This window comes from Bombina bombina, chromosome 6 (genome assembly GCF_027579735.1).
Source record: "Bombina bombina isolate aBomBom1 chromosome 6, aBomBom1.pri, whole genome shotgun sequence".
NCBI classification, from domain to species: domain Eukaryota; kingdom Metazoa; phylum Chordata; class Amphibia; order Anura; family Bombinatoridae; genus Bombina; species Bombina bombina.
In genome coordinates, this window is record NC_069504.1 from 508057705 (window position 1) to 508129793 (window position 72089).

Below are 72089 nucleotides of genomic sequence, written 5' to 3' on the forward strand. Positions count from 1 at the left end.
AAAAGTCTGCATTTAAATGCATTTATCATGTGTTTAATAAACGTTTTCATATAATTTAGTAATTACATTATTTATATTTATTTTAATTGAGGTTGTGTGAGAGCAAATCAACTTAAATGAAACACCATATCATTAAAACCTAAATGGTACATGTCAGTTTAGAAACTTCCATATAGATAGAAAGATAAAATTCTCAATATGAATAATCTTATAGAAAAAAACTGGAACCTCTTTCTCTTTTTTACATAAACTAAGATTAGCAGTTTGAGTGGTCACTCTTGGATCTGTAAGCTTAAAGAAGTTTAGCAATTGGTATTTTAAATAACAAAAGTGAAAATATCATCCTGCTGTGTAAATAATATGGTAAGATATGTAGGTATATTGCACTAGAAACCCGAGCTACGCTAGGAATGAAAAACAAGGTAAACATCAGATTGTACTGCAAGGGTTAGTAATAAAAACAATAGTTTGTTTGCGGCATAGGCAATATAAGCCGCGTAATTAGCCCTCCTAAGATAGGTGTATTGGGGGGATGGGGGTGGTAGGTTAAATACGAAAAAAAAATTAGCTTCGGAGGCTTTTAAAATGTAGCGTATTAACTATAGGTATATAGTATGATATTCAGTGAACTATATGTGTAGGGCAGCTAGGGCTAATATATGTGGAGTAAAATATATAGAGTATATTCCATATGTTGGCATCTAAGAATTTAATGGTTACTATGAGAACACCAATTGAAAGCTAGGGTTATACATGTGCAGTAAACTCTCTCAGAGCTCTTAATAAGATAAATAGTATAAAGGCTTAATACCTGTAGCCACTGAACTAGTAGAGCTGTACAATGTGACAAAAGATGGCATATTAACAACATATTTTGAACCCATCAAGATTTGCATAAATATAGAGGCTCATCAAACAATTTAGATAGATATCAAGGCTGATAAAATACAGTCTGGTAGGGAGGTTCCAACAATACAAATGGTATAATATGTACATCAGGTCAACTATTCCCTTAGTGAACATTTAGTACCTTTTGGGCTTAGTTATTTGTTTGAGAGTTGCTCAGGGAGATATAATAACAAGATAAACATCAAATGTAAAAGGTAGGGAAACCACAGATGAGAATATCAGTATGGGTCCAGCCCACTTTAGTGACATTACAAAAATTACGCTGCAATACTACGCGTCACCCTACATCAGTAGTAACCACATCAACAGGTTAATAGGTGTGCACATTATATCTCTCAGTGAAAATGAAAAATAACCATAAAAATTGGCTTAAAAAACAAGCAAACAACGTAATCGGGGTAATTTATAAATGAGCTGAAACTCAACTTCAACTGTAGCTGCTAGTAACCCAGTATCCCAACATGTCTACCTTAGTTGCGCCTACAATACCTTAACTCACATTTAATAACTCCCTGTCATAGAGTGGTCGGGGGGTTAATCTGACTGTATCCAATGACAGTAATAGTTACTTCAATATAGGGGTTCCTTGCTAAAATCTATACTGCACCATCTCGGCCGCTGACGGCACAGCAAGACTAAATTCTAGTAGTAGAAATCATAACAAACATGTAGGAGCCCTATCATTATACACATGGAAGAATACCACCATCATTGATATGTAAGCAAATGTGTTATAGATTAGTCACTAGAATGTAAAAGCTGATGCGGTCTTAAGAAATAACCTATATTTTATGTAATGGGAGCTAAATGAGAGTTTCCTGGGATTAAACCCCAGTATGTGGGTTTATAACCTTTAAGGAGGGTAGCTTGGCAAACTACATATATATGGCGAACACAGATATTAATAAGCATTGTTAAAATTTGGCTATGGGATACCTGAGGATTAAACTTCAGCAATAAGGTAGTCATAGCAAATAGGTTGATAAACCCCCTGAAGTATTTATGGTAGAGCAGCTGCATCAGTGAAAATCTTTATAAATCTCTAGTAGTTGCAAGTTAAGTTTTATATAGTAATAAAGGACAGTTTCTCAAACCTAACAAATATAAGGACCTGAATTACCATAACTGATAGTAGATTATAAGGGCAGTATAGAAACAAAAAGGGGCTCTAGTATAAAGCTGTATTGCATTCATATCAACAGATTGGAAAGAACCAGTCTTAGCATCAGACATCCTGGTCATCATGTATAAAGTATATACAGCAGAAATAGTCTAGAACATTCTAAACAGAAAATACACATGTCCCATAGGACTTAAAACATTTTAAACAGACAGCAACTATTGTAGTGTTCATAGAAATATAGCTACTACACAATAAAGTTGATTCATCCTATACCTATCTTCTGGTTTGCCACTTTAGACTTGGAACACCCATCCAGTACCCTGAACAAGAATGTGCAAAGGCAAACACAACAAAAGAACTGAGCCAAAAGCTCCATATTAATCTTCAGCAAAGACCAGCAGATCTCAGATGCATTCAGTTCAACTACTCGCAGCAGTCCCAGGATGAGAGTAAGTAGTTTCTTTTTGGAATCAAAGATGAAGTTCTGTGTCGCCTTCTCACCCACTGTGATTAAGTGGTATGGGAGAAGAGTCCCTAGTTTTGGTGAAGGTGTCTCTGTCGTCATATTAGGGGTCCCGTATTGGAAAATGAGTCACTGGAATGTTGATCTCATGCACTGCCGCAGAGACCATGCCTCCCTCACCCAAAATTTGCTTCCAGCAATGATGGATGTGGGGTAGTTCCATTACTGATTGAGGGCCTGTCCTCACCATTAATAGTGCAGCCGCATGGTGTCTCGCTGCAGTAAATCGGTCCACTGTATCCGGCTCCTTGAAAGCAGCGCCAGTAATGCTGAGGGAGCTCGGGCATTTAGCTGTAGTTGGTTTGTCAGCGGTGTCCGTCTTTTTTTTTATGTACGGTGCTGTCACTTTCAGAGGCTCTATCTTAAGAGTATTTAGAGGGAGAGATGTGTAGGTAGTGTGTTCCATATGCTTTGCTGCTTTGTGCCGGGGCGCCAGCACAGATGGATGATCAAATACCTCACGGCAGCCATCTAAAAAATCGCGTATCTCCTTCATAATGCGATCCGGAGCATCCATAGTTAAATAATGTAGTGGTCACCTAGCCCAAAGGGCAAAGCAGCAGATTTTGGCCAGTCTCGTTCTCCCCATCAAGTGCTGCACAGGCCCAAGATGGCTGCTCCCAGGATCTGTTGTCGTCTGTATATACACCAGGTTTGTGAGATCCCTTTAATCTTATATTGCTCACTTTTAATTTGGTTGTGTAGGGCTTCTGTGTTCTCTGTTCTACAATAATGTCCACATATTTAAGCTAGAACGGTCATTAAAGTTGGCTCCTCCCCCCCCAGTAATTAGATTTTTAAAATGTCTTTTGGCAGGTAAGTGCTTGGTATATAAGAAAATAAGTGATAAATCTGGCAAGGGTATTATGGTAGGTTGGAAGGGGAGCCTGTTTTTTCACTGTGTGGAAGTCTGAAACGTTTACCTGCACTCATCTCCAATATTCTTCATGCAAGTGCAGATAGAAAAATGAATACACCACCATATCCAGAAGCTCTTAATTTAATATATGGTTAAACTCTGTGTGTGTTCCCCCCCCCCCCCAACCCAGATTTTATTTTTGAATTTCCATTAAAAGTCAGCTGAAATCAGGAATTTTCTTGAGTAAGAACTCTGGTTTTATTTTTTCTTTTGTGTGTGTGCATGCGCGTGCAATTGGACACCAACCCTGCTCTTTCTATGTCATACTACCTTGTCATTAACAGTAGTGTAAGTTTTATCAGCTAAACTACCTACTTTTCAGTAGGACAACTGCAAGGTGGTAAGAAGAGTCCATAATCAATTACGCCTGTGAATTTCCTTCCCTGCCACCTGGAGGAGGCAAAGATTCCCACACCCCAAGAGCTCTATAATAACCCCTTCCACCTCTATGGTAGTTAGTCTAATCTTTGCCTCTGCTGGAGGAAGGGGAAGAATGGAGATGTGCAGAGGATTTCTACATTGAGAGGGGTTCTCAGACTGTGTTGAGGTCCATTTCCCCTCCGTGTTTGCCAAGAGGGGAGTTTAGGGTGGGCTTTATTTTTTTCTTTATCATGAAATTTGTAATCACTATCCTCCCAAAGGTGTTGCAGGGACTTATTTTTTGCCTCCTCTTGACATGAGTTTACAACCTATACCTGGTGTATGTTTGTATAGATATAGATATGTTTATATCAAAAAAGATAGAACAAATCTCTTCATCAATATTAGATTTCATATATTACCCAGGTATGTTTGTCAGATACAGTCATGCACAGTAGAGGTAAACATACCTTGCCTTGAGCAGCAGAGCAGTGCGCACTGCGGAAGCTGCCTGGTGGGGGCATGACCTTGCGGGAGCGTGCGTGAAGGGGTGTGGCTGGCGGGAGAGAGGTGGGAGAGACCAAAAGAGAGGAGGGAAAGAGAGAGCAAAAGAAAGGGGAGAGAGAGAGAGCAAAAGAGGGGGGAGAGAGAGAGAGAGCAAAAGAGGGGGGGAGAGAGCGAGCAAAAGAGGGGGGAGAGAGAACAAAAGAGGGGGGAGAGAGAGAGTCAGAGAGGAGAGAGAGCAAAGGGGGGGGAGAGAGCGAGCAAAAGAGGGGGGAGAGAGAACAAAAGAGGGGGGGAGAGAGAGTCAGAGAGGAGAGAGAGCAAAAGAGGAGAGAGAGAGAGAGAGAGAGAACAAAAGAAAGGGGCGAGAGAGAGAGAGAGTCAGAGAGGAGAGAGAGCAAAAGAGGGGGGGGAGAGAGCAAAAGAGGGGGGGGGAGAGAGCAAAAGAGGGAGGAGAGCAAAAGAGGGGGAGAGAGAGAAAGCAAAAGAGGGGGGAGAGAGAGAGCAAAAGGGGGGGAGAGCAAAAGAGAGCTGAGAGAGAGAGAGAGAGCAAAAGAGGGGGGGAAAGAGAGAGAGAGCAAAAGAGGGCGGGGGAAAGAGAGAGCAAAAGAGAGGGGGAAAGAGAGAGCAAAAGAGAGGGGGGGAGAGAGAGCAAAAGATGGGGAGGAGAGAGAAAGAGTGAGCAGAAGATGGGGAGAGAGCAAAAGAGCAGGAGAGAGACAGCAAAAGAGTGGGAGAGAGCAAAAGAGGAGGAGAGAGAGAGCAAAGGAGGGGGGAAAGAGAGAGAGCAAAAGAAGGGGGAAAGAGCGCAAAGAGGGAGAGAGAGAGCACGAAAGAGGGGGAGAGAGAGCTCAAAAGATAGGGGGGAGAGAGAGAGCGCAAAAGAGAGAGAGCTCAAAAGAGAGGGGAGAGAGTGCTCAAAAGAGAGGGGGAGAGAGAAAGCACAAAAGAGAAGGGGGAGAGAGAGAGCACAAAAGAGAAAGGGAGAGAGCACATAAGAGAGGGGGAGAGAAAGCAAAAGAGAGGGGGAGAGAGAGAACGTAAGAGGAGGGAAAGAGAAAGCAAAAGAGAGGGGAGAGAGAGCGCAAAAGAGAGAGAGCTCAAAAGAGAGGGGAGAGAGTGCTCAAAAGAGAGGGGGAGAGAGAAAGCACAAAAGAGAAGGGGGAGAGAGAGAGCACAAAAGAGAAAGGGAGAGAGCACAAAAGAGAGGGGGAGAGAAAGCAAAAGAGAGGGGGAGAGAGAGAACGTAAGAGGAGGGAAAGAGAAAGCAAAAGAGAGGGGATAGAGAGCATAAAATAGGAGGGAGAGAGAAAGCAAAAGAGAGGGGAGAGAGCAAAATAGAGGGGGAGAGAGAGAGAGCGTAAAAGAGGAGGGAGAGAGAGCAAAATAAGGGGAGAGAGAAAGCAAAAGAGAGGGGAGAGAGAGAGAGCAAAATAGGGGGGAGAGAGAGCACGCAAAAGAGAGGGGGAGAGAGAGGGAGCAAGGGTTGGAACCGTGGTACTTAAAAAACATTGGCCCGTGCACACACGCTTTAGGACTAGTACACTCATATTTCACAATGGAGTGCGGGAGGTGCCCTAGTGGTAAATATACAACAGTATCTCTGGCACACACTTAAACACATAAGTAAATCTGCAAACGGGGAGCCAAAAATCATAAAACTTAACTTTTACTTTCAAATAATAAAATACATAACATCCTACATGGGATGAATATAAGAAACACATACAGTTTAAAAACAGAGTAGCACGGTCGGAGTGCCTGGATTTAACACAGTGCAATGTGTCTATTTATAGCAATAATCAGATCAGCTCTCAGTACACAGCATCACGCCAAATCTTATTCTAGCACTGTCAGAAGCCCATTGCAAGATATCCACTGAGATAAAAAAAGTTCCCTATTAACCTACTGACTATGTTTGGGTGATACCCAGCAAAGGTGGGTGCAGGAAGGAGCTTATTAGACTATCACTCAGTAGATATTACTAGCAATTATTGTAAAAAAAAAGTCTGGGCTTGCAGTGACTAAGGATTTAGCCAAACATACCAAAATTACCACAATTACCAATGTATATTTTAGCAGAGAGCGCACAAACAAAACATAATAATCTCCAGACTACTCACAGACAGGAGAACGCCAAACGCACGTTTCGCTTGGGCTTTTTCAAAGGTGTAATTTGATCCCAATCATTGGATACCTTTTATTTGTCTATTGGCCAATCAAATTGCTAATATTTGTTTCAAACCCACTAAATGGACATCTATGTAGCTGCATCATAAGTCACGTGATTGCACGACTCACTATCCTGTCATAGCTAATGGGTGTATCACATATATCTATTCATCAGGGAATAATCCCCTTTCCTCTTGTATTTGTGATTTGTTTATTCCCTGACAGAATCAGTGTGTCAGCGGTCATGTGACACCCTCCTTGTCATAGCAGGGGCTTGGCTTAGAGGCTGCAATATGTGAATCAAGACGTGAACATAATGAGGCATAAGTTTGTACACAGCAGGCATTTATCTTAATAAGAAGTTTTATTAATATATACCGATGTTTTAAAGGTCCATATTGTTGTATAGATACAGTGTAGACATATACTAATAGTTTGAATGGAGTGTGTTATTAGAAGTACAGTTTTTTTTTTATATATATATATATATATACATATACATTGCATCGTATTATTATTATAGCCATCAGAGTACGCAATAGGGAATGTATATATGCATGGTCAACACTTAAAAACTGTAGATTAATAGTTTAAAGAGGTAATATTCATAGGGGGAGAGAGGGTTAATGTCACATATAATAGCATACCTTGATTCTAGACTCTCGATAGTTATTTATTTAGTGAACAAGGAATTAGTAATGTGAAGGTGACATTACAGAAGGCGTGTACATAATAGCACTCAACTACTCTAAGGGACCAAAATGGACAATAATATTGTGTTTAACTGGACAAAGGAACAAATGGGAATAATATAAAAAGTAGCGACTTTGGGATTGTTTGTCATCAGAAATTTTAATTAATCTGGTTTGATGAACCCCTGACTATGCGCTTCTTTTAAAATTATATTATATTCCTTCAGATATTCTTCACTGGGATTTTGGCTTAATTTGTGGTAATACTGTCTATTTTTCAGTTGTTTATCAACCTCTATGGTGTACATGGTATTGGGCCAGATCACAATATTGCCTCCTTTGTCCGCTTCTCTTATTATGATATCTTCCCATTGTTCAATTTCTTTTAATGCTAGTTTTTCCAGAGAAGTAAGATTAGGAGTAGACTGAATACAATTTAAATTTGCAATTTCATGGCAGACTATTTCATTGAAAGTATCCAGTTGTGGAGAGATATTTAAAGGCATTTCAATTCTTCCTAGAAGAAGGTTCTCAGGAGAATTCCACACATGACTACTTTATATTACAACTACTTGAATTTATTCTTTAACACAATTTCTTTACTTTTGCAAATCAAATTTTCCTCCAAACCCAAGGAACGGCAATGGGCACGGCTTGTACCCCCACGTATGCCAACCTCTTCCTTGGGTGGTGGGAAAGAAAGGTGATCTTTTCTGATTCAAATACCAGTGAAACAGACAAAATACCAATGTGGATTAGATACATTGATGATATTCTCTTTTTATGGGAAGGTACAAAAGAAGACCTAGAATCCTTCCTTAATAATCTGAATGACAACAATCTTAACATTAAAGGGACACTAAACCCAAATTTTTTCTTTCATGATTCAGATAGAGCATGCAATTTTAAGCAACTTTCTAATTTACTCCTATTATCAATTTTTCTTTGTTCTCTTGCTATCTTTATATAAAAAGCAGGAATGTGAAGCATAGGAGCCGGCCCATTTTTGGTTGAGAATCTGGGTTATGCTTGTTTATCGGTGGGTAACTGTAAGCCTCCATTAAGCAAGCGCTATCCATGGTGCTGAACCTAAAATGGGCCGGCTCCTAAGCTTTACATTCCTGCTTTTAAAATAAAGATAGCAAGAGACCAAAGAAAAAAAAAGGGTAAATGGAATAAATTAGAAAGTTGCTTAAAATGTCATGCTCTATCTGAATCATGAAAGAAAGAAAATTGGGTTTAGTGTCCCTTTAAATTAACATATACCTACAGCCAAACTCAAATAGAATTCCTGGATCTAAAAATATTAAAAGATCAAGATGGTAAGATCTCTACAGATCTATACCGTAAGAAGTCTTCTACTATTATTATTATTATTATTATTATTATTATTATTATTATTATCAGGTATTTGTAGAGTGCCAACAGATTCCGCAGCGCTGTAAACATAGTCGGTATACAGGATAACTTTTGTAGCGATTAAGTGGGTAGAGGGCCCTGCCGAGAGTTTCACTGTTGTAGTCGGCTCTTATGGAGACGATCTGCAAACAGCTGGGCTCATAGGATTACATTCTAAGGGGTTCAAGGAGAAAGCAATGGAGTTAGGAAAGGTTAGTGTCGGTTGTATGCATCCCTGAATAGTAGAGTCTTTAGGGAGTGCTTGTAGCTGTTAAAACTAGGGGAGAGTCTTGTGGAGCAAGGCAGGGAGTTCCACAAGATGGGGGCCAGTCTGGAGAAGTCCTGTAAACGGGAATGTGAGGAAGTAACAACAGGAGGAGAGGAGGAGATCGTGAGCAGATCGAAGAGGACGGGAGGGAGAGTATCTGGAGACAAGTTCTGAAATGTAGGGGGGAGCAGTGCAGTTGAGGGCTTTGTATGTAGACCAGAGAGGACGGAGTTGCAGTAGTCGAAGCGGAAAGGATGAGAGTGTGGATTCAAATCTTAGTTGTGTCTTGTGTAAAGAAATGTCTAATTTTAAAGATGTTTTTAAGGTGGAAGCGGTAGGCTTTAGCCAAGGACTGAATGTGAGGAGTGAAGGAAAGGTCTGAGTCAAGTGTGACCCCAAAACATCGGGCATGTGGGGTAGGGGTAATGATGGAATTATCAACCATTATAGAAAATTTGGGGGTGGAGATATTTGAAGAAGGGGGAAAAATAAGGAGAGATTTAGCATAACCCTTTGAGTGCTAATGACGGCTCTGAGCCGTCACAGAGTTTCCCACTCTGGTGCTAATGACAGCTCAGAGCTGTCACTAGCACTCTCCCACCTTGAGGGAGATCTGGGGGCTCCCACCCATTCCTACCCAGGCGATCATGCCTTTAGAGTGAAAGGCATCACCGGGGCTTCCCGTTTTGTGTGGTGACGTCATGTGCAATAATGTGATGATGTCACCGTGCAACTTTATACTTAACAATGTTAAGTATAGGAGCAGGGGGCATGCTGCTTAGAAGCCTGTATCTCAGGCACCTAAGCAGCTACAGACCCCCAAGACCCACCATTGCTATTAGGTAATCACCTAACATTTCCAATAGTGTAAGTCTTGGGGTTCTGAAAAAAATAAAAAAAAGTTGAAAAACAAATTGTTCAAAAAATGTAAGAATTTAAAAAATCTTAGCACCCAGGTGGGAAAGTGCTTAGCACTCAAAGGGTTAAAGGGACACTGAACCCAATTTTTTTCTATCAATATTCAGATAGAGCATGCAATTTTAAGCAACTTTCTAATTTACTCCTATTATCAATTTTTCTTTTTTCTCTTGCTATCTTTATATAAAAAGCAGGAATGTGAAGCATAGGAGCCGGCCCATTTTTGGTTGAGAATCTGGGTTATGCTTGTTTATTGGTGGGTAACTGTAAGCCTCCATTAAGCAAGCGCTATCCATGGTACTGAACCTAAAATGGGCCGGCTCCTAAGCTTTACATTCCTGCTTTTAAAATAAAGATAGCAAGAGACCAAAGAAAAAAAAGGTAAATGAAATAAATTAGAAAGTTGCTTAAAATGTCATGCTCTATCTGAATCATGAAAGAAAAAAAATTGGGTTTAGTGTCCCTTTAAATTAACATATACCTACATCCAAACTCAAATAGAATTCCTGGATCTAAAAATATTAAAAGATCAAGATGGTAAGATCTCTACAGATCTATACCGTAAGAAGACTTCTATTATTATTATTATTATTATTATTATTATTATTATTATTATCAGGTACTTGTAGAGTGCCAACAGATTCTGCAGCACTGTAAACATAGTCGGTATACAGGATAACTTTTGTAGAGATTAACTGGGTAGAGGGCCCTGCTGAGAGTTTCACTGTTGTAGTCGGCTCTTATGGAGACGATCTGCAAACAGCTGGGCTCATAGGATTACATTCTAAGGGGTTCAAGGAGAAAGCAATTGAGTTAGGAAAGGTTAGTGTAGGTTGTATGCATCCCTGAATAGTAGAGTCTTTAGGGAGTACTTGTAGCTGTTAAAACTAGGGGAGAGTCTTGTGGAGCAAGGCAGGGAGTTCCACAAGATGGGAGCCAGTCTGGAGAAGTCCTGTAAATGGGAATGTGAGGAAGTAACAACAGGAGGAGAGGAGGAGATTGTGAGCAGATCGAAGAGGACGGGAGGGAGAGTATCTGGAGACAAGTTCTGAAATGTAGGGGGGAGCAGTGCAGTTGAGGGCTTTGTATGTAGACCAGAGAGGATGGAGTTGCAGTAGTCGAAGCGGAAAGGATGAGAAAGTGGATTCAAATCTTAGTTGTGTCTTGTGTAAAGAAATGTCTAATTTTAAAGACGTTTTTAAGGTGGAAGCAGTAGGCTTTAGCCAAGGACTGAATGTGAGGAGTGAAGGAAAGGTCTGAGTCAAGTGTGACCGCAAAACATCGGGCATGTGGGGTAGGGGTAATGATGGAATTATCAACCATTATAGAAAATTTGGGGGTGGAGATATTGGAAGAAGGGGGAAAAATAAGGAGAGATTTAGCTTAACCCTTTGAGTGCTAATGACGGCTCTGAGCCGTCACAGAGTTTCCCACTCTGGTGCTAATGACAGCTCAGAGCTGTCACTAGCACTCTCCCACCTTGAGGGAGATCTGGGGGCTCCCACCCATTCCTACCCAGGCGATCATGCCTTTAGAGTGAAAGGCATCACCGGGGCTTCCCATTTTGTGTGGTGACGTCATGTGCAATAACGTGATGACGTCACCGCGCAACTTTATACTTAACAATGTTAAGTATAGGAGCAGGGGGCATGCTGCTTAGAAGCCTGTATCTCAGGCACCTAAGCAGCTACAGACCCCCAAGACCCACCATTGCGATTAGGTAATCGCCTAACATTTCCAATAGTGTAAGTCTTGGGGGTCTGAAAAAAATAAAAAAAAGTTGAAAAACAAATTGTTCGAAAAATGTAAAATTTTAAAAAACATTAAAAAATCTTAGCACCCAGGTGGGAAAGTGCTTAGCACTCAAAGGGTTAAAGGGACACTGAACCCAATTTTTTTCTATCAATATTCAGATAGAGCATGCAATTTTAAGCAACTTTCTAATTTACTCCTATTATCAAATTCTTTTCATTCTTTTGGTATCTTTATTTGAAATGCAAGAATGTAAGTTTAGATGCCGGCCCATTTTTGGTGAACACACTGTGTTGTTCTTGCTGATTGGTGGGTAAAATCACCTACCAATAAACAAGTGCTTTCCATGGTACTGAACCAAAAAAATAGCTTAGATGCCTTCTTTTTCAAATAAAGAAAGCAAGAGAATGAAGAAAAATTGATAATAGGAGTAAATTAGAAAGTTGTTTAAAATTGCATGCTCTATCTGAATCACGAAAGAAAAAAAATGCGGGTTCAGTGTCCCTTTAAGGTAGTGAGAGGACATCCAAGATGAGATATGAGAAAGACAATTAGCGACACGGGTTAGTAAGTGCAGAGAGGTAGATTTGGGTGTCATCAGCATACAAATTATATTGAAACCCATGGGACTTTATAAAAGAACTTAATGATGACGTGTAGATTGGAAAGAGAAGGGGACTGAGGACAGTGCCTTGAGGTACCCCAACAGAAAGTGGTAACGGGGCAGAGGATGCTCCAGAGAAGGCTACACTAAAGGTACGGTTAGACAGATAGGAAGAGAACCACGAGAGAGCTGTGTCACAGATGCTGAAGGATTGGAGGGTTTGGAGCAAAAGAGGGTGGTCAACAGTGTCAAAGGCTGCAGACAGGTCAAGGAGGATAAGCAGAGAGAAGTGGCCTTTGGATTTTGCTGTAAGTAGGTCATTGGTAACCTTGACAATTGCTGTCTCTGTGGAGTGATGGGGACGAAATCCAGATTGCAGTGGGTCAAAAAGAGAGTTTAGTGTAAGGAAATGGGATAGACGTGCATATACTAGTTTTCAAGGAGCTTTGAGGCAAGAGGGAGAAGGGAAATAGGGCGGTAATACTAATAGCCTATTACATCAAAATAGTTTTCATGCACCCCGAACAATAAAATCTCTCCCCACAGGAGAATTTTTAAGAATCCGCAGAAAATGCAGTAATGAAGAATTCTTCATCCAACAAACTAAAGACATGGAAAAGAAATTACTAGAAAGAGGCTACAGTAGGTGAAGTATAAAAAAAGCAAAATCAAGAGCTCTGAACACGAATAGACAAACATTACTTAAAAAAAGGAGAAAAAAACTGACACCAAAACTAGGCTAATTTTAACATATAGCCCCCAAATACATCTTGTTGTTCAGATTTTGAACAAACACTGGAATATTCGCCTAACCGATCCAGATCTCAAATCTGTAGTTGTCACTAAAGTAGAAGTAGGTTACCGACATACTAAGAACATCAAAGATAGAGTATCAAGCAGTCACTTTTATCTTCCCAAAACTAGAACTGCATTAAATCTTGGGTCTTTCCCATGTGGGACTTGTTCCATGTGCCCACATATAATTAAAACCAAAAACTATTTGTGACTGATTCAATAAAGAGCACAAACTTCAAAATTACATCAGCTGTTCGACCAAAGGAGTAATTTATGTTCTGAAATGCCCCAAAATCTACGTAGGAATGACAAGTAGAAAACTATGGGGGAGACTGCAAGAACACATAAGAAATATTAAAAATGCAGTCACAGATAAAGAAAAAGTAAAAAATATTACCTTGTGGACTCCCATTTTCTCCATCATCGGTCCAATCCTAATAATCTCCAATGCATAGGGGTAGAAAAAATAAGTCTAGGTATTAGAGGTGGAAACCTAGAAAAAGCACTACTTCAAGCAGAATGCAAGTGGATTTACCCTCTTAATTCTGTATACCCTAGAGGAATGAATGAACAAAACAACTACTTCTGCTTTTTATAATCAATATATTTAGGGTTTATCCCCTTCAAAAATAGAAGCAAAATATGTGCTTATATGGGAAATATTTGCTTATTTTAATTTATCTCTATTAGTATAATTATCCACTTTTGTTTGTGGTTTCTTCTTTAGAAATATTCACTCATTGTCACCCACTGAGACAGTCTCTGTTATGAGCACTCAGTTTATGTACATTATAAATACGTATTGGTAATCACTATGCCTATATGTCACGCCAACCACACTGCCTGTATTTCACTAATATCCTAACTGGATATAACTTACTACCCATTTAAAAAAGTGTCACCATCACTTAGCAGGAGACTTAGCATTCTCCAACTGTTTTTACACACTGAATCACTATGCAACAGTTATTAATCACACAACACTTGTTACAAAATGTTTTCTTCTATCACCATTCTTTCATTTGATGTTTAATTTTATTTTACTATTTAATTTGTCTTTCTATCCATATTCACTTTATGCATCATACTCTCCCACAACCATCTAATAATCATATGTTATAATAACATCCCAACTAACCTCCCATAGTCGTATTGCATATGAAAACCTAACCTTCATTTATATTACTTCTCCTAATTTATAGGAAAGATTACTCTTTAGTAATATGCCTCCCTTGTAGAAAGCAGCATACTCCAAATATCAAATAAGGAAGTATATAACATTATTCAGAAGGTAAAATATTCCAACATACTACTATAAGTCATTCCTTTATATCCACAGTCGATCGTAGTATACACACCACCTTTTGAACCAATCAGCAATCAGTGTGACGTATAACAACACACCTCCACTGTGCGGCCAATCCTATTCATCCAACCTGTGAGACGTCTGCCGACCCTTACCCTATATAAAGTGAGCAAGAAGGCGGCGGCTCCGCCTTTGAAAAAGCAGTTCAGCGAAACATGTTAGGGAAGTGAGAATCTAGCGATTCTCCCTTTTTTTAATAAGCAAATCTTCATGTGTTTCTAGCAATCTTAGAAACCGGAGAAGTGCCTAGTATAATTATGTTGGTGGCATAGCCACACTATATATAACTGGGATTTAACTGGCATTACTCAGGGTTATTGTTTATGTTATTAGGGAATGTGCCTAATATAATGTTGGTGGCATAGCCACATCTAATATAACTGGTATAATTGTTACATTACGATCTCAAATTTACCACGGGCAGTGTCATTGACACTAGCGAATTACCGTTTAACCCTCAGAATTTAACACTGTCATATGGTATTCTACCATCTAATGTATTATGTTATTGACACAAAACTGACCTTGGTTAAAAGCGGACTGTATATACACTACCACAATTATACTTGATCTTATAGAAATATTTGGCTACACATTGCCATATAGAAAGCATATTTACATATACAGTCAACAATATTTCTGTAATGGGCAGTGAGACACCCACATGTGAAATCGCTTATGATAAAACGCATGAAAAATATGGTTACACTTGTTTTCTAACATAACATATATATATATATATATATATATATATATATATATATATATATATATATATATGTATATATCTGAGGGTAGCATCTCTAACCATTTTACTTGCAATTGATCTCACCTGTCATTCTGAGCAGCAGCGAGCAGTGTCCTTGACACTAACATAACCGCTTGATCCTTAAGCAACTAATAGCTTGTATACCTATACTATACTTTGCTAGTCTTTTACATCCTGCAGCAAGTACCTCAGTGCCTAAGAAGACAGCATAATAGATAATTATAGAGGTGATTGTCTTCTCTGCAATCACCTCCTCTTTGCCCTACTGAGAATATTGAGCAACAATTGGTACTTTTTTGCATATTTCGCATCTATATTAGAATGTATATCTGCCCTTTATTCGATATAACACTACTGTATTGACAGCAGATATTTATGCTCCTCATTGAATTCCAATCTTAGGTATTACAGCTCTAGACCAGTGTCTACTTACAGTTAAGACCTATTCCATCTACTATTTTATAAACTATCATATGTTATACTCCCCTAGGCACACCGGTGAATTATTATTACTATGTATTATATAAGTCAATTAATTTGAATTGACACTTTGATATTTTGGATTTGCGTTAGCTCATGTCAGATTTGTGTTTTTATATGGGATCTTTTGTATTTTAATTTATATCAATAAGACTGACCTTCTTGTTCCTTTGTCCAGTTAAACACAATATTATTGTCCATTTTGGTCCCTTAGAGTAGTTGAGTGCTATTATGTACACGCCTTCTGTAATGTCACCTTTACATTACTAATTCCTTGTTCATATTATCTGTGTACAGCACCTCTCCCCCTAAGTAATAGCTAATTGTTGTAAATATATATAAATACATCCTAAGATTATTTAAAATAGGGGGCTACATCTGGTAGTGCCGCTATTCTCTCCCCTTTGAAGTTATTTATTCAGTGTTCTTTATTTTTTAGTGTCGCTTTTATATCTCATGAATCTTACCATAAGTGTTGACATCAGTTTTAATTTTTAGTTTAGAGGTCCTATTCATATTCATATTTTCTCGCCTATTCACATCCTAATGTAAGGTAGTGTTAATCTTAAAATTCACACATAATTTAATTAGTAGAGAGGGAAGTGTAAATTCTCAGGAAGGAACTATAAATAATTTGGTATTTTAATCCTCGCCTATTCACATCCTAATGTAAGGTAGTGTTGATCTTAAAATTCACACAGAATTTAATTAGTAGAGAGGGAAATATAACTTCACAGGAAGGAACTATAAATAATTTGTTATTTTAATCCTTGGGGGTGAAGTGAATTTAGGAGGAATATCCACTTACTTTCAGCCTGGAGTAGGGATCTCTCCATATCTCCTCTGATACCCAAGTGTATTCTTTCAAGTACAAAACATTTTAGGTCTGGCTTGCTGTTGTGCTCCTTGTAAAAGTGCCTAGCATTAGCAACTGAGGTTAATTTCTTCCTTCTTTACAAATCTTTGGCACTGTTCTTAATATTACATATATGTTTACCTAGTCTGATTACATACTGTATATGTTTACCTAGTGTGTCTCTATTTTGAACTTCCTTCTTTCTTCCTTCTTTACAATTCTTTGGCACTGTTCTTAATACTACATATTTGTTTACCTTGTCTGACTCTAATTTCATTGTGGACATCCCCACGTATTACACGTCACACAGACACTGTAGACAGTATATAATATTTTTAGAACGGCAATTGAAAAAGCCATAAATATTTTTCTGACCTTCAGGATAGATTTTAACTGATTTTAGATTTTTCATGTATACACAGAAGGAGCAGGATCCACACATATGTCTTGTTTTTTTCTTTGCCAAATTCTTAGTGAAGTGGCTATGAACCAATTTATCTCTTAGAGTTGGTGTTCTTCGCCAACTTGTCAGATTTCTCCCATTTAGTGAGTCTGAAAAGACCCTGTCTGTATCTATATGAATAAACAAATTATCTACAACGATTGGGTAGATGTCTCTATTTTGAACTTCCTTCTTTCTTCCTTATTTACAAATCTTTGGCACTGTTCTTAATATTACATATGTTTACCTAGTCTGACTCTAATTTCACGTGTGAACATCCCCATGTATTGCAGGTCACATGGACACTGTAGACAGTATATAATATTTTTAGAATGGCAATTGAAAAAGCCATAAATATTTTTCTGACCTTCAGGATAGATTTTAACTGATTTTAGATGTTTCATGTATACACAGAAGAAGCAGGATCCACACATATGTCTTGTTTTTTTCTTTGCCAAATTCTTAGTGAAGTGGCTATGAACCAATTTATCTCTTAGAGTTGGTGTTCTTCGCCAACTTGTCAGATTTCTCCCATTTAGTGAGTCTGAAAAGACCCTGTCTGTATCTATATGAATAAACAAATTATCTACAATGATTGGGTAGATGTCTCTATTTTGAACTTCCTTCTTTACAAATCTTTGGCACTGTTCATAATATTACATATATGTTTACCTAGTCTGACTCTAATTTCACGTGTGGACATCCCCACGTATTACAGGTCACACAGACACTGTAGACAGTATATAATATTTTTAGAATGGCAATTGAAAAAGCCATAAATATTTTTCTGACCTTCAGGATAGATTTTAACTGATTTTAGATTTTTCATGTATACACAGAAGGAGCAGGATCCACACATATGTCTTTTGTTTTTTTCTTTGCCAAATTCTTAGTGAAGTGGCTATGAACCAATTTATCTCTTAGAGTTGGTGTTCTTCGCCAACTTGTCAGATTCCTCCTATTTTGTGAGTCTGAAAAGACCCTTTCTGTATTTAGAATACCGATATGCTTGTTCAGAATATTTTCAATTTTTCTTGAGTTTGAATCAAATGTACCAACAAAGCAGATGTTGTTATTCACTCCTTTTCTTTCGATCTTTAATGCCATTTTCGGGAACCAACAAGGTATTTCTAGGCGTTACCAATGCCCTATGATAGGCCTTTTCAAACAATTTACTTGGATATCCCCTTTCTTTAAATCTCATAATGAGATCTCTAGCACTTATCTTGAAATCTTTAAGATCTGTGCAATTTCTCAGAATTCTTAGGATTTCTCCAACTTGCACCGCTCGCTTAGTAGCATGGTGATGGCTACTCTCCTACTGTAGTAGAGTGTTGGTTGTGGTTTCCTTCCTATATAGATCAGTTACTACATTGTTCTCAGGACCTCTGGTTATTTTTAAGTCCAGGAATTCAATTTAATTGTAATCAAACTTGAGAGTCAATTTCAGGTTCATGTCATTGATGTTGAGTGTTAGATTAAAAGTTTACGTTAGCGCATACACCAAAAAACAATTCTATCTGAGCCACTCTTATACCTTATCTCCTTCCTTGATAAGTATTTATTTGGAATTGGTTGTAAAGAAACAAAGAGGGCGCTACTCGATAGCCATAAGATGTTAAATCTATATGAATAAACATATTATCTACAACTATTGGGTAGATGTCTCTATTCTGAACTTGTGGTTTAAAGAACCTTCAAACTTTACATCAAGTCTCAAATTTTTTTTATTTCTATGTATGTATACGTATGTCCAAACTGCTTTTTAGATTTTATATATTTATTTTCATAGAATGGTGTTTTTAACAAATTTAATTCAGAATAATGTCATATAAAATATATTATAAAAAGGACTTTCGGTTGGGCGGGCGCTGGTAACGGACGCATCTGAGAGAGCTCCGTTGTTTGACCCTTCTATCGGGCAGCGTTTAGCGCTACAAGTCGCCCATTAAGCCACTATCCTTGGCAGAGGGACCTTGACCTCTGTCCGGACACGAGCAGGCAAGGAGAATCTCCAACTTCTCCCCCACCGGAGCGCAAACAAAAAAAAAGTGGACAAACGGAGGTACGGTAGTCGGAACGGCTACACTTTCACAAGGCTTTCCTTGACCCCTTCTGCTGCAACAAGTGCAGCCGCATAAAAACAGGACAACGGTCAGCAGTTGAAAAGCAGTGATCGGACTTGAATAACCGAGGTCAGTAGTGCCGCGGCGGCCATTTTCCCCTACACGCAGCAAACTTTTCTTTTTACTTGTGGCGCCACTCTAACCTGACACTACTGCTAAGTAACGACCCACTGCCCTAATAATACTAAGCTCTGGAGAGGTAGGGGGAAAAAGTTTACTCCCTCAGTGAAAACGGCCTGGTGTGGTGGGAACTGCTGTAAGCTCACATCCAAAGACTGGAACTTTATTGCCATAATTACCCCCACACACACAGGCGCAGCAGCACTACACAGCTCCTGTAGGGACTAAGGGATGTAAGGCACCTACTATTAGTTTTTACATCTGACTGGGGAAGCAGAGAGGGACACCAAGCCTTACGTATTAAAAACGAAGTGAACACCACCTTTGCTCTTTTTATGGACATTTTCAGCCCTGGGTGGGCAGCAGGCGATATGAGGAGATAAACGCTGAGTGACCCCCCCCAGGACACCCCCCCCAGAAACTCTCCTGAGCTACCTATTGTTCCGACTTGATCCTTGCAGACCACAAGACCTTAAGAAGCAGAACTGGTCCTAATACTGGGACATCTTTTGTCTGTATGCAAAAATACTACGCCCCTTATAATAAAAGAACTGACAACATGTCCAAGCAACGCCAGACTGAGAGACGGCAAAAAAGCCAAGCTGAAGTGCACACGCCGCCAGCCGCGGCAATGGAGCTCTCTGACCCTCTGCCACAAGATACCCACCCAATAGTCTCGCAACTGTCTGCCTTATTCTTGCCAAAAATTGAACAGTTACAGACGGGACTAGACACCCTGTCCACAGATTTCAAGTCCTTCTCAACACGATTAAATATAGTGGAGCAAAGGGTAGCGGATACAGAGACACAGCAGAGAGAATCTGCGCTAGACATCACGCAGCTTCAACGCCAAAATAAAGCTTTAATATCTAAAATAGAGGACCTGGAAAACAGATCCCGGCAAAACAACATCCGTGTGGTGGGGTTATCTGAAACTGTTCCAGGATCTGCACTAATTGACTTCGCAGAAAGAGGGCTCCCGAAACTGCTGGGTATGGCCGACTCTGATATCCCATGTATTGCAGAAAGAGCGCACCGCGTGGGGCCCTTACCATCCAATAATGGACAAAAAGCCTTATCTAGGCAATTGATGATTAAATATCTTAATTTCAAGGACAAAACCCTTATCTTGAAAGCCTACAGACAAACAAAGGAACTAATCTATGAGGGATCCAAAATACACTTATTCCAAGACTACTCGGCTGAAGTGGCAAGGAAGCGCAGAGAATTCTCTCCCTATTGTAGGGAACTTTTGCAAAAAGGTGAATCAGTATCTCTCTTGTACCCAGCAAGACTCCGGCTGCAGACCCCTCAAGGCCCAAGATTTTTTGAATCTACAACCCAGTTACGGGCTTTTATGGCCTCAAGAAACCCATGCAGAAGGGATCAAAATGAAGTAGATGAAATAGAAGAGGAAGAGAATCCTTGACCCTGTAGTAGCACTCTTTGAGTGATACGAATTGTGCGGGATCTAGGATACCCCGCTGTATTTGTTATTGTTCTTGTTTGCAGGGACATGATAGAGGAATGGAAGCTAAGGACGTAACTCAAGCATGATGTCAATGGGCTCAGCCCAGGACACTGTTTCATATCCTTTTTTTTTGGGAATAAAGGGGGGGGGGAGGGGGGGGGGAGGGGTCCGCTTTTGATTGTCTGCTATATTTTATTACTGCAGTATTTTATTGTTCATTGTTGCCGTGCTGTTTGATTATTTTTCTCCTTCTTTATCTCTTCTCTGTCTTTTCTCACTCATCTCTGAGACTTCGAGATACGGACCTGTTAAAACACGTATTGTATCATAGTACTGATTGTTAGTAATTCTGCCCCATTGTATTTTCCAAGGCTGTCACCGAATCAGCATAACTCAACCTTTCCTGTTCCTAAAGGGAGAGGACCCCAGGGTGTCAGAACCGTAAGTAGTGAAGGTAATCGCACACTTATACGCTTAACACGTTGCCCGTAGAAAACACTGAGCCAGTATACCATAGTAGTCTCTAACACATAGCTCACCATATAGGGATCCCTCCCACCGCACTATCATTGAGGATGGGACTACATATTATCTCATGGAATGTAGGGGGAATCACATCTCCTCTGAAACGAAAGGCCATATTGAAATACTTAAAATCTAGAAAGACCGATATAGCGATCCTCCAAGAAACCCATCTGAAACCCACAGAGCATCAGAAGCTAAAGCAGGGTTGGGTAGGTGAGGTTATATATACTAAATATGACAGCAACAGAGCCAGGGGTGTAGCGATCCTCTTCCGCAAGAACTTAGACTACAACATAACTCACACTGTGCTAGACCCCCAGGGACGATATATTTTACTCAGGCTCACAGTTGACGGCACTCCAATGCTTTTAGGTGGGGTCTACGGACCCCACACACATAAGTCAGACTTCTGGAGTGAACTCAGGGTCCAATTACTAAAAATTGCAGATGTCCCGATAGTTCTTGGTGGGGATTATAACATTGCGCCACAGACCCCTGCTGACAGGTTTCATAACCCACTACACTCACAGACAGGTTGCAGCACAAATCTCAACGCTAGGAGAGACACAAACCTGCTTCGCAGGTTTCGAAATGCTCTTCTCCTCACAGACATCTGGAGAGATAGGAACCCGGAGGTCAAGAGTTTTACTTGTGCCACTCCGGCAAAGGATACTCTGTCCCGCATTGATTATTTTTTGATTTCCAAGTCCATGCACCCTAGGGTCAGGGATGCGGGAATAGATAATCCAGTTCTCTCAGATCATGCCCCAATCACACTGAAGCTACAACTAGGGCCAGATAGACCTCTCACTTCTAGATGGTTATTCCCCAAGTATCTACTACATGACGATAATTTTAGGAAGCATCTTATAGGGGAGTGGCTAACGTACGCTGACACAAATCAGGGACATAGGAACACAACTGTACTGTTCTGGGAGGCAGCTAAGGCAGTGCTGAGAGGCTCTACGACATCTTATGTCATAAACTTCAAAAAGAAAAAGCAGGTCAGGGAGGAGCTACTTCTTAAACAACTTTTAAACGCCAGAAATAGATATTTGCGTAACCCCACGACAGCGAACAGACTTAAATACCAGGACACCAAAACACACAGAGACACATATCTAACTCAAAACGCAGCAAGGGATGCCACAAGATTACAAGCCAGGTACTATCGCTATGGCAATAAAACAGGAAAAATGCTGGCCAGACTGACTAAACTAAATAATGGCTGCAACACAATACAGGCTATTAAATACAATGACATGCTACATACTGATACAGCAGGAATACAGAGGGCATTTACACAATTTTACTCAAAACTATACACCAGGAGGGAAGTCGACACAAACACTCGGGAAAATTTCTGGAGTGATATTCCTCTGCCCACATTAACGGAGCCCCAACGGCAAGCGTTAAATGCAAACATAGCCCCGAGTGAGGTACTTGCCTCTATAGGGAGGCTTCCCCTAGACAAAACCCCGGGACCTGACGGCCTACCCGGGGAGTTTTATAAAATACTGGGACAAGAAATAGCCGACCCATTAGCTAGACTGTTCAACGGTATACTGCAGGGCGACGCCAGTGTGTCGCAGAGATTTACAGAAGCAAATATCAGTTTGATTCTCAAACAGGATAGAAACTGCTTAGCTCCCGAATCATACCGCCCGATTTCACTAATGAATTCGGATTATAAACTACTCACGAAAATCCTAGCAGATAGGCTAGCGATAGTGCTTCCTACCCTTATTCATGAAAATCAAACGGGATTCGTGAAAGGTAGGTCATCAGTGGTCAATGTGCGCACCCTGCAATTCTTGCTCACCCATTATTGGAATAAAGCAAGTAAGAATCGAGTACCACAGCAGGAAGAAGCATGTGCACTCCTAGTTGACGCGGAGAAGGCCTTCGACAAGGTCCTTTGGAGTCACCTATTCTTTACACTAGATCGGTTCGGGATAACTGGGAACTTCTCGAGAGCATTGAAGGCATTGTACACTAACCCCCAGGCTGCAATATTAGTGAATGGAATGCCATCCCAACCATTTGCCTTAAATAGAGGAACGAGACAGGGGTGCCCGCTCTCGCCTCTTTTGTTTGATCTGGCCTTAGAGCCTCTTGCCGTAAAGATCAGGCATACTACAAAAGGACTCAAAATAGGTGACAAGACGTTGCATCTGTCACTTTTTGCGGATGACATGGTGTTGTACATCCAGGACCCCAGACTTAACATCCCGATGATAATGGATATTGTTAAAGACTTCGGCCTTATCTCTGGGTATAAAGTCAACACTGATAAAACGGAGTTAATCTGGTTATCGTATGCTAACGAGATACCTGACCTCCACTACGACTTCCGAGTAGCGGGGGATACCTTTAAATACTTGGGAGTGAAGCTATCGCGCAATCCGGTGAACTGGTATGATATAAACTACGCACCCCTGAAAAAAGGAGCCTTAGATCTGACCAAGCACTGGGTGGGACTACCACTGACCGTATCAGGCAGGATAGCCCTCATTAAAATGGTCCTATTTCCCAAACTGCTCTACGTAATGCAGATGCTGCCACTACTCATACACAAAAAGGACTTGCTATATTGGAAGTCACTCTTCATGTCTTTCATTTGGGCTGGGAAAAAGCACAGGATTCACTACAATAGAATGATAAGTTCGATCGCCTCGGGAGGTATGGCGGTCCCAAATGTTGAGATGTACTGCTGGGCCGCACAAGCGAAATACGTCCTGGACTGGTTAACGGGAAACAGTCACTTCACAATCCCTGAACTAGAGCGACATGTGGTTCAGCCCTGGTCGCTTTCTGTTCTCCCACACCTGAGGGCGGATAAATTAGAAAAGCTATTATCGCCCTACCCCCTCCTGTCGCAGCCACTGCAGGCTTGGAGAAAACTGTGCAATAGGCTAAAATGCAGCCATGAAATCTCCAAATACATACCCTTGCAGGGGAATCCACTTTTTGTGCCAGGTTTAACTACCCAGACCTTCAGGACTTGGAAGTCCTTGGGACTGGACAGAGTGTCCAAGATGCTAGATGGTCCTGGCAGAACTATATGTACTTTCTCGCAGCTTCAAACGACCTACAATCTCCCCCGCACGCACCACTTTGCCTATCTACAGGCTAGGCACTATGCCTCAGAGCTGGTTAACTCAGAGAACTTCCCTGAACCTAACAGTGCCGTTCATCAGCTCTGTAGTATTTACTCTCAGGGTTGCACTTCCATCTCCCCAATATACAGGACATTGTTGGCCCCTAATAACGAACACTCACTGGAATATTTAGGGGAAAAATGGACAGAGATCCTGAATGCCCCTATTACCAAAGCGCAGATTCAAAGTAGCATTGAAAATGTTCGGAAGGCCACTCTGGCGACGAACATCAGAGAATCTCACACTAAAATCTTACAGTCAGCCTACGTGACTCCGCACCAATACAAGAAATGGGAAAGAGATCACACGGGGAACTGTCCGAAATGCTCCAAAGCACAAGCAACCTTGCTGCACATGATATGGGAATGCCCCAAACTGACCAAGTTTTGGGGGATGATCTGTTTTTGGCTACGCTCCCTAAACATACAAGTGACTACGCTTACCCCACAAATGGTAGTATTCCTGGACACGCCAGGGCTTCCTAGAAGCCAGGCAACCTTTATGCATAATGTCATTCTCCAAGCGAGAAAAATAATCTTGAAATATTGGATAGATAGACGAGCCCCCACCCTGTCGCAGTTAAAAACTGAAATACACTCACAGCTGTTACACGAACAGGTAGACACTATGGGAGATGTGACTAATCGTACAGCACGTTTCATGAGAAAATGGGACATTTACCTACACTCACTGCATGCCTCGCAATTGGCGAGAATTCTATATCCCATACGCAACTCTGAATATCTCTTGGAAGCTCAGTTGCGAGGAGAGTGGAGGGTAGACTTTGATGAACAGTAAATAGGGAGGTATCTCCTCTTTAGTGAGGGGTAGGAGGTCGATTAGGTAGGGGGTGCTGACACCCTGGGGGAGTGGTGATAGCCGACTGGCTGAGAATTGGAGGAGGGGGGAAAAAAGGGGGGGTGGGAATGGATTGGTTTAAAAATAAAAAACTGTGAGAGACATGTCATGTTGATGTAAAACTAATTGTTTACACAGTACCAGTTTGATATTCTGTAACCATGTTTGTTGATATGTTATTTTTGATGATATTTGACCCCCGGAACTCGGGGACTGTTCTCTTTTTCTCTTGTCTTGATTTATGTTATGTCTCTTCACGGAATAAATAAAGGATTTAAAAAAAAAAAAAAAAATATATTATAAAAAATAAAAAATAATAATAAATAAAAATGAACTGTGTCATTGATGAATATACACAAAATCAGCTATATAGATAAGTCTATTTAGACTCTCTACGTTCGAGCTTCAAAAATAAAATCAGATTAAAGATATATGTTGGCATAGGTGGGGGCACATGCTGTCCCGTAGCGGTCCCTCTTAGTTGCAAGCAAAACTTGTCATCAAAAACAAAGTAATTGTGAGAAAGCATGAATTGTAGCAGATCAATAAGGAATTGGTTGCATTCCACATTCTGTATGTCTTGCATTTTCAGAAAGTAACCCACAGCCTTACATCCATAGTCATGTTGGATGGAAGTATATAGTGACTCTACATCACAAGTCACAAAAAGTATTTTTTCATCAATTGCGATACCGTCCAACCTGTTTATATAAGGAATGACTCCTTTTAAGGAACACAACTGCTGTACCTTTAGTTTAAGTTTGTATCACTGAATAAATGTGAAAATCCTTTATTAATGGAAAGGATTCAATAATTATTGAGTGAGTTAGTCGTGAGAATTCTGTATATTACTTCATACACAGAAGTGAAATTTACTCTCCTATTCCAGAGGTAAACTCTAATTATCTAACAATTCGTAATTTGATTTATGTAATGTTGCAGGATAAAGGAAATAATTTCTAATGCAAAGCTCTTTCTGATTCCTCTAGTATGTAGTTGCAGTATCTGTGCAGACAAAAGCCCTTTTTAACTCAATGTTAAGTGAGTACTCGTTTAGCAATGTAAACTGACAGTTCATAGAAACAAAGTAACTCTTTACCTTGATTGGAGACAGTTTCAGTGTTCTGCAGTAACGGAAAACAAAGCAGAGGAGTTGCGGCTTAGAAGTTGTGCTGATTGGATCTCTTTTCAGAATCACAGTATAGTGAGAGGTGCGAGTCTGTGGGGAAGATATGAGAGAGTGGTTTCCTTACCCGCGGTCCCGTGGCGTGTGACGTCAGAGAAGGGAGGAGAAAGAGTAACCATTAACCAAATCCGGTCCAAGTAACGGTTTCTTGTCACAGATGCCTTTTGTGGGTAAGAGCTTTAGTTGTGAGTCAAAGCGCAATGGTTCTGTTGCTGGAATCTGTAAATCAATTAGAAAGTCAGTTTGGTTTAAGTGGAGTCGCCACAGTAATCCCCAGTGAAGCTGCAGAGGCTTGTTACACAAAGTTCCTGTATGAAGAGGTAATAGCTGGAAAGTTTAGAGGAATCTTGTTAAATTTATATTTAGAATCAACGTCTTGAGGCTTTAGTATTTCGTTCAGTCCTATACACCACAAGTAATAGTGCTATGGAAAACAATTACTAAGCAATGATTAGAAAGGGAGGTGGATATTTAAAGGCAAAGCCACCAATCAGATTGTTGATAAATTTAAAGCAACAGCGTGAACCTCCTGACATGACCCCCACCTCAATGGAGCTGTTCCACAGCTACAGGTCTAGGACGATCAGGATATCTGCGATGGAACGAAGAAAGTAACCTTGGTGCTCGTAGGTTGGAGACTGGTTCCCAGGTATCATCATCAGGAGAGTAGTTCTTCCAACGGACCAAATATTGCAGTTGTCCTCTAAAGTATCTGGAATCGAGAATGGAATGAACTTCATACTCCTCTGGATCCAAGGTCTGTGGAACTGGAGGTAGGATAGAGCCATCAAGTCTAGTGTTGGTAAAAGGTTTTAGGAGAGAAACATGGAAAGTCGGGTGGACTTTGATGCTGTTAGGTAGTTGGAGTGTTACTGCATCATCATTTACAACCCGTATGATAGGGAAGGTCCTAGGAAAAGAGTTGCCAGTTTTTTACTAGGAATCTGTAATTTTAGATTTTTGGTGGATAACCATACCTTGTCTCCAACCTTGTAAGAGGGAGGAATTCTTCTGCGGAGGTCGTAGTATGATTTTTGATCTGTTTGTGCTTTTCTTATGTTGTTATGGACAAAACTGAAATTATCCAGAAGAGAATTTTGAAGATCATCAACGAGAGGAGAATTGGTTATTTCCTTTGAACTTATATTGAGTAATGGATGATATCCATAATTAGTATAGAAAGGGGTAAGTTTTGTGGAGGAATTCAGAGAGTTATTGTAAGCAAACTCAGCCATTGCAATGAACTTCATCCAATCGTTTTGATGGTATGAGCAGAAACATCTTAGATATTGCTCCAACCACTGGTTAAGACGTTCAGCTTGTCCGTTGGTTTGCGGATGGAATGCTGTTGTATACCTATGGTCAATACCTGTTATTTTACATAGGTTATTCCAGAATCGTGAGGTAAATTGGGATCCCCTGTCAGTTGTTAGTATAGGCGGTATTCCATGGAGTTTGATGATATTATTTATAAAAAGATGAGCGGTCTCAGAGGAGGTTGGAAGTTTATGATATGGAATGAAGTGTGCCATTTTTGAGAAAATGTCTATTACTAAGAATATGGTATTTTGATTGTTGGAAGTAGGTAAGTCGACTATGAAGTCCATTGATAAGTGGAACCAAGGCCTAGTGGGAGTAGGTAGAGGCATGAGTAGTCCATATGGTGGTTTCTTTTCAGATTTAGAGGTGGTACAAACCGGACAGGAACGGATGTATTCCTGTATGGCATCTCTCATGTATGGCCACCAAAAGCTTCTTTGTATCAGTTCTGTAGTATGTAAGATTCCTGGATGTCCAGCTAATGGAGTGTCATGAAATGTTTTTAGGATCTTTGACCTCATTGCTTCAGGAACATAAAGTTTTTCTCCATAGTAGTAATTCTCATCTTTTTTCTTAAGAGATTGATGTGGAGGAACACCTCAGTATATTCTCTTATGTCTTCAAGAAAGTGATCGGAGACTCCTATGAACTGTTCGGATGGTATGATGGGAAATTCGTTATTGAGGTCTTGAGGTTTATCTGGTAGGCGTGATAGGGCATCGGCTTTACCGTTTTTATTTGCTGGTCTGTAAATGATATTAAAATTAAAGCGAGCAAAATACAAACTCCAGCGGACTTGTCTTGAGGAAAGAGTCTTATTGCACAGAAGTGAAAATTACTCTCCTATTCCAGAGGTAAACTAATTAATTAAGTAATTATCTAACAATTCGTAATTTGATTTATGTAATGTTGCAGGATAAAGGAAATAATTTCTAATGCAAAGCTCTTTCTGATTCCTCTAGTATGTAGTTGCAGTATCTGTGCAGACAAAAGCCCTTTTTAACTCAATGTTAAGTGAGTACTCGTTTAGCAATGTAAACTGACAGTTCATAGAAGCAAAGTAACTCTTTACCTTGATTGGAGACAGTTTCAGTGTTCTGCAGTAACGGAAAACAAAGCAGAGGAGTTGCGGCTTAGAAGTTGTGCTGATCGGATCTCTTTTCAGAATCACAGTATAGTGAGAGGTGCGAGTCTGTGGGGAAGAGATGAGAGAGTGGTTTCCTTACCCGCGGTCCGGTGTTGTGTGACGTCAGAGAAGGGAGGAGAAAGAGTAACCATTAACCAAATCCGGTCCAAGTAACAGTTCCTTGTCACAGATGCCTTTTGTGGGTAAGAGCTTTAGTTGTGAGTCAAAGCGCAATGGTTCTGTTGCTGGAATCTGTAAATCGATTAGAAAGTCAGTTTGGTTTAAGTGGAGTCGCCACAGTAATCCCCAGTGAAGCTGCAGAGGCTTGTACACAAAGTTCCTGTATGAAGAGGTAATAGCTGGAAAGTCTAGAGGAATCTTGTTAAATTTATATTTAGAATCAACGTCTTGAGGCTTTAGTATTTCGTTCAGTCCTATACACCACAAGTAATAGTGCTATGGAAAACAATTACTAAGCAATGATTAGAAAGGGAGGTGGATATTTAAAGGCAAAGCCACCAATCAGATTGTTGATAAATTTAAAGCAACAGCGTGAACCTCCTGACAGTTTAGGACCTCCATAGTATCCATCACATATGAGGGAAGGGTCAAGACAATGGACCTTAGTGTCATATCCAAGCATTTGCTGGTGTTTTCACATGTTTCCATTCCCTGATACTATGGGTCGTCCAGGTGGTGTGTTTCTGTTTTTGGGAATCTTTGGTAAAAGATACAAAGTGGCTGTTCTGGGGTGTGTGGTTTGCAGAAATTTAAATTCCTTTACAGATATTATATTTGCTGTCTTTGCTGACTGAATCAATGCATTATATTGTTTGTGGAAGATCACTGCGGGATCTTGTGTTAGTCTCCTGTAACATAAGCCATCTCTGAGTTGTTTCAGGGCTTCTAATTTGTACATTTCAGTCGGCCATAAGACCACATTTCCCCCCCTTATCCGAAGGCTTGATCACCACATCTTGCCACATTTGCATTTGTTTAAGTGATTCGATTTCAGCAGGTTTAAGGTTTGACTATGGTTTCTCATATATTTTGGTTATATCATTTATTACTAACTTCATATAAATTTCCAATTCAGGATATTTATTAATTTGGGGCATAAACTTAGATTTTAGTGTGAGTTTTTTCATCCATTCCCTAATTGGGTCATTATGTTCTTCATTCTCAATTAACAACTCCACTAAATCTTGAATGATTTGTTCCTCACTCGGTATTTCATTCTCAGGGAAATAGATATTTTTAAGTGCTAGTTTTCGTATAAACAGATGTAAGTCCTTAACAATATCGAAGAGATTTATTTTATTAGTTGGGGAAAATGATAATCCCCTGGATAGGATGCTAATTTCTGTTGTCGTGAGTTCCCTTTTTTGACAAATTAATAACTTCTAGATTATTATTTTTTACCATTTCGGTCTCTTTCCCCACTCCTCTCTTGTTTGTTTCCCCTGATTGTAGCCTCTGTAGGCCCATCTCCCCCTGTTCCTGAGCGGTCGTTCCAATGGTTTTGTTTCTAAGTCTTTTGCCCCTTCTTGTGTGTCTGTGCGTGGAGTTGGTGTAGGTTCTATACCTAAAAAATCAAGCCCTCTTGTGTCTCTATCTTCTGTTCCTGAGGTCTCAACCTCAGATGATATGGCTACATCAGTATTAGTAGTTGCTGGTCTTTCCCTAATCCTCCTCCTGGGATTTTTATCATGAGTATTTGGTAGGGTTGGACTGTCTAGCTGGTGGGGAATCGAGCACACCTGAAGTAAACTTTATCCCAAAGTTTAAAGAGTTACAGTTAGTTGTGGTAGGTGGCGCAAACCAGTTGCTATTCCCAGTGGGTCTTACTGTAAATATGTGTGATATTTTATGGGCTCAGTATATTGTAAATGTTTTAATGGGTCCTATTTTTATATTCTCTTTGGAAAAATTGGATGTCAAAACTTGTTTAGAAAATAAATATGATCCTTTATTTGAATACGGTAAATTTACCCAATATAAGTGATGTTAAAAGTACAATTAAACAAAGATTTATACGAATTCCTTTAAAGTTTAAAAATGACACCGGTGTCTCTATGTATAAAAATGTACACAATATGTATAAAATATAAAAAAAAAAAAAAAAATATTATCGTTGAAATCGTGCAATTTACACAGTTTTATGTTTATCACAAGTTCTTATTTCTAACAAAATATTTGATACTTTAGTAAATACAATTTTATAGTTGATAAAACAATAGTTGCTGTATAGTTCATATAGGATACTTTGTTTCAAGTTCAGCTATGCAATTGAGATCTTATCTTAGGCATCAATATATCAAATGTAGAGGTATGTTGGTGCGATTTCTATCACACTGTGATATAAGTATACAAATTGGTACCTTGAAGTGTATCTGTTTGATACCACTTGTGTGAGTAAATTGCGGTTAAGTAAATGCCGCTATGCCAATGATTTTTCTTTCCTTGCTTAGGTTTCAAGATCAAGCTGGTGGCAGTCTTATATGAGCCACTGGCGGTTAGATAAATGCCGCTTTGGTTTCCTCTTATTAGGTGGGCTTATCTGTTTGCTGGGAGGAAATTCACTTTTATATAAGTGCTTGCGTGGTTCCCGTGGCCGCTCTGCTATCTTTTCCTTTGTCGGTCAGTGACCGATCGCGCTCCTTAGGGTTTCTTGGTAAGATCTTCGGTGCGGTTAAGTGCTAACCGTTTGCTGGTGTTTCTTAAGCTTCTCCGGTTTTTCTATTCTGTGGCCTGTCAGTCGGTCAGTGACCGATCACGATGTTATGGGATAACTTTCTGATGTAGAATTTTTGTGTGCCTTTCCGGTCTGTTGTTCCCAGGTTTTTTGGATGTCGGTCAGTGACCGATCTGGGTGCTGTAGTGTAGTTGTTGGGATAAGTAGAAAGTTTTTTGGATAAGTAGAAAGGGAATTCTAGTTATCGATGTAGTTATTGATGATCTGTGCGGTTAAATATACGCCGCTCGGTAGGAACTTGAATATTTCAAATGGGTATAGCTGGTATTCTCTCAAATCCTGTGCAGGGGTGCTCTGGTATCAACGCGTTTCGGCTGGACAGCCTTTTTCAAGATACCAGATGTGGGGATTCAAGGCTATTTAAAGCCTCTATAATTTAGCAATTAATTCACTAATTGATGATATACATAAAAATCAAAATCAAAATAAAAATCACTTGCAAAATGCTGTTTTATTATATAACATAGATATCCTCGGGTCTTAATTATGATATAGTTGGGTGACTTTATGTAGCGATAAACATTATAAATAGTTTATTTTTAAATAGAGAGAAATACTCTATAGCTTAATGTCAATCACTTGTAGAGTATTTATTTTAGTTAAGTGACTCTGTATAACGATGGATATTTTAAATGGTTACTGTAATTTGAACGAAATAATTAGAGCAAAATAGTTTGTCTATACTAATCGTTGTATGGATATTTAACCTTTAAATATAGTATAAATTAAAAGGGCCAAAAGAGAATATAAATTTAAGTAGAACTTATTAATTAAGGTTTTGACTCAAGTTTGAAAATTTTTACTTGTTTGTCTGTGGGCTACAATAACCAGATAATGGGTATTGGAGTTTCTAAAAAACCTATAATAAGGAGCTAGATGAAATATAAATTTGTGCTATTTGACCGTTAATTAGATACATGTGTTTTAGTAACATTCTAATGTTATATCGATTTGTAACTGTACGTTTTAAGTTATCATGATTCAATATGTGTGTTATTCCAATAATATTCTATTTTTTGTGGATATTAGTATTATTGGATGAGGGATTAGCATTTTTGTATGATTTTTAAAATTTCAAGTTGTGTGTCCTTAGACTGTAAAACTGTGTACTAATTTTGTGAAATATATATATTTTCTTGTAGAATTATATTGTATTTAATCAATGTGGTTTGTTTGTGTGTTTGCGTGTTTTTGTGATCTTAATCTTTATAAAATGGCCTATATGTGAGTTTAAATTTCAAGTTGTGTGTCCTTAGACTGTAAAACTATAAACTTATTTATGATATATATATTTTCTTGTGTGGTTATATTGTATTTAATCAATATGGTTTATTGGTGTGTTTGTGTGTTTATGTGATATTGATCTTATAGAATTGCATTGAGGTCTAGTTCGCTATTGATGCCTTTTGGGTGTAGAGTTTTCATTTTAAAAATCAATTCAGCTTCATGGTATAGTAGCTTCTTTTCCATATTTCCGCCTCTACCATCAGCCTTTATTTTCTTAATGCCCCAAAATTTCATGTAATTTGGGTTACCTTTATGGAATTCTTTAAAGTGGGCATAAAGTCTGGTATTATCTTTTTCTTTTTCTATGCATCTGATATGTTCTCTTTTTCGTTCTTTCAGTTTCCTCCCCGTTTGACCTAGGTACTGTAGTTTACATGAGCACTGAATTAAATAGATTATATTGGTGTCAGTGCATCTTATGGTGTCATTAATCTTCAGTTCTTTCTGGGTTACATTAGATTTTACCATTTTGGTTTTAGTGCTAAATTTGCATGATTTGCATACATGACATGGAAAAAATCCTAATATCTTTTCATTATTTAAGTTGTATTGCTGAGGACCTGTTTTTGATTTGAATTCGCTTGGCGCTAGGATATTCTTTAAATTAGTGGCTTTTCTGAATATAACGTTGGGGTGATATTTTAGTCTTTTTCCTATTATAGGGTCACTTCTAGCAATGTGCCAGTGTTTCTTTACAATGTTCTCAATTAGTTTATGTTGACTAGAAAATGATGTAATGAAAGGAATGTCATATGGATCTTTTTCTGCCTTGTTAGTCATATTGCTGTCTTCTAGTAGTGACTTCCTGTCTATTTGTCTAACTAGTTTGTTGGTTTCTAGTAGTTGTTTGGGGTGGTATCCTTTCTCTAAAAATCTGTTGTGTAAGATCTCTGCTTGTGAGTCATAATCTGCGATGTGTGTGCAGTTTCTCCTAATTCTTGACAATTGCCCTTTTGGTATGTTTCTTTTCCATTTGTTGTGATGGTAGCTTTTAAAATCAATATAGCTGTTGGCATCAACTTTTTTTAAAAAAGTAGTTGTAGTTATTTCATTATTTATTATAGATATTTCTATATCCAAAAAATTAATTTTTATTTTGTTATATTCATATGTAAATATTAATCCGAAATCATTGGTGTTAAAATCTGAAATAAATTGTTCTAGTAGTTCCTCATCACCTTTCCAGATGATAAATATATCATCAATAAACCTTTTGTAGAGCACGAGATTCGCACCCCACGGAGTTCCGGACAAAAAAAGTTCTTCAAAGTGCCCTACGAACAAATTGGCGTAACTGGGTGCGAATCTCGTGCCCATGGCTGTGCCCCTTTTTTGTAAATAATAATGCCCATTAAATGAAAAATAGTTATTCTTTAGAATAAACTCCATACAGTCTAATATGAATTCTTGCTGTCCTTTTGACATGTCTGTATCCCTTGATAGATAGGAATGGGTTGCTTCTAGACCTTTCTTGTGTTCTATACAAGTATATAAAGAACTCACATTGCACGTGACTAGGATGTAGTTATCTTCCCATTTTAAATTTTCTATTAAATTTAAAAAGTGTTTGGTGTCTTTGAGATGTGATGGTATAGATTTCACATATTTCTGTAGGTAATAATCTGTGTATTGCGATAGGTTGGATGTTGGTCTGCCTGGGGGGTTGGTGATGCTTTTATGGATTTTGGGCAGGAAATAAAAGACTGGTGTCCTTGGGTGATAAATTGCTAGAAATCTACTTTCTTGGTTATTAAGAATACCCCTGTTTTTTGCTGTGAGTATCATTTTATCCAAGTTTTTCTACATGGATTCTAAGGGGTTCCCAGTCAAATTTTTATATGTTGCCTCATCTCCCAATAGTCTATATGCTTCATTGAGGTAGTGCACAGTGTCCATTATAACCACCCCCCACCTTTATCAGCTTGTTTGATCATTATGTCTTTGTTATCTTTTAGATCTTTTAAAACTAAATTTTCTTTTTTGGTTAGATTCCATTTTAAGTCTTTTTTATCGTCTATTTTTTCAATATCTTCTTTTACCTTTTTTTTGAATATTTCTATTGCACTACCTTTTTCTTGTGTGGGGTTGAAGTCAGATTTCTGTTTGAGATTGGTATGAATGTATGAGGATGTATAGTTAATCGTACTTTCTAAAGGATTTTTTAGAAAATATTTTTTAAGTGCTAGTTTCCTTGTAAACTGGTTGACATGAATTAGAGTCTCAAATTTGTTAATTTTATTGGTTGGTGCGAAGGATAGTCCTTTGCTTAATACAGATTTCTGTTCATTGTTAAGAGCTACTTTACTGAGATTAAACATGCCCTTTGTTTCTATTTGGATTTTTTCGTGGCTTTCTTTGGTTCTACCCCCTCTTCCTCTGTGTCCTCTAACCTTCTTTTGCCTTTTGGAGGGTCGTGGGTTTGGCTTGGGCCCTCTTCTAAAAAAGATAACCTAGAACTGTGTGTTTTTGCTGGAACTGCTGGTGTTCTGTGATCTTCATTTTCGTGGGTTAATGAACTGTATCTGTTATTAGTCTCAATATTTCTTTCAGTCTGGTGGTTGTGTGATTCTTTGTGTCTAGGTGAATGTGTTTTCCTCTGGTGATTTATCGGTGTTTCCCAATCTTTTTGTTCTGTGTGTTGATATCTCCAGTTGATGTGCATATTGTCTTCATTGTGCCTGTTATTCCTATCTCTGTGGTTAGTAGGTGTTTCCCAATCTTTTTGTTCTGTGTGTTGGTATCTCCAATTTGTGTGCATATTATCATCATTGTGTCTATTACTCATATCTCTGTGTTTATCAAAGTGCCTATTGTTGTGATTATGTGAATTTTTGTTAAAATCTCTTTCATTTCTAAAATCGTCGTTTCTCTGTTGATCATTGTTTTGATATTGATAGTCTCGTTGATTATCATTAAAATGTCTATAGCTGATTTTTATCATCCCAGGTGAATATCCTCCCTCTCAAAGTCTTTTATGTCCCTGCTTAATTTTTCACACTTGGTTCTGATTATTTAATCTTCTTTTTTGTCCTGTTCATTCCTCATCTGTTAATAAGCAGTTTTGAATTTATCAAGTGCTTCAAATTTCCCTAATTTCTTGTTCCAGTCCTTAATTTCCTGGTCTAATTCACTGATAATTTCTTGCTCATAATTAGATAATATCACTAGTAGTATTTCAGAACAGGATATCAATGCATTCTCCCATCTCTCTTTATACCCATTTATGTGGAAGGCAAAACTTGGAAATAGCCTGACATGGAGGCCTCTTGGTATTGTGTGTCTTGCTAGGTATTTGTCGTATGTACTTTTGTTCCATACAGACCTAGTATGTTTTCTATAATTAAATTACTTAATATTTTCAGACCTTCTTCCCAACTGTCAACATTCTCAATTAATCGCATTTTTTTTATTACCAAGATTTGCAAAAGCCCTTTTCATGTCAGCCAGATGCTTGTTTTGCCTTTGAGAGAATTCTTCCATTAGATTAATGCCTGCCCTGATGATAGAGGTGTGAAACACAATGTGCATATAATATATGTATAATACACTTAATACAGTTCTAAATACCCAAAGTATAGCTGCCTAAAGAGGGGGCAGCCAATGATGGAAAAACACTTTTTGTCACTTGTGATGTAGAGTCACTATATACTTCTATCCAACATGACTATGGATGTAAGGCTCTGGGTTACTTTCTGAAGATGCAAGACATACAGAATGTAGAATGCAACCAATTCCTTACAGATCTGCTACAATTCGTGCTTTCTCACAATTACTTTGTTTTTGATGACAAGTTTAACTTGTAATTAAGAGGCACCGCTATGGGCACAACATGTGCCCCCACCTACGCCAACATATATCTCGGATGTTGGGAGCGTGAGATAGTCTTTAATGACAACAACATCAGGTATACTGACCACATTTTAATGTGGCTCTAAAACATTGATGGTCTTTTCATCCTGTGGAAAGGAGAGCCCTCACTACTAAGTGAATTCATAGAAACACTCAACATCAATGACATGAACCTGAAATTGACTCTCAAGTTTGATTACAATTAAATTGATTTCCTGGACTTAAAAATAACCAGAGGTCCTGAGAACAATGAAGTCAGTGATCTATATAGGAAGGAAACCGCAACCAATGCTCTACTGCAGTATGAGAGTAGCCATCACCATGCTACTAAGCGAGCGGTGCCAGTTGGAGAATTTATAAGAATTCGAAGAAATTGCTCAGATCTGAACACATTCCCTATTGTGTACTCTAATGGCTATAATAATAATATGGTGCGATGTGTGTGTGTGTGTATATATATATATATATATATATATATATATATATATATATATATATATATATATATACTGTATATATATATATATATATATATATATAAACTGTACTTCTAATAACACACTCCATACAAATTATTAGTATATGTCTACACTGTATCTATAAAACAATATGGACCTTTAAAACATCAGTGTATATAAGTAAAATTCCTTATTAAGCTAAATGCCTGCTGTGTACAAACTTATGTCTCATTATGTGGATGTCTTGATTCACATATTGCAGCCCCAAAGCCAAACCCCCGCTATGACAAGGAGGGTGTCACATGACCGCTGACACGTTGATGCTGTCAGGGAATAAACAAATCACAAATACAAGAGGAAAGGGGATTGTTCCCTAATGAATAGATATATGTGATACACCCATTAGCTATGACAGGATAGTGATAAAGCCCCATGAGTGGGTGAAACATGTTGATGGTCTGAGGCTGTGTCTGTACACTTTGAGAATGGAATTGTTTGGCCAAACACAACTAAGAAAAGAGACACTCTTTGTATCCTAACGGCAGGCTACCACCAAGCAGGAAGGCATTATTACACATATTGAAGATATAAAGTCAAGTACTGACTATACCTATATATGATCCATCTGCTTTATTAGGCCTATCACCAAACTAATAAGGAATATTTTGTCTGCAGTACACGGCTAAGTACATATAGGCCAAAAGTGTACCATCTAAGCCTAATTGTTTACATATTGGGAGACGTCCCAGGACTATATTATTCACCTTTACCATTTAGGTAGCCTCAAAGAGCTAATTTTATCTGTTTTTATATAAATGCTAGAAGTCTTTTATTAAAAATGATTTATTTTTTTTTGCTTAACAGCTAATAGATTGATTTCTATACATCTGCAAATAGTTATTGCTGTTGTTCTTATGCTATAAGGAGTTTTACTATATATATAGAAATATATTTCTTACAACTGTTTTTTATTTTTTACTTTTATTTTAATTAAATTGTAATTGTAAGTTAACATTTTGAATGAAAGTGTTTAATTATTTGACTGGTTTGACTCCGCTTTTAGGTCCCATCCACACTTTGTTTGATGACAGGATAGTGAGTCATGCGATCACATGACTTATGATGCGGCTACATAGACGCCCATTTAGTGGGTTTAAAACTAATATTAGCGTTTTGATTGGCTAATATAGACAAATAAAAGTTATCCAATGATCGGGACCAAATTACGCCTTTGAAATAACCCAAGCGAATCATGCGTTAGGCATTCGCCTGTCTGTGAGTAGTCTGGAGATTATTATGTTTCATTTATGCGCTCTCTGCTAAAAAATACATTGGTAAGCCCGGACTTTTTTTTACAATAATTGCTAGTAATATCTACTGAGAGATAGTCTGATAAAGCCCCTTCCTGCACCCACTTTTGCTGGGTATCACCCAAACATAGTCAGTAGGTTAATAGGGACCTTTTTTTTATCTCAGTGGATATCTTGCAATGGGCAGAGCTGCCCCTACCAATATTTTAAATTACCATATGGAGTACTGGCAACCCAGAGGCCCCTGAAACAGCAAAACCAACATTATATTAATATATTTTTTACCTCTGTGATTACCTTGTATCTAAACCTCTTCAGACTTCCCCTTATTCCAGTTCTTTTGACAGACTTGCATTTTAGCCAATCAGTGCTGACTCATAAATAATTTTACGGGAATGAGGCCAATATTATCTTAATGGAAAATTGTTCCTTTAGGCTTATTTCAATCAAGGCATGATATAGTCCTGTAATATGATGTAGACAACTGTTTTAAAGGCATTAAACCAGTGAGGCTGAAAGTCTAAATGTTCTATCCTCACAGCGCAAATTTGTTAACTTTTTGTTTTCTAGAGAAGTTAAAGAATCTGTGGCTAAAAATTTTGAATGCCACCACTGTTTTTTAAATATATCAGAAAAATCACTCATATCAATGCCCAGCTATTTGATTATGGACAGTCTCTGAATCCCCTTTAAGTCCAGTAGTTTGTGCCATATCAAGCATGACCAGTTTGTCCTTTTAATCTATCCATAGTGATGTAGCAAATTGTTCACCGGCGAATAGTTCCCGGCGAACATAGCATGTTCGCGTTCGCCGCGGCGGGTGAACATATGCGATGTTCGATCCGCCCCTTATTCATCATTATTGAGTACTACTTTGACCCTGTACCTCACAGTCAGCAGGCACATTCCAGCCAATCAGCAGCAGACCCTCCCTCCCAGACCCTCCTACCTCCTGGACAGCATCCATTTTAGATTCATTCGGAAGCTGCATTGTTAGTGAGAGGAGGGACAGTGTAGCTGCTGCTGATTTAGTAGGGAAATCTATAGCTAGGCTAGTGTATTCAGTGTCCACTACAGTCCTGAAGGACTCATCTGATCTCTGCTGTAAGGACAGCACCTCAAAAAGCCCTTTTTAGGGCTTCTTTTTTTCCTGTGTAATCTAATTGCAGTTGCCTGCCTGCCAGCGTGTGTGTCAGGCTCACAGCGTATACTGTGCCCACTTGCCCAGTGCCACCACTCATATCTGGTGTAACAGTAGTGTAGATTTAAAAAAAACAACCCTTTTTTGATTGTGTTAAATAATAGCAGTCAGTTTCCTTCACACGTGTGCGTTTAAGTGCCTGCCTTCCAGGGCACAGTGTCACCCCAGTGCAACTCATATCTGGTGTAACAGTAGTGTAGATTTAAAAAAAACAACACTTTTTTGACTGTGTTAAATAATAGCAGTCAGTTTCCTTCATACATGTGCGTTTCAGTGCCTGTCTGCCAGGGCACAGTGTCACCCCAGTGCAACTCGTATCTGGTGTAACAGTAGTGTAGATTTAAAAAAAAAACAACACTTTTTTGACTGTGTTAAATAATAGCAGTCAGTTTCCTTCACACGTGTGCGTTTCAGTGCCTGCCTTCCAGGGCACAGTGTCACCCCAGTGCAACTCATATCTGGTGTAACAGTAGTGTACATACCTGATGTTTTAAAGCACGTTATTCCAAACAATTTAGGAATGTTAGGTGATTTATGCCCTTTATGGATTAAAACCAGACTCTGCATCAACTATGTAATTTTCCATGGGAGTTTTTCCATGGATCCCCCTCCGGCATGCCACAGTCCAGGTGTTAGTACCCTTGAAACAACTTTTCCATCACTATTGTGGCCAGAAAGAGTCCCTGTGGGTTTTAAAATTCGCCTGCCTATTGAAATCTATGGCGGTTCGCCCGTTCGCGAACAGTTGTGGAAGTTCGCGTCCGCCGTTCGCGAACGCAAAATTTATCCTTATCCACAGGCTTCTCAGATACGTTCGGCCATATATTATTTTTTTATGTCATATGATGATGGAATCTTTTTAGTTGCAGGATTTTATGTTTTGGTATTTTCTATTGTCATTAGACATGTGCATTTGGAGGTTTCGGATACCTCAGATGCGGAAGAAGGCTTTGAGCAGATTTTAACAAGTTGCACTTTAACAAGTATAAATTTGGCTCATAAAATAGCTGAATGGAATGAATAGGCCACCTTCTTCCCCATTCGGAGGTATCTGAAACCTCTGAATGCAAATGTCTAATTAATATGTTTCACCACTAGGTGGCGTTAATGTATAACTATATTTAAAGGGACATTGTACACTAGATTTTTCTTTGCATACATGTTTTGTAGATGATCCATTTATATAGCCCATCTGGGACTGTTTTTGTAACAATGTATCGTTTTGCTTAATTTTTTATTAACATTCGCCTAGATTACGAGTTTTGCGGTAACAGGGGTGCGGTGCTAACGAGCAGTTTCTGCTCACCTCTCACCTACAGACAACGCTAGTATTACAGGTTTTTTCAAACCCAGCGTTAGCCGCAGAAAAGTGAGCGGAGAGCAATATTTAGCTCCACATCTCTCTGTAATACCAGCGCTGCTTACGTTAGCGGTGAGCTGGCTAAACGTGCTCATGCACGATTTCCCCATAGGAATCAATGGGGGAGAGCCAGCTGAAAAAAAAACTAACACCTGCAAAAAAGCCGCGTTCAGCTCCTAACGCAGCCCCATTGATTCCTATGGGGAAATAACATTTATGTCTACACCTAACACCCTAACATGAACCCGGGTCTAAACACCCCTAATCTTACACTTATTAACCCCTAATCTGCGGCCCCTGACATAGCCAACACCTGCATTATATTATTAACCCCTAATCTGCCGCCCCCAACGTCGTCGCCACTATTCTAAATTTATTAACCCCTAAACCTAAGTCTAACCCTAACACACCCTAATTTAAATATAATTTAACTACATCTAAATAAAATAAATATCATTAACTAAATTATTCCTATTTAAAACTAAATACTTACCTATAAAATAAACCCTAAGCTATCTACAATATAACTAATAGTTACATTGTAGCTAGCTTATGGTTTATTTTTATTTTACAGGCAACTTTGTATTTATTTTAACTAGGTACAATAGTTATTAGATAGTTATTAACTATTTAATAACTACCTAGTTAAAATAAAGACAAATTTACCTGTAAAATAAAACCTAACCTAAGTTACAATTACACCTAACACTACACTATAATTAAATTCCCTAAATTAACTACAATTAACTACAATTAAATAAAATTATCTAAAGTACGAAACCCCCCCACTAAATTACAGAAAATAATAAAATAATTACAAGATTTTTAAACTAATTACACCTAATCTAATCCCCCTAATAAAATAAAATAAAAAAAAAATAATAAAAAGCCCTACCCTATACTAAATTACAAATAGCCCTTAAAAGGGCCTTTTGCGGGGCACTGCCCCAAAGTAATCAGCTCTTTTACCTGAAAAAAGTACAATAACCCCCCAACATTAAAAACCACCACCCACACACCCAACCCTACTCTAAAACCCACCCAATACCCCCTTAATAAAACCTAACACTAACCTGGAGACATCTTCACCCAACCAGGCCAAAGTCCTCAACGAAGCCGGGAGAAGTCTTCACCCAACCAGGCAGAAGTGGTCCTCCAGACGGGCAGAAGTCTTCGTCCAGACGTCATCTTCTATCTTCATCCATCCGGCACGGAGCGGGTCCATCTTCAAGACATCCGACGCGGAGCATCCTCTTCATCCGACGGCCGACAACTGAATGAAGGTTCCTTTAAATGACGTCATCCAAGATGACGTCCCTTCAATTCTGATTGGCTGATAGAATTATATCAGCCAATCGGAATTAAGGTAGAAAAAATCCAATTGGCTGATGCAATCAGCCAATAGGTTTGAGCTTGCATTCTATTGGCTGATTGGAACAGCCAATAGAATGTGAGCTCAATCCCATTGGCTGTTCCAATCAACCAATATGATTGAAGTTCAATCCTATTGGCTGATTGCCTTAATTGCCAATCGGAATTGAAGGGACGCCATCTTGGATGACGTCATTTAAAGGAACCTTCATTCAGTCGTTTTTTTTATTTATTTTGACACTTTTTGTAAGACTCGTAATACCGGCGCTATGCAAGTCCCATTGAAAAAATAGGATACGCAATTGACGTAAGTGGATTTGCGGTATTTTCGAAAAAGTGAGCAGTACACCTGTACCTTCAAGACTCGTAATACCAGCGGGCGTTAAAAAACAGCTTTGGGACCTCTCAACGCTGCTTTTTAAGGCTAACGCAAGACTCGTAATCTAGCAGAGAGTGATGATTTACAGACTCCCAACCAAGCTTCACAGTGTCAGATAACATAAACAGGAGCCAGCAATAGTCTGTAAAAGCATGTATACATCTGTCTTTTCATGTGCAGGGAAGGGGGGAATTTTCTCTTCTTGTTTTTTCAGCCCCTTTCACTAGGTGTGGCCCAGACTACCTCATCTGGGAGCTTCTAACAAGTTTTTAAAAGGTTTTATGCTGGATTTTTAGATCAGTATCTGTGCATGTTATTGTTTATAGTAGTGTCTATTACATGCAGTTATATGAAAATTGGTGTATACTGTCCATTTAACTAGTAGACAGGTGTACAGATAATAAGAGACAAACCACCTATTCCGTCATACGTTACCTAAGTTACCTTAGCTCTAAGAAATAACACACAACAACTCTTAGTGGGAGAAAGACTGGTCATGGTCACGTTTATTCAATAAACGATTTAACTGCTGGGCTAATATTATCCAAATATTAGGCACTCATATCAATATATATATAAATATAACTAGAACTTGTAACACCCGGCTGTTCCTGCCTCATGGCATGAAAGAGAGCTGTGAAGACAGAGATCTTTGGCCTGCATTCGTAAGGGAGAGGACCCCTAGGCCAGCACTTAGTGGGCGTAACTTCCCCATTTTTCTAGACCATCACTCTTCTCTCTCAATGCCCGCACCTAGAGCCTTACCCGACCGCAAGTTAGGGCAAATTTCTCCCAGCCCCTAGGGCAACCAACTGCAGGTGAGTCGTGCAACCCCCCTGCAAAAAGTGGAAGCTATATTAAGCCCCGGGCTTACCAAAGGCTGGCTCAACTAAACCTACCCCAGCCAGGACATCTTACTACTTCACCATTTGGCATCGTTGCCACCACCTTCTTCAACCCATGGGACGGGTGGGCGGGGAAGATTTCTCCTTGAAGTCTGGAACAGGAAGAGGCCGGGATCACTGCTGCAGGGACCTATAAAGGTAAGCAAAAACACCCGCCTCCACACTTGCAACAATGTAACAATTAACACGTTAGTGCACTCGGTCAAGGCTCCTTCAAGGCTGGTAGCGGGACACCCAGCTGTTCCCACCCCATGGCATGAGAGAGAGCTGTGAAGACAGAGATCTTCGGCCTGCATTTGTAAGGGAGAGGACCCCTAGGCCAGCACCTAGTGGGCGTAACCCCCCCTTTTTCTAGACCGTCACTCTTCTCTCTCGATGCCCGCACCTAGAGCCTTGCCCGACTGCCACAAGAGGAACTACCATAAATTACTCTTGCCGCCACCTAGCCAACAGGTACCTTAAATGACAATAAATAGCATAACAACTTTGATTTTCTTTTTTTTTTGCATAACTATTTGTTCTTTTTTTTTTTTTTTAGCTGTTTTCACCACAACAATAATTCTGTGCGTCTGTTATTTAACTCTTTATTTTTTGATTACTCCTAAAAATGCCTTCCTGATGTCCTTCAGAAATAGGTCTAACCCGACATCCGTCAGGTTCACCCCACCAGGGCGATAAAGGTCCTTCTTGTCGGCTGATAACAAAACCACCCAGTCCCGTGACCGCTCTACCCAGCTCCCTGTTGACCTTTTTTCTGATATTATAGCCCGCCCTCTGGGTTGCAATGTAGCACCAATGCAGTCGAGCAACCACATTCGACCACCCTATCTAAACGTCGTGAAGCCAAGCATGCACCCATTTAATGTCGGCAACCATTCTCTTAATGAGGTCCAAGGCTGGAACCGACCCCATGTCGTTGCCCCTGAGGTGCAACATAATAATCTGTGGCTTTCCCCACCTCCTATGCGCCTCCTGTAAGAGAGCTGGCAGTTCCTCCCAAGTTTCCCCCCTTCTCCCTAACCACCTGACGTTGGCCTTGGACGTTGCAAATCCAAGTTTTTGACCTTCCGGGGAATGGAACGCCCTGATGGACGCCCAGTGGATAAAGGAATGGCCCATTATCCACACCCGCACTGGAGGGGAATCCTCGGCTAAAACACCTGGTTAAACAGGGGTGAACAACATTACTCGCAAATCAGATCCCCACTCGGGAGTTATCCAACTCTCCTTTCAGCAAAAACCCCACTGTTCTGCCCCTCTTTAGCGTAACTTGAATATGCTGCACACTTGCGGAAGGTGTTCCCATCCTACCCCGCATTTGCATAGCTGTTGTTACTTTTTTTTTTTATGGTAAGGGCCTGATGTACGCTTTGTATGTCCCTGACTTCCAACGACCTAATCACTTTATCTCTGCCGCGGAAGACCCTTTTGCCACCGCGCATGTGGCTGCCCCTATCCTAAACTAATGGGGGGCAATCCTGCCTGGGTCCAGCCCCGCGGCCCCGGCAGCACTTGCCAAAACCTTCCTGCATTGGAATAGTGACAGTACACTGCCATCCTCATGTACCAAAAATTGCAGGCCACCCGCCGGCCTGATCTTCTCGAAGTCTCTGACACTCCTTACCGGGCAACACTCGGGAAATTCATGCTTGCTCAATGGTAACCACACCCCTTTACCCTCCTGGTCCATCTTAGACCGAGGGACCAACAACAACAGTCCATCCTCTGATGACCTGATATGCCCTACTTGTATTCCACCTGAGCCTCGTGCTCTGGCAGACGACATCAGCTCTCCTAACCGCAAGGCTCCTGCAAAGGCTAATGAAAATGCTGTGCGAAATAGCACAGCCTCATACCCCGATGAACACACCTCCCGTAAGGCCAACACCAGTTGTCTCAAGCGAAGAGGGGTAATAGGTTCCCTGTGATCTGCCACGCGGGGGGGCCATCCTACCCCAGCCCTTCAGTACCTGCCGTACCAAGAAAGATTTACCGTAATCCACATTGCCCAGAGCTCTGTTAAAAAACCCTATCGCCGACAGCCTACTCCTGACCCCAAATCTGGATACACCCTCATGTCTCAAGCATGACAACCACTCCAGGACCAGGACCTGAGATGCCTGAAGACAGCGCAACACCAAATGCCTCAGGTACATCACTACGACAGGCGATGATGCAGACAATCTGTTTATGGCGTACACCACACTCATGTTGTCCATCCAAAAAATTATCTCTCTGTCCTCCAGCACGCACCCCCATAGTTTAATAGCTACCACTATCGGAAACAGTTCCAATAACGTTAGGTTCCTTACCAGACCCGTGGAAACCCAGGACTCACTCCACGGGGCGGCACTCCACTGTCCGTTGGGATATGCCCTATACCCGAATCCCCCGGCGGCAGCCGTAAAAAGATGTACCAGCTGATTGGACATAGTAGGAGCCCTCCAGATACAGACCCTATTGAAGGAGACCAGGAAGCATTCCCAAACATCCAGGTCTTCCTTCATAGACTTCGTTATCGCTATCCACCTGCGCTGCCCCCCAGTGCCCTTCAGCTGGCTCTCCAGGTGTTTGTTAAAGACTCTCCCCATCGGGATTGCCCTACCAGCAAAGTTAAGCAAGCCTAACAAGGTCTGCAGTTCCTTTAGCGATATAAAGCTAGGCCCAGAAACCGCCTTTACCACCTCTAATAGGCGGTCGACCTTGTCCCGGGGCAGCCTACACATCGCTTGGGCCATGTCAATCTCTATCCCTAAAAAGGTGAGACATGTGCCAGGCCCCTCCGTCTTGTCTGCCGCCAGCGGAACCCCAAATTCTGCCATCATGCTCTGCATGACTGCCATCAGTTCAGCACACTCTGTGGACCCTGCTCCCCCTATTAGCAAAAAGTCGTCCAGGTAGTTGGCCACTGCCCCCCCCCGCCTGCCTATGCACCGCCCAATGAAGGAATGAACTAAAACATTCAAACAATGAGCAATATAAGGAGCAACCCATAGGTAGACATTTATCTACATAGTATTCTCCCACAACCTTCATGCCCATCAACCGAAAGGCAGAAGGATGGAGGGGCAGGAGCCGAAACGCAGACTCGATGTGCAGCTTTGCCATCAATGCTCCCCGCCCCTTGCTTCGCACTATTGCCAGCACCTCATCAAACGATTGGTAATGCACGGAGCTAATGTCCGGGTCAATAGCATCGTTGACCGACGCCCCTTTTGGGTAGGACAAATGGTGTATGAGCCTAAACTTCCCTTGCTCCTTCTTGGGGACTACCCCCAAAGGGGAGACCACCAAGTATGGCAGTGGCAGGGACTTAAAAGGACCAGCAATCCTGCCCAGTCCCAACTCCTTACCCAATTTGTCCTCCACCACCTGTGGGAACTCGTACGCCGACTTTAAATTGCGGTGCACAGAGGACCCCATCACCTTCCCACAACCGGAATCCTAAAACCCCCAAGCAACCCCGACCTAAGCAACTCTGCCGCTTCTTGGTCGGGGTAATGCGCCAAACAAGGCGCCATTGCCTCAAACTTAAGTGGTGTTGGCGCCTTTCCCTCCAGAGGACCCCATGGGGGCAGGCTTCTCTATTCCATGCTCCCATCTCTTGCTGCAATCGCACCCTGGGTGAGGCTCACTGCAGAATTTGTAGATGTGCCGAATGGAACATGCCGAACCTCTGTCACACTGTTTATCCTGGTATTTCCAGCATTCCCTCCCGTGCTTTTTAGGCCTCGCCGCTGCCCGAGCCGCCACCGGCCGAGGGCTGGCCGACACCGGTGCCACACTATCTAACCCCAACTTTGACCACAAATGCATATCTTGCGTGCCAAAGTGCAGCAATGGGTTCCCCACCATCTTCCTACGGAAGGCAATGTCATACTCACACCATGCCCCTTCCTTGAATCTGGTGTGAATGTCCTCTATTGTATCCTGATACTTGAACAAGTTATGCCCCTGCAGGGGCCACCTGTCCACGTCCAGGACACCAACACCCGAAAGCATTTCTGCCACTCCTCATACGTCTCTGGCCTCCGCACTTTCTTAGGCCCAACATCCCCTGCCACCCTTTCCTTGTCCCTAAAGGCGTCCAAGGACAGCTTGAATACATTAACGTACCGGCCCTCCTGAATCTTCTTGACCATCTTAGATTTAAGGTGGCCATATATCGAATGCACCAGACACGGATAGGTGTCACCCTGAACCGCCACCTTCCTAGCCACTACCTGCCCCTGTCCCAGGACTGGAAATCCCTGGGCCTGCAGCCCTAGGTCCCCAACCCGTGGCCCTTTACTAGCCTCCTTAGCCTTGGATTGCACGGCCGCCATCATTTAAATCCACCTAAACATCCTCTTCTGACCCTTGCCTACTAGCCCCAGCTCCTCACCACTCACAGATCCAGAATCTCTAGAAGCTGAACTAGTGTCAGTGTGTGTAGTGTTTAAGTGGGTGCACTCAACGCCATGGGCCGCCTGGCCCACGACTCCTCCTGAAGACGCTTGCAATGCCTCTGCTGTATCTCCGAGATTCATTCTAGCTGCCTCCACGGCGCTGACCTGCGGACACAAAAGATAGTGGGGAGTACTCTGGGCAAAGGAATGACCCTCAGGTGAGCCCTCAACCTGTACAGCCCCCTGTCCCCCAGCCACACTCAGCCCATGCGCCTCAGACACCTCCCTCCTGATAACCTCCTCAGTCACACTGGCATTCATGCTGCTATGCCCTCTCCCGTCCAGGAAGATGCCCCTCATGCCAGCTTCCATCTCCCTGCTGCTGCGTCCACACCCTGACGCCTGACCGGCGGTGCCCCCGGTCTCCCCTAGTAGCATCTCTTGCCCCCTTTTCAAGGGCTACACGCCTGCACGCTGTGGAACTCCCCTGTTCCCATCACACGCACGACTCCCATTGCCATTCTCCACATTAACAACACAGCCGCTCATCCCCGTGATCTCTACAATAGTCCGGCGTGCTACCGCCTCATTCCCCTGCTGCGGTTGGCCCCCACACTGCTCATCCATTACTGCGGCCTCCATCCCCCCACCTCCTGAAGGACCTTCCCCTGCCCGGAGACTCCCCCACTTACTAGGGGTGTTCTGGTGCTGTGCCCTGGGCCTCCAGTCCTCCCACTTGCGACCGCACTCCTCACCGTCTGAAAATAGTGACGGTGACACAGCGGGTGACGTGTCACATCGGTGGGCGGGACCGTGTGACGTCACTTCCGGATCCGGCGAAGAAGGCCACAACGAGCCACACGGCCTCCCCAGCGGCATACCAGCATCCACTCCCCCCCCCCCCTTCGGGCGTATCACTTCAGCCAGGGACTGTGCGAGGGTGAGGATGGCCGGTGGCAAAACAAGGCCCCCAGTGACCACTAACTGGAAGGGATTCTGCTGCCTGCTCACCTCCCCCAGGTGCCGCATCCATCACCCAATTCCCACCAGGTGCCTCCAGACCCCTGCCTGGGCCACCACTACACGTGACGCCCCACTAGGGCCTGCTCCAGTCCCCAGTTCACTCCCTTGGGGCCTACCTCCTACCGGAGAGCTTGTCTGACCTGGCCTAGGGCCCTGCCCCAATCCCCCCCCCACTACTACTGGCCTAGGGCCCTGCCCCAATCCCCCCCCCACTCCTTGCTTTGCTTACTGCCCTAGCTGTGGGGTGGGTTTGAGGGGAGGGGGGTACCACATCTTCATCGCTTGACTCCCTCCTTTCTCCTGCAGGCCCTCTTTTCTTTGATGCCAATTGCACTCCTTCCCTATAGCGCTTTGGAGGCACTGACTTCCTTTTGGCTTTATCCATCACCAACACCGGAAAAAAGTTTTGCAGCTCAGCAGTGAAGATTTGCCCTTGAAGTCTGGAACAGGAAGAGGCTGGGATCACTGCTGCAGGGACCTATAAAGGTAAGCAAAAACACCCGCCTCCACACTTGCAACAATGTAACAAACAACACGTTAGTGCACTCCAGACTTCAAGTTAGTTGTCTCTTAATGTTGTTACAGCCCCACTAGAGGGCCCTCCACTATCATTAAGGGCTTATGAGCTTGAAATTTTATTTTTTTATCTGGACCTTACGAAGCAATAAATGATATTGCTTTGTAACTATGTGGCTGGACTTGTTGATATACATCTCAAAGTGACAGACAAAATGTCACAAACCACAGGTTACTTAACAAGTCCTTTGAAATTATTTTTATATAAAGTATCCAATTTTATTATAATATCTAAATGTTGTTATGAAAACCAATTTCAGCGAAATTTGTACAGTAGCTGCCAAAAATGTGTAAAATGCTATATATGTATAGCAAGTAAGTAATTAATGATATGTAAAAATGAGGAAAGGGGAAAAATGCTAAAAATAGTATAGTGTAAAAACATAGGGAGGAATGTGCCATTTGTTTTCCCTAAAGCAGCAAACATGTTTATAAAACCAACGTTTGTCACAGAAGATGATGGGCAACACCTCAACTCAACATTTACTTTCTATGCCTTGGGCAGATACTATATGGGGAAAAATGTAAAATATATATATAGACCAAAAAGGCAAATTTTGTGAGCTCTGCTTGGGACAATACTTTGTCATATCCCTCCCAACTGCAGTGACTTCCCCATACTAAGCCCCCCTTAATGGAAACTCCCCCACACGATTCTACAACTTCCCTAACAGAAACTATTACACCAGCCCCATGAAACCCCAAATTGTTCTTTCATTATTCAGATAGGTCATACAATTTTAAACAACCTTTCCTTTGTTGAAGAAGCAGCAATACACTACAGGTAGTTGGCTGAAAACCAATGATGAGGCATTTATGTGCAGCCACCAATCAGCAGCTTCAGTGCCTACCTAGGTATATGTATATGTTTCAACAAAGGACATGGAGAAAGAACAAAATGACATAATAGAAATAAATAGGAAAGTTCTTTAACATTGCATGCTTTATCTGAATCCTGAAAGGAAAAAAAATGGGTTTCATGCCCCTTTAAACTATGACTTTTCCTATCACAACCCCCAATCATTAAGTTTAAACCCCATTCAATGTCTTCATGGGAATTGGTGCTGAATCATAGATAACTCCACAGGAGTGAGCGCAATGTTATCATTATGGCACACATGAACTAGAGCTGTCTAGCTGTGAACAACTGTTAAAATGCACAGAGATAAGAGGCAGCCTTCATGGGCTTAGAAATTAGCATGTGATTTTATCTTGGTTTAGCTTTCAACAAAGAATACCAAGAGAACAAAACAAATTTGATGATAAAGGTAAATTGGAAAGTTGTTTAAAATTGCTGCTCTATCTGAATGATGACATTTTAATGTTGACTAGACTGTTCCTTTAAAGTGAATAAACTTTACTTAGCATTCTTGAAGGAAGCCGTATTTCTGCTCCTTCTGCCACAACAGAAGCTCTTTCTTTAAGTTCCATGCTGAATTCTTTGCACACATGCAAGTGCTAAATAAATGTGCTAGTGTTTTTTGCAGCACAATGGCTCTTCTCTGTACAGATTGCAGATTATTTGCAGCCTTTTTATCTCTCATACACACAAAACCTCTGGACCATATATCTGTTAGTTAGCCTTTTAGCAAAAGTCACTATATACTGGGAACATAAAGCCAAAGGGTATAAACTGTGTCCACAGTACAGTCAATGTTTCACTGGGTGCTCCGTAGGATGATGCAGCAGTATTATACTGCCCACTAGCCCAATGGCCACTCTTACCGGACTTGTATGAGGCTGATGGTGCACAGGTATGTAACACTACCTCTCCAAGTGCTCCCCTCTCTTCATCGGCGTGGCTCGGCGTCCTCGTGGATAATCCGCACACCTCCAGCATCACCGGGGCACGCCCCCTTTTCCTGTCATCGAATCTGCTCCTCCAATGGCAATCCCAATAGCGGCTCACACCTCCCCACAGCCGAAGTCTGTGGAAATGCTGGCAAGGCAATGAATAAGAAAAAAAGAGAGACATCCACGGTTTCTTCTAAAAGCACAATTTATTCTTCACAGTGTTTAAAAAGGATGAGATGGCAACAACTTGCACAAAAAAAAGCGGTGTGGCACGTGATGGCTTACGCGTTTCGGCAGTGAGCGTAATCATAGCCTACAGTGTCTGGTGTCACACCCATACAAATACTGATACAAACAATCCCATTGGATAATTAAAAAAACAAGGATATATGAAAAACACCCCCTATATGTGTGCAAAATTAACCCATACAATACCATTAGTATACTACACAACTACGCCCATAGCCAAATCAATGTGTAATAGAATGCCATATTTTAAAAACCTGTTTGACTAGCTATTTTCTCAAGTTTAAACAATATATTCAAGAGATTCTGTATATGTGTGCAAACCATTTCTGCCAGTTTTATACATAGAACAGCCACAAATCAGAACTAAATAAACAGTCTGGCACCTACAATACTTTTGTGTACCCTCTTTGTGTTTTTATTTATATCTTCCAAAAATCATAATCTGTTTTCTATCACATGGCATCAAGAGGAACAGCCTGCAAAGATCCGTAGACTGGATTGCATATTTAAAAGAGGAATTTGCCAAATTGGGTAAAATAAGCTTCCACTAAAGTCTTATAATGTTAATAAATTCCTTTTTACTATGAACCCAGATTTTTTTTTTTAAATACAAATGTTTAAGAGGAAGGTATTTTTCATAAAGAAAAAATAAATAGAAACTTTAGAATGAGATTACTGTGCCTTTAACATGCCATAATGGCAATGCCCATCTCATTAAAGTCAAAATTAACCTTTAGAGCATGGAATTTTAAACAATTTTCCAGTTTTTATGAACAGAACAAATAAGAAAATAGCTAGCTCAACTATACTAATATATAATTCATACTAAAATCAATACAAAGGGAGGTGCATCCTGGAAAAAGTGTATGCATAAAATATAGAAGAAAAGTGGATATGCCAAAATAAGTTATATCTAAAAGTCCAGGGGTACAGCACTCTCACTATCTAAAAAGATTTACAAAAACAGAGACAGTAGGGTAATGTGAAAAAATAATAATTTTATGTGATCATAAATACATTTAACCCCTTAGTGACCAGGCCACTTTTCAATTTGTTGACCATCTGGGACCAAGGCTATTTTTGCATTTCTGCGATGTTTGTGTTTAACTGTTATTTTCCTCTTACTCATTTACTGTACCCACACATATTATATACCGTTTTTCTCGCCATTAAATGGACTTTCTAAAGATACCATTATTTTCATCATATCTTATAATTTACTATAAAAAAATTATAAAATATTAGGAAAAAATGAAAAAAAAACACACTTTTTCTAACTTTGAGCCCCAAAATCTCTAACACATCTACAACCACCATAAAATACCAATGCTAAACAGTTTCTAAATTTTATCTTGAGTTTAGAAATACCCAATGTTTACATGTTCTTTGCTTTTTTTGCAAGTTATAGGGCAATAAGTACAAGTAGCACTTTGCTATTTCAAAACCATGTTTTTTCAAAATTGGCGATAGTTACATTGTAACACCAATATCTGTCAGGAATCCCTGAATAACCCTTCAAATGTATATATTTTTTTAAAGAAGACAACCTAAGGTATTAAACTTGGGGTATTTTGACTTTTTTCATGCAACCATTTTACCACCAATCTATGCCAAAGTTTGGGGGGGGGGAAAAAATAATTTGATTTTTTGACAAATAGCAATTTAAGAATACATTTACTGATAAAATGGTAAGGGTTACTGCCGAATAACACCCTAATATGTCTTCAGTAGCATCTCCTGGGTACAGTGATACCACCCATGTATAGGTGTGTCGGGTTCTCTGTGGGCTAAAAGCCCTTTTTTTTTAGAGAGCGCATTCCAGTTTTTCAACTTGGAATTTTCACATCGGTCATCATGCACCCATGTCCTATTTGGGACATTTCTGAAGCTGGCCAATGGAATTTACCCCCATCAAACCATATATTTTTGAAAAGTAGACACCTTAGGGTATTTCAAATGCTGGTATTTTAACACTTTCCATGCACTAATTCAACCACTAGTCTTTGTCAAACTTTTGGGTAGTCATTTTTTTGTGTTATTTTTCAGACACATTGTACTTTAGGCATGGATTTTCAGTTCCTGTTATGTGTTACTGCCAAAAACCACCTCAATATGTGTTCAACAATATCTCCCGAGTACAGTGATACCACCTATGTATAGGTGTGTCGGGTTCTCTGGGGGCTAAATGGCCTTATTTTTAGGTAGCGCATTCCAGTTTTTCAACTTGGAATTTTCACATCGGTCATCATGCACCCATGTCCTATTTGGGACATTTCTGAAGCTGGCCAATGGAATTTACCCCCATCAAACCATATATTTTTGAAAAGTAGACACCCTAGGGTATTTCAAATGCTGGTATTTTAACACTTTCCATGCACTAATTCAACCACTAGTCTTTGTCAAACTTTTGGGTAGTCATTTTTTTGTGTCATTTTTCAGACACATTGTACTTTAGGCATGTATTTTCAGTTCCTGTTATGTGTTACTGCCAAAAACCAACTCAATATGTGTTCAACAATATCTCCTGAGTACAGTGATACCACCTATGTATAGGTGTGTCGGGTTCTCTGGGGGCTAAATGGCCTTATTTTTAGGTAGCACATTCCAGTTTTTCAACTTGGAATTTTCACATTGGTCATCATGCACCCATGTCCTATTTGGGACATTTCTGAAGCTGGCCAATGGAGTTTACCCCCATCAAACCATATATTTTTGAAAAGTAGACACCCTAGGGTATTTCAAATGCTGGTATTTTAACACTTTCCATGCACTAATTCAACCACTAGTCTTTGTCAAACCTTTGGGTAGTCATTTTTTTGTGTTATTTTTCACACACATTGTACTTTAGGCATGTATTTTCAGTTCCTGTTATGTGTTACTGCCAAAAACCACCTCAATATGTGTTCAACAACATCTCCTGAGTACAGTGATACCACCTATACATAGGTGGTATCGGGTTCTCTGGGGGCTAAATGGCCTTATTTTTAGGTAGCGCATTCCAGTTTTTCAACTTGGAATTTTCACATCGGTCATCATGCACCCATGTCCTATTTGGGACATTTCTGAAGCTGGCCAATGGAATTTACCCCCATCAAACCATATATTTTTGAAAAGTAGACAACCTAGGGTATTTCAAATGCTGGTATTTTAACACTTTCCATGCACTAATTCAACCACTAGTCTTTGTCAAACTTTTGGGTAGTCATTTTTTTGTGTTATTTTTCAGACACATTGTACTTTAGGCATGTATTTTCAGTTCCTGTTATGTGTTACTGCCAAAAACCAACTCAATATGTGTTCAACAATATCTCCTGAGTACAGTGATACCACCTATGTATAGGTGTGTCGGGTTCTCTGGGGGCTAAATGGCCTTATTTTTAGGTAGCACATTCCAGTTTTTCAACTTGGAATTTTCACATTGGTCATCATGCACCCATGTCCTATTTGGGACATTTCTGAAGCTGGCCAATGGAGTTTACCCCCATCAAACCATATATTTTTGAAAAGTAGACACCCTAGGGTATTTCAAATGCTGGTATTTTAACACTTTCCATGCACTAATTCAACCACTAGTCTTTGTCAAACCTTTGGGTAGTCATTTTTTTGTGTTATTTTTCACACACATTGTACTTTAGGCATGTATTTTCAGTTCCTGTTATGTGTTACTGCCAAAAACCACCTCAATATGTGTTCAACAACATCTCCTGAGTACAGTGATACCACCTATGTATAGGTGTATCGGGTTCTCTGGGGGCTAAATGGCCTTATTTTTAGGTAGCGCATTCCAGTTTTTCAACTTGGAATTTTCACATCGGTCATCATGCACCCATGTCCTATTTGGGACATTTCTGAAGCTGGCCAATGGAATTTACCCCCATCAAACCATATATTTTTGAAAAGTAGACAACCTAGGGTATTTCAAATGCTGGTATTTTAACACTTTCCATGCACTAATTCAACCACTAGTCTTTGTCAAACTTTTGGGTAGTCATTTTTTTGTGTTATTTTTCAGACACATTGTACTTTAGGCATGTATTTTCAGTTCCTGTTATGTGTTACTGCCAAAAACCAACTCAATATGTGTTCAACAATATCTCCTGAGTACAGTGATACCACCTATGTATAGGTGTGTCGGGTTCTCTGGGGGCTAAATGGCCTTATTTTTAGGTAGCACATTCCAGTTTTTCAACTTGGAATTTTCACATTGGTCATCATGCACCCATGTCCTATTTGGGACATTTCTGAAGCTGGCCAATGGAGTTTACCCCCATCAAACCATATATTTTTGAAAAGTAGACACCCTAGGGTATTTCAAATGCTGGTATTTTAACACTTTCCATGCACTAATTCAACCACTAGTCTTTGTCAAACCTTTGGGTAGTCATTTTTTTGTGTTATTTTTCACACACATTGTACTTTAGGCATGGATTTTCAGTTCCTGTTATGTGTTACTGCCAAAAACCACCTCAATATGTGTTCAACAACATCTCCTGAGTACAGTGATACCACCTATGTATAGGTGTGTCGGGTTCTCTGGGGGCTAAATGGCCTTATTTTTAGGTAGCGCATTCCAGTTTTTCAACTTGGAATTTTCACATCGGTCATCATGCACCCATGTCCTATTTGGGACATTTCTGAAGCTGGCCAATGGAATTTACCCCCATCAAACCATATATTTTTGAAAAGTAGACACCCTAGGGTATTTCAAATGCTGGTATTTTAACACTTTCCATGCACTAATTCAACCACTAGTCTTTGTCAAACTTTTGGGTAGTCATTTTTTTGTGTTATTTTTCACACACATTGTACTTTAGGCATGGATTTTCAGTTCCTGTTATGTGTTACTGCCAAAAACCACCTCAATATGTGTTCAACAACATCTCCTGAGTACAGTGATACCATCTATGTATAGGTGTGTCGGGTTCTCTGGGGGCTAAATGGCCTTATTTCTAGGTAGCGCATTCCAGTTTTTCAACTTGGAATTTTCACATCGGTCATCATGCACCCATGTCCTATTTGGGACATTTCTGAAGCTGGCCAATGGAATTTACCCCCATCAAACCATATATTTTTGAACAGTAGACACCCTAGGGTTTTTCAAATGCTGATATTTTAACACTTTCCATGCACTAATTCAACCACCAGTCTTTGTCAAACTTTTGGGTAGTCATTTTTTTGTGTTATTTTTCACACACATTGTACTTTAGGCATAGATTTTCAGTTCCTGTTATGTGTTACTGCCAAAAACCACCTCAATATGTGTTCAACAACATCTCCTGAGTACAGTGATACCACCTATGTATAGGTGTGTCGGGTTCTCTGGGGGCTAAATGGCCTTATTTTTAGGTAGCGTATTCCAGTTTTTCAACTTGGAATTTTCACATCGGTCATCATGCACCCATGTCCTATTTGGGACATTTCTGAAGCTGGCCAATGGAATTTACCCCCATCAAACCATATATTTTTGAAAAGTAGACTTCCTAGGGTATTTCAAATGCAGGTATTTTAACACTTTCCATGCACTAATTTAACCACTAGTCTTTGTCAAACTATTGGGCATTCATATTTTTGTGTTATTGTTCACATACATTGTACTTTAGACATGGATTCACAGCTCCTGTTATGTGTTACTACCAAAGAAGACACCAATATGTGGTCACCAACATCTCCTGAGTTCAGTGATACCACCTATGCATAGGTTTGGTGGCTTGTTTGGGGGGTGCAATGCCAAATGTCTGACATGCGTTTGTGATTTTTTTTCACATTTAACATATTTTCTTTGCCTATCGTCTTTTTGGGGGGTCTTTTAACATACTCCAATTTTTATTTGTTTCTTCTGATAGGCCTATCTTTAGTTTGTGGCCTATTGCATACCCCACTTTTATTTATTGCCATGAAAGTGTATATTTTTTAAATGTTGACACCCCAAGGTATTGTATATGGTGTGCTTTGATGCCTTTGAAGCAACCGTTTTAGCCCAAAAAATTGGAGAAAGTGTATGGTGGTAATTTTTCAATTTTCATTTTTACAGACATATTGCTTTTTGACTATGATTTAGGAGAGACTGTTGTAAGTTATTACAAAAACATACTTCAGGTTGTTTTTTGCAAGGCACCCTGAGAACACCTATGTCCCCCATGCATAGGTTTGACAGGGGTTTTGGTTAAAAAAAAAATAACAGGCCCAATTTTAGAAAAAAATAGAGTAGTGAAATGTAAAAATCTGGCACAGTAAAAGTAAAAAAAACAAAAACCCATCTAACAGTAAACATAACCAAAAAAAAAAAAAAAAAAAAATATATATATATATATATATATATATATATATATATATATAAACACCAAATGTATTTATTTTTTTAAAAATTGACCATTGTATGGTACCGCTTGAAGCAGTCCCCAATGCAGAGTGCAGGCTGTCCAGGGCAATCGGGACAGTGATATATGGTGTCCCTTCTCTTTCCCCTCTTGGTACAGACTCTGCATTTTTTTTGTGGTTTCTGCTTTGCGGCAGTAGGGGGGATTTTAAACATAAAATGAGTAGCCCCAACTCTGCTCTCTCCCATCACCGCCCGGGGAGCAGGTGCATCATGGTACAAAATCCCAGTAATAATCTGGAGCTGAAACTGTAAAAAAGTTTTTTTAACTCTGGGGTTTGCTTTTTTGAACAACAAAAAAGCGTTGTGGGTTGCAATCTGCATTAGATAAATTGCAACCTTTTTGTACCAGGCCCTTGTCTTCCGCATAATTAGGTAGGGCTGCAGCAGCTGATCAGCCAGATCAACCCCACCCATATGCCGGTTATAAGACTTGATGCACACTGGCTTCCTTATGATCTCAGCTCTGCCACGTACAGAAACCGCCACCGTCCTCTCTGTGTGGATGGTGGTAAGAAGGTATACATCCTTCTTGTCTCTGTACTTAAGTGCCAACAGCTCCTCTTGGCGCAGAGCTGAGGTCTCCCCCCTTCGTAGCCGGGTGCGTACAAGTTGTCCTGGGAAACCTGCGCGGTTCTTTTTAATTGTACCGCAAGCTACTGTATCAAAGCAATACAGTAGCTTGAACAAAAGGACACTTGTATAAAAATTGTCTAAGTACAAGTGATACCCTTTGTTCATTAGGGGTAATATCAGGTCCCAGACAATCTTGCCAGTGGTTCCCATATGTTCTGGGCAACCTGGAGGGTCAAGGTGGCTATCCTTTCCCTCATACACCCGGAAGGCCTGAGTATACCCAGTCTCGCTGTCACAGAGCTTATACACCTTTACCCCATATCTGGAGCGTTTGGAAGGAATATACTGCTTGAATCCCAGCCTTCCCTTATACTTCATTAGGGATTCATCAACGCATATATTCCTTCCAGGTGTATAAGCCTCTGCAAACCTGGCAGAAAAGTGGGTTATCAGGGGGCAGATTTTATACAGCCTGTCAAATTGGGGATGCTCCCTAGGGGGGCACAGGCTGTTGTCGCTGAAGTGCATGAAATGCAGAATCATTTCATACCTCTTCCTTGACATAGTCTGGGAGAAAATGGGGGTAGAGCAGATGGGGCTACTACTCCAGTAGGAGCGAATGGAGGGTTTCTTTATGATGCCCATCAGCATAGTCAATGCCCAGAATTTTTTTAATTCTGGCACATTGATGGGGGCCCATTGCTGCTTTGCCAAATATGTTCCAGGCTTTGCAGCACGGAACTGATGGGCATATAAATTAGTTTGGGCGACAATGTTCCCCAATATATCATCGCCCAGAAACACTTCCAGAAACTGCTGGGGGCTAAAACCTGCCACATCTATATTTATGCCAGCATTTGCTGTGAAGGGTGGGATATCTGGCCTCTGGAGATGAGGCGTTACCCACTCTTCAGCAGCAATGGCAGCAACACGCCTCCTTCTGGCAGGGGGGCTAGCAGGGGGGGTGGCAGGGGGGGGTAGCAGGGGGGCTGGCAGGGGGGCTAGCAGCCACAGATACATCACTATCAGTTGAGACTGCATCTAGTGATGTATCTGAGCACATGGCAGGGTCAAAATTGGGGTCTGAGTCAGAAATAGAGGCATCTGACTCTGACGCAAGGATGGCATACGCCTCCTCAGCACTATATCTTTTCTGTGACATTTTTGTATCTGTCACAGAAAACAATTACTAAAAAAAATTAAATTAACTAAATTAATTAACTAAATTAACTAGCAAAAAAGTACAGCTATGCTACTGCCAGTGATTTATAGCGATCACTGGCAAGCTAGTGGTTAATGGCTCTGAAAATTAAATTAAATTAACTAAATGTTTCTGAAAAGAGCCTTTGGGTTTTTAAAAAATTACAACAAAATTAACCCCTAAAAAAATGCACAGACAGCAAAAAAGTACAGCTATGCAACTGCCAGTGATTTATAGCGATCACTGGCAAGCTAGGGGTTAATGGCTCTGAAAATTAAATTAAATTAATTAACTAAATTAACTAGCAAAAAAGTACAGCTATGCTACTGTCAGTGATTTATAGCGATCACTGGCAAGCTAGGGGTTAATGGCTCTGAAAATTAAATTAAATTAACTAAATGTTTCTGAAAAGAGCCTTTGGGTTTTTAAAAAATTACAACAAAATTAACCCCTAAAAAAATGCACAGACAGCAAAAAAGTACAGCTATGCAACTGCCAGTGATTTATAGCAATCACTGGCAAGCTAGGGGTTAATGACTCTGAAAATTAAATTAAATTAACTAAATGTTTCTGAAAAGAGCCTTTGGGTTTTTAAAAAATTACAACAACAAAATTAACCCCTAAAAAAATGCACAGACAGCAAAAAAGTACAGCTATGCAACTGCCAGTGATTTATAGCAATCACTGGCAAGCTAGGGGTTAATGACTCTGAAAATTAAATTAAATTAACTAAATGTTTCTGAAAAGAGCCTTTGGGTTTTTAAAAAATTACAACAACAAAATTAACCCCTAAAAAAATGCACAGACAGCAAAAAAGTACAGCTATGCAACTGCCAGTGATTTATAGCGATCACTGGCAAGCTAGGGGTTAATGGCTCTGAAAATTAAATTAAATTAACTAAATGTTTCTGAAAAGAGCCTTTGGGTTTTTAAAAAATCACAACAACAAAATTAACCCCTAAAAAAATGCACAGACAGCAAAATGCAGCAAAAAAAAAGTGCACCTATGCTACTGCCAGTGATATATAGTGATCACTGGCAAGCTAGGGGTTAATGGCTCTGAAAATTAAATTAAATTAACTAAATGTTTCTGAAAAGAGCCTTTGGGTTTTTAAAAAATTACAACAACAAAATTAACCCCTAAAAAAATGCACAGACAGCAAAATGCAGCAAAAAAAAAGTGCACCTATGCTACTGCCAGTGATATATAGTGATCACTGGCAAGCTAGGGGTTAATGGCTCTGAAAAGAGCCTTTGGTTCTATATTTTTTAACAAATAAAAGAAATAAATCTCTCTCTCTGCTAAATACAGGTCTCTCTCTCTCTCCAACAAAATGGCAAGTGAGGAGAGGGAGGGAGATCCACACTGATCATAGTCAATATTTACAAATATTGACATGATCAGACAAATGGGGTATTTTATTATTATTTTTTTTTTTAGGGTGGGAGGCTCAGATTGGGTGACCCTAGCTTGCCCCTATGATGATGCAGGCTAGGGACACCCCCAGAGGCCCCATGATGCACTGGGCATCGCCATCTTGGATGCCTAGTGAAGGGGGAGGGGGGGCTATTTAGGGCTTTTTTTTATTTTAATCGTTTTTTTTTTTTTCCTTTTTTCCTTTTATTTTACAACTAACTAAGTGCCTCGACCCACCGAGGCACTTAGCACACAAGCAGAGCATCGGAAGCGTGTCCGATCGCTTCCGATGCTCTGAAACACTGCCGGGCTCCACGTGGAGCGAAACCGGAAGTGATCACTCGTGGGGGAGTGATCAATCCGGTCCCGGCACTCGGGAACAGTATTGCAGGATGCCTAGACCTCAAGGCAAGCCTGCAATACTGTTAGAGCAGCTGGAAGCGATTTCGATCGCTTCCAGTGCTCTGTTAAACCGACGACATATGCCATACGTCCTCGGTCGTTAAGTGCTTTTTTTCTGAGGACGTATGGCATACGTCGTCGGTCGTTAAGGGGTTAAAATTGTGTTTCCAACATTAGTACAAACAGCAATATGGCCAAACACATGGAGACAAACAGAGGAACCAACATATATGACACATGGACCCCTCACACAAAAACAAAGAGCAAAGCGATTCAGCAAGTAAAGTTCATATGGTGCACCATAAATAATAAAGCAAGTCAGTATTAGTATGCAGAGAGCAATGATCAATTAACAGTTCTGCTGAACAGAAATAACAAATGCCAAGGCTGAATGCCAAATGTTAATTATTCCTAAAGGTTGTTGATATATGCCACACAGACCACAAATGCTCAATATAAAAGTTCCATATAGACCAATGGTGAAGTTCCTTATACGCATTAGCAAGGTATACACAAAATGGACCCTCGTCAGCTTTCGCCGACTCCTCTGGTCTATGAGATTTTACCTTTTCTTCAGCTAGACAGGGTGGTTCAAGGCTAACTTCACTTGCCCAAGGTCGATAGGATAAGATACAACCTATGGTGGGGGAATCCCACGGATGAGCTGCTACACACCTACACGTCCTCTTGCGCGTTTTGCTCCCATTCCAATTTTAAAATCTCATAGACCGGAGGAGTCGGCTGTGGTGCTGATGGTGGTCTGACCTTTAGAGTCGGCGAAAGCTGACGAGGGTGCGTTTTGTGTATACCTTGCTAGTACGTATAAGGAACTTCACAGTTAGTCTATATGGAACTTTTATATTGAGCATTTCTGGTCTGCGAGGGATATTTGTCAACAACCTTTAGGAATAATTAACAATTAACATTTGGCATTCAGCCTTGGCATTTGTTATTTCTGTTCAGCAGAACTGTTCATTGATCATTGCTCTCTGCATACTAACGCTGACTTGCTTTATTATTTATGGCGCACCATATGAACTTTACCAGCTGACTAACTTTGCTCTTTGCTTTTATGTGAGGGGTCCATGTGTCATATATGTTGGTTCCTCTGTTTGTCTCCATATGTTTGGCCATATTGCTGTTTGTACTAATGTTGGTAACACAATTGTATATGTATTTATGATCACTTAAATTATAAGCATTTTCACATTACCCTACTGTTTCTGTTTTTGTAAAACTTTTTAGATAGTGAGAGTGCTGTACCCCTGGACTTTTGGATATAACTTATTTTGGCATATCCACTTTTCTTCTACATTTTATGCATATACTTTTTCCAGGATGTACCTCCCTTTGTATTGATTTTAGTATAAATTATATATTGGTATAGTTGAGCTAGCTATTTTCTTATTTCCAGCATTCCCTCCCGTGCTTTTTAGGCCTCGCTGCCGCCCGAGCCGCCACCGTGTGCCACACTATCTAACCCCAACTTTGACCACAAATGCATATTTTTATTTTATTTTTTTTTTTTTAAATGGTTTTTATTCAAAGAAATGCAATAACATCAACAATGGTAGATTTTACAGATAATATCTATGCATAATGTCACAATTTCTATGTATTACATTTTTACATTTTTTCCTTTATAAATTCTTTCCAGAGGGATATGCAAAACAATATAAACCAGTGTCTATGGTTAATCTAGTCTCCTCTGGATCATCTGAGAGGGATCATCACAATCTATCTTATACAAGAGGACAATTTACTGTCCCTTAGTCCGGGTATGATAGCATTAGGTACATAGTGTGTGAGACCATGAGAGAGCTGTCATTACCAACACCATAATGTATCCATTGTGAGTATAGGAGTAGGATACTAAACTGATCTTTTCAATCTATCTTATACAAGAGGACAATTTACTGTCCCTTAGTCCGGGTATGATAGCATTAGGTACATAGTGTGTGAGACCATGAGAGAGCTGTCATTACCAACACCATAATGTATCCATTGTGAGTATAGGAGTAGGATACTAAACTGATCTTTTCAAGACCGTGCTGAGCCTTGAAAAAAAAAAAAAAAAAGGAAGAAAGAAAGCAAGAAAAGAAAAAAAAATAAATAAAAAGAAAAAATAAATAAATAAATAAATTTCTAGGGATAGGGCGGGATAGAGGGTTTCATATTAAGGAAGGGAGTAGGAGTTGGGGAAGTAGATAGGGGATGTGGGGTATAACCTGAGTATTCAGACAGAGGCAGAGGGAGGGTAAGGTGTGTAAGCAGAAATTATTCCGGACCATATGACCAGATCATGATCTGGAGGTTCTCCGATCCATGTATGTGAGAAACATAGGATTCCATAGTTCTCACATACCGTAGTATGTCTACCACCTGATCCCAGGTGGGAGGGGTTCGCTGCAGCCACTTACGAGCTATTGCCAATTTTATGGCAAGGAATAAGTAGATACAGAACAACTTTTGTGGCATTGTCAGATGTGTGGGCAGTATATGGAATAAACCCATGCTTGGGGATAGCGATATTTGAACACTCCTAGAGTTACAGTACTTGATGGCTTGCTGCCAAAGGGGCTGGACCTGCGGGCAGGACCACCAGATGTGTTGAGGTGTCCCCAATGCCTCGCAGTCTCTCCAACATTTAGGGGAGTTGACAGATGATATCTTAAACAGGCGGATAGGAGTCATATGCCATTGTAAAAGAACTTTGAGGAACAACTCATATAGAGTTGTGCAATGTATGGCTTTCCTGGTTAGTAGGGTTGCATTTCTCCACACCTGTGGGTCGTGGGTGAGAGCCAAAGAGGATTCCCATTGCCTTATTGGAGGAGATTTAGAAAAAACCGGGGGGTTTAAGATATCTAAATATGATAGAGACAGTAATCTCTTAGGTGGAAGTGTTGAAACCCATCTCGCCTCCCATTTAGTTTTGGGTCTTAATGGGTCTTTGGTAAAGCCCCAGGATCTGAGGAAACTGCACAGCCTCCAAAATTCGAAATGTAAGATTGGGGGTGGATTAAACTCTCGAAGGAAGACGTGGAGAGTGGGCAGTTTATCATCAACATAGAGGTCCGCAATCTTAACCAGGCCCATGTTAGCCCAAATGTTTGGATGCATATCAAACAGTGACAGTAGTAATCCTCTAAGGGAATGAATTGGCGATGGATGTGGGGCGATACCAGGCAGATTATGAATTTTGTCCCAAAACTTCAGGTTTGACTTTATGATGAAGTTAGTAGAAAGAGACGGTGGCCTAGTATGTTTGGGGATCCAAATGAGATCTCTCAGAGTGTATCCTTCTGGGATCGATGCCTGTTCAATAGCAGCCCATTTACTATCTAAAGTTGAGCCCCATTGGGTCACTTGGGATAATCTTGCGGCTTCATGGTATCTCAGTATACTGGGGGCCGCTGCCCCTCCCGCCAGTATGGGCTGTTGTAGGATATGTGTAGCAGTTCTAGGGGCCTTATTACGCCAAATAAACTTATTGCAGTGCTGTTGGAGTTTATGAATTATAGATCTGGGGATTGGGATTGTCAGAGAGCGAAAAAGGTACGTCAATTTGGGGAGGAGGCTCATTTTAAACGCGGCTATTCGCCCCAGCCAAGATAGTGAGGGGACATTCCATGTTTCTGTAGATTTTTCAATGGCCTTCAACAATGGCGAGAAATTAAGCTCAATTATGGTTGGTATGAGATGAGATAGGTAGACACCCAAGTGTTTAATATATAGCGTCGACCATAGAAATTTATACTGCTTTCGGAGGATAGCAAGGGAATCCTCCGGGATATTCATGGCATACGCCTCCGTTTTAAGAACATTGAGTTTATAAAAGCTGACTAGAGTGAATCTCTCTAGTAAAGAGAACAGATGAGGCAGTGAAGTAAGAGGGTCAGACGTAAGGACCGTCACATCATCTGCGAACAGTGCAATTTTCTGCTCGGTATGATGGACCTCGACCCCTCTAATCTGGGAGCATGATCGAATAGCTTCAGCCAACGGTTCCATAACGAGGACAAAGACAAGGGGAGACAAGGGACATCCCTGTCTCGTACCATTGGTGATTGTAAATGGCTCTGAACAGAATCCGAGTCCTTTAATCATTGCCGATGGGTTAGAATATAACGCTGTTATAGATTTGATAAAAGACTCCGGAAGTCCAAACCTTCGTAACACAGCAAACATATACCCCCAGTCCACCCTGTCGAAGGCTTTCTCAGCGTCCAACGACAGGGTGACACAGGGCAGACTCATTCTATGAGCCTCAAAGTAGACATTTAAAAGCCTTCTGGTATTGTCGGGTCCCTGACGTCCCATCACGAAACCCACCTGGTCAGGATCGATTAGTATGGGTAAAAGAGCATTCAGGCGTGAAGCCAATATTTTGGCATATAGCTTAACGTCCAGGTTTAATAATGAAATAGGCCTGTAGCTTTCGCATAGAGTTAAGTCTTTCCCCTGTTTCGGGAGAGTGATAATCACAGCCTGTAGGAATTCAGTCGGGAAGGAACCCTGAGAGCTCGCCAATGTAAAGAAGCGCACTAGAATGGGGATCAGTTTTGTCTGGAATTTTTTATAGAATAGATCTGAGAAGCCATCCGGTCCCGGTGACTTAAAAGCTTTGAGGGATTTAATTGCTGTCTTAATTTCTATCGCAGAGATGGGCCTTTGTAGGAAATCTTCCATGTCTTGGGGAACCCTAGGGAGGTCTAGGGTGGCAAGGAAGGAGTCAATGATATCTTGGGTTGGGGGCTGGAGTCCACTTTCTTGTTTCAGGTTATAAAGGGAGGCATAATAAGTCGCAAAGGCTATGCCAATATCTTTAGGTTTAGTGACGGTTTGTCCCCTCACCTTTAGCATGGGGATACGTGCCGCTGCTGTCCTCTGTCTCAACTTATTAGCAAGTAACCTATCGGCCTTGTTCCCCTTATGGTAATATACCTCTTTTAATCTCAGGAGTCTCTCCGCCGATCTCTCGTTTTCCAACCCGACTATCTGCCTTTTAAGGTCCGCCAATTTCTCAGAGAGCTGTACTGTGGGGTTGGTTTTGTGCTCGTTCGACACGTTACGGAGGTTCACTGAAAGTTTTGCAAGGGTTTCCCCTTTACGTTTCTTCAGCGCAGCGGCAATTCTTATAAAAGACCCCCGGATATACGCCTTCAAAGCGGCCCATAAAGTGAAATCATTCACTTCATGGGTATCATTCAAGAGCAGAAACTCTGTGAGGTCTTTCAAAATGGAAGCCTCCGTCTCTGGAGAGGAAAATAAATGAGAGGATAGTCGCCATGTTGGAGGTCGTTGAAGCTCCACCAGGGAACGCAAGGTAATATGGACCGGGTCGTGGTCCGACCATGGGCATTGAGGTATCCAGGAACGGGTTATACCATCTAAGAGACCTGGATCACAAAAGAAAAAATCAATACGTGAGTATGAACGGTGGACAGACGAAAAATAGGTGTAATCTCGGTCTGAAGCATTGAGAGCGCGCCAGACATCAAATAGGTTAAATTGATATATCAAATTCCGAAACTTGTGGGAGAGTTCAGTATCAGACTTGTTGACCCTACGAGTCGCCTCAGATTTACGATCTAGGTGAGGGTCCCAAACAATATTGAAGTCTCCAGCTAATAGTAGGAGACCTTGACGTATAGATTCCAATTTCTGAAGGAATTTACGTACTGATCGGATGTGTTGTTTATTAGGACCATAATAAGAAGCAAGTGTGTAAGTGACTCCATCCAATTTACAGATAAGAATCAGATATCTACCCTGAGGGTCCGATTCAACTAGGATATTCTCATAGGAGATATCTTTGTGAATGAGAATGGCCGTCCCTCTAGATTTCTGGGAGAAACTGGCGGCCTCAATCACCGGGAATAGTTTAGATTGAATAGGTATTTTCACACCTTTCACCCAGTGGGTTTCCTGAATAAAGACAAGATGAGCTCTGGACTGAGCCAGAGATCTAAGGAATATAATGCGTTTGGTCGGGGAGTTAAGTCCCCTGACGTTGTGGGTCACACAATTATATGGCATGGTTCCCCTAAAATCTCGCCTACTGTTTTAGAAGTAGCGATGTATTGGGAAAGGTTACTGGGAGGGAGGGATTAGGAAGTGAGAAGGGAAGGGAGAGGGAGCGGGGAGGAAGGAAGGAGGAGAAAAAAAAAAAAAAAACTCAGCACGATCTCCAAAATCAATGATGTAGTCAATGCAGTGGAGATAGACAGATGCGGTATGTATTTAAGATAGACCGCGTATGTAGCCTCTGAAAATCAATTCAGAGTACTTTAAATGGGGGTGGACGGTAACAAGTACCAGAGAGCAGAAGTTGTTGTCGACTAACTAATATGTGAGAGCAAATAGAAGGGGGGGAGGGGAGAGAGAACAGGATCCCGGGCCTGGGAGAGACAAACATATAAGAAGGGAAGGGAGGGAAGAGAGAAAAAAAAAAAAAAAAAAAAAAAAAAAAAGGTGGAGAAGTGTGCTATAGTAAGGGTTAGAAATACAGGTATATATTGGGTAATGTTTCATCTCAGCATGTTTGTATATCACAGAGATATCACATTCAAATAATATAACATGGCAAGAACATAGTACATTGATTAAATGAATAGTGTGACAAAATTAACTGGTTACAGAATGTCAATATAACAATAATAGGTAAAACCAAACCAACATTTAAACTCCTGGAAATAAAAAAGATTATACTTTAGCACAGTAGTAAATAGCCTTGAGATTTCTCAGGGATTACATCACATAGTATAAGTAAATGGGGCTATCTGTGTGAGCTATAAAATTGGCAAGGGTAGCTGAAGGACAGTTCCAGAGCATTGTTAAGAAAAAAAAAGGTTACTTCTCAGATTGAAGAATAAAGACATGACATAGTGTAAAGACAAGCGATATGGGTGATATTTCCATATGGCATAACGATATGATCCCATATCAGTCATCTATATAGGCAGTACATTTAGTATCAATGGTTGTAGCATATCAATACACAACAATAACTTGAACAGACGCACCATTTAAGCTGAATAATAGAACCATACCCCAACATAGTATTGAAGGGAAATCACCTATCATTTAGGTAGCTTAGCATAAACAAAGTCAACTTAACATAGTTATATAAACACTAGATTTTCTTTTTCTATTCTTATTCTCTTTTTCTTATTGGAAATGGCAATACTGTGTCAGTATACCTGAAATAATAATGGTAGAGCCATCCCTTAGGTTATGTAAGCACACTACAATCTAATAGGCCAGGGCTATATATGTCAACTGTAGTATAGTTATAAAACTGATATATTGCTCCTATTATGTAGTACGAGTCTCCTTTTTTCTAAAGCTATAGCTCAGCCAGTGCAAGTATGGGGTTCCACGTCTAGTGGTTATCTAGTGTACACGTCTAATAAGCGATGTATCAGAGGCCTAAAATTTCAGTACTAGGGGTGAATGTAGGAGTCGGAGAGGGTATCTATTGTTGGTCTACAATGAGCTCAGTATTCTATTCTCTGAAGGGAAAAGTCACCCTGTTACTGATCCCTTACAATATAGTCATAGATCTAGCCATGTATACAATCTCTAAAAATGGCATACAAGTGGAAAAGTAACATATAGCCAACGTGAAGAGCATAGCTATGTGTGGGTACAATATGGAATTATTATGTTTTAAATACCTTACCTTCTTTCCCTTCTTAGAGTCTATAGCATAGAATAAAGTTGATAGAACATCGGTCCTTGGTGAATTAGAAATGTCATAAGACAAGACACTTATACTTGATAAAGCAGGATCTAAGCTTAGAATAAACACATGCAAAGCAAAGCATGTACATACAGTACAAAAATCAAAGAAATTAATTCTTCAAATAACAAACACAGTGTTAAAATTACACAAACTTTAAGATGTGCAGATAACAATATAGTATATTGCATAAAATGTTCTTGCAATTTATTATATTTTGGACAGACAAGTAGAACATTACGTGATCGAATAAGGGAACATATCCTAAAAATCGAACACGGATCAGAAGAAACTAAACTCTATTCTCACTTTAAACAAATTCATTCAGGGAATCTTAAAGATTTTAAATATTGGGGGGTTAAAAAACTTAATCTAGGAATTAGAGGAGGCAACATCACGACATTACTATGTAAAAAAGAAGCTGAATACATCTTTAATTTTAAAACACTCCACCCCTCTGGATTAAACTCAGAGTTGGATTTGAATGGTCTTTTCTAATAGACAGTAAAGTCCAAACCCCACCATCATATAATAACCCCTCCGCGATTTGTCACTATAATAAACCTAGAGATTATACATGGGCAAATATTATACATATATAAAATGAGGAGTATATAATTTTATATATTTTTTATATATTTTTTATATTAATTTTATTTATATTTATCTATTTTTTGATACATATTTTGCAAGTAATTTTTGATGAATTTCTAATTTATATTTATAGGAAAGATTTTTTCATATACTTGTAAAATTTATGTATTCAGAACAACATTTTTAAAAAAAGGATGGCTATATTAGCATCCTGACACATTATTTAATACTCTCCTGATCGCTAATATAATTAAATGGATTATTATATACACGTCACTATAATCAGATGTATGTATGTATAACTTCTTGATTCTTAACACAAATTTTAACTTGTCTTATATTTCTTGTAACTTTCATTATTTTATATTGTAATATACACACATTTTACATTACCCTTTTTATATATATTTATCTCTTTAGGCTCATCATATATACACACATATTTAGAATTCTAATAATATTTGTAGAATCCCAGAAGACAAAACCACAGGTCGACCACAGAGATGAAGGGTTAAATATCCACAATAGCGCCAACTAATATAGGGATAACTGATATAAGGATAAAGCTGTAAATAATTATCATAATGTGAATCATATGTGTTTCTTTTACATGGGACTAAGTATTATGACTTAATAAGTTATCTGATATGTACCCTGAAAAAACTTTAAAAGTTTATACGATGCAACAATTTAATATGCACCAATCAAATAACCACCAATCAGAACAAAGCTGAACATTTTTAAACCAGGTGAATTCCCCAGGTGAGCATCTTGATAAAGGCCCAAGGGCTGAAACGCGTAGAACTTTGCTCACTGGAAAGATTGCTACTCTTTGATACTTTCATTTAAGTTTGATATAGTGCAGTAGGTTGGGTACTTTGAACTAAACAAAAGCTTGTGAAGTTCTATAAGTATAATTCCTAACCCATGATCTGATCACTATCCTTCTTATAATTTAACCGCTGTGAAATAAGACAGCGGAGACTCAACAAACAAGCTATTTCTCTTCAACTTTACTCCGGAACCACTTGGAGGAAATTGACCACAGGGAGAAAACTCCCCACAACAAAACAGAGATTTCACTGTCACACAGACATCCAATACGGCGTATATGATACGCATACAAAGCCATCTCAAACTACAGAGTTGATACTAAGGAAAATATCAGGACACGGACACCATACGACAAGGAAAAATATAATTGGAACTTTGACCTGCCTTTCTTTTGAGAGAACTACCGAGAAATAGAAACTGTTTCAAAAAACATAATCAATACAGGACTAAACACTGAGAGTCCCGGTCCATTGAAATAGCGAATACACACAAATCTCTGCATATAAGGTAATATCAATGTAAATATCTAACACCTATATGCACGGTGACAATCGCTATTTTTCTTTAAAGTATACTACTCAAAACCTGTTCAAATTGCTTTTATTTTGCTTTTATTTATCTTGCTATATTGACATTGTTTTAAAACATAACGTTTCAATCTTGGATACATTGTATATAATTTTCCATTTAGAATTGATGCCGGCATCCATCTTTATTTGTATTTTTAATTTTTATTAAAAATTTTCTATATGAAACACATTGTTGATATGAATATCATTATATAAGAATAATATAAATCTTACAGAATAGCTATCTCTATACCTTTTTAAGCTTAAATTAGCGCTAACCCTAAACACATTTTTTCCATGAACTTAGAATAAACAAACAGATGTACGTAGCATAATAAAGTAATATAAACCAAACGAAACATTACAACAGCAACAAAAAAAAAAAAAAAGGTGTACATAAAAAGGGAAAATTCACACTAACCGTTTTATATAATACTTTTAGAGCCAGAATATAAGAAAGCAAAAAGGTTTACAGTCTCAGTATAATGTTACAGGGAAAATGGGCATAGACACATTACCCACTTTACCATCTTTAGATCAGCCATCTTCTTCTTCTTGAGCTTGGTTTAAGGTAGCAGAGGAGCTGGTATGTCTTTGTGGTAGCGGGTCCCATTGTGGGACTGACGGATCTAACGAACTTTGAGCTGGGGGCTGTTGTGATAGCTCAGAGTTCCATATTTTCCGGAGATGGTGGCTCTGTTCCAGTGTGGTGACAATATGTTGGT